The sequence below is a fragment of the Eublepharis macularius genome, chromosome 7 (genome assembly GCF_028583425.1).
Source record: "Eublepharis macularius isolate TG4126 chromosome 7, MPM_Emac_v1.0, whole genome shotgun sequence".
Lineage (NCBI taxonomy): Eukaryota > Metazoa > Chordata > Lepidosauria > Squamata > Eublepharidae > Eublepharis > Eublepharis macularius.
Genome location: NC_072796.1, coordinates 117,291,081 through 117,352,028, shown reverse-complemented (window position 1 = coordinate 117,352,028; position 60,948 = coordinate 117,291,081). Strand labels below are relative to the sequence as shown.

At 47.9% G+C, this 60,948-nt stretch overlaps 1 protein-coding gene across 1 annotated transcript; it reads right to left on the bottom strand.

The window, feature by feature from the left end:
- Positions 1 to 6,794: 6,794 nt before the first annotated feature.
- TRHR (thyrotropin releasing hormone receptor) lies at positions 6,795 to 44,033 on the bottom strand. Its single transcript, XM_054985902.1, has 3 exons — positions 43,251 to 44,033; positions 7,258 to 7,644; positions 6,795 to 6,803 (listed from the first exon to the last, which is right to left on the bottom strand). Exons 1-3 carry the CDS (start codon positions 44,031 to 44,033, stop codon positions 6,795 to 6,797), a joined length of 1,179 nt encoding a protein of 392 aa, XP_054841877.1.
- Positions 44,034 to 60,948: the final 16,915 nt, after the last annotated feature.

Sequence of the window (60,948 nt, the reverse complement as noted above, 5' to 3'; positions counted from 1 at the left end):
CAGGCAGTACAGCCTGTTGGCTACTGCTCGGCCAGCTGACTCTTTCCAAGATGAACTGGCAGAAAGTAGCATACTGATGCCATGAGAGGCAGGGATGGAATGCGCTGGTGTGACATTCCATGACTGCTTCATTGTCGATCAGCCAGAGACATTGTATGTGAACATTTAGAGGCAAAAAAGGATGCCCAGAAAGGTACCGTGTTGGAAGCTTTTGAACTACTGCTTACAGAAAACATTCTTTGACTCATCTGAGAAGCAGAGATTCACAGCATAACAACAACAACAACATTTGATTTACATATTACCCATCAGGACAACTTAACATCCGCTCAGAGCAGTTTACAAAGTGTGTTATTATTATCCTCACAATAATCACGATAATCACCTCGTGAGGTGGGTGGGGCTGAGAGAGCTCCAAGAAGCTGTGACTGATCCAAAGTCTCCCAGCTGGCTTCAAGTGGAGGACAATGTATTCAGACAATGGAACAAAAGCAACCCTAACCATGTGGAAGTGTGGGAAGTCCTTGACATCATGGAACTGAAGGCTACTGTGTCTGGCAAGGGTGTATCATACACATCATGAAAACTCTGGAGGAAATATAGGGATACATCATCATGGTTACCCTACTGCAGAATAACAATGAGCCTGGGGAGATGTTGCACCATTACAAAATACATGAGATATGACACCAAATATACAAGCAGTATACCTGACTAATATGAACTTAAAATACGGTGGTGTTGTGATGTTGAGAAATCATCTCCTCTCAAAGTACAAGGTTACCCAGGCTGGTAATCTGGAACACTACATGAATCCCTGCTGTTGTAACTAGACATGGGCACAGTCCCCCCAAAAACCACCCGAACCATGAGATTCATGGTTCATGGATTTTAACGGACCAAAAACCACGAACTGGCGCAGAACTGGGGCAAGTTATGACCCAGTTCATGGTTTGTGGGGTTTAAATGCCCCTTTCCGGCTGCTTAGCAGTGGCAGGGAAAGGGCATTTAACACTTTAAAGGGCCATTTCCTGCTTTGCAAGCAGCAGGTCCCTTTAAACTATCAGCTGGCAGTTGGTGGGGGGGATTCCCCCTAGCCAGCTGATAGTTTAAAGGGCCCTGCTGGTGGCAGAGCCCTTTAAACTGCCCTAACCCCACTCCCCCACCCCAGCCCCAGCCCCAGCCCCACACTTATCTTCCCCTGTGGTGTGGGGTCCTCCCTCTCCTCGCACAAGGGGAGGCAAGGCCGTTTTTGGCCTCCTCCATCCCTCTGTGGGCCTGTGCAGGTCAGAGGAGGCTTAAAACGGCCTTTCCTCCCCTCACAGGAGGAGGGGGAGGACGCCGCAGGCCGCAGGAGTCCTCAAGGTAAGTGCGGGGCTGGAACAATGGCCATTTAAACTGCCCCTGTAAATATGACCCAATGAACCAGTATAAAGTTCGTGGAAGTTCCGGAAAAGGAGCTTCCACAAACCCTGGTTCGGGAACCACAAAACAGCCTGTTTCGTGGAGTTTTTTTGGGGTCATATTTCGGTTCGTGCCCATCTGTAGTTGTAACATGGGGTGAAAATTCTGGCTGAACCTTAGAACCACAGTGAGAGAAATGTAGCGGGGGATAATTTTTTCACAGGAATACAGGTCACAGAAGCTTTGTGAACTAAAAAACTGGTGTATGTTGGCACCCTTTGGCAAAAAAAGCAATATATCCCCCCCCGAGACACATCCATATACATCTAAAGAAGTGCTGTTTTTATTCTACCTTTTCTCTGTTAAGTTCTTCAGTGGAGAAGGACTTCATTCAATGGAATGAAGTTTATTTCCATTAGAGGAAGGCTTTCTTGACTGAAATAATGGTGGAGAGACATCAGATCCAACTTGGTTGAAGGGGGTATTTAGGTCCAGTCTATATACTGCTGTCACTAAGTAGCGCTTAAAAATATTATCAGAGTAATTGTGAATTTGATTTCTCCATCAGAACATTTATTTTAATTGTGTGTGTGCAAGTTGCCATGGCTGACAATACAGACAAGGACCACTATCATTCCAAAATACTTTCCTTTACATGGATAGCATAACAATAAATTACTAGAATTATACTTTGTGGAAATGACATTGGCCGTATACCACTGAATTAGATAATAATAATAATATAAATTAAAAAAATATACATTTGGACAGTTCCAATCAGTCCTTACGAATCAGTTCATAAACAGAAGCACAGCACAAGAATCAGAATATTTAGAGCAAGCAGAATTAACCATTTATGTTGCCACAAAACTTGAAATTTGACAATAGAATTCATCATATATAACAGTTTAATTTAACTAAAAACCAAAGAGTCATGGCAGAAAACTTGGGAAATAATTTTGTACACCGAACAATAAATTATGATGATAAAACGATACAGTGAATTCAGGACTTTCAGCCATTTTGCTGCTTGAATGTCACTTATGTGAAGGCACAGTCAAATAGCATATTTAAGATGTTTTTAAATAAAGACTCAAAAATGTAACCACTTTCAAAAGTAATCACACAACTTGGCCTCAAGCTCAGATCTTAGGCCCAATTTATTCGATCTTTTCCTAAAGGTGCGGATCCAGCCATCTGGAAGGGGGCTCCGTAGGCTGGAGGATGGCATCAAACTTTGCTCAGTAGAGTGAGAGGAGTCTACAGTGGGTCCCATGCTATGCCCCTAAGCCAATTCAGGCCCCTGCAGACTTTGCCTAAGTTAAATGCAGTTAATACAATTCATCCGTATTTGCAAAGCGGAGTTTTAACTCACAGCGGATATCAAGGGAGGCTCATACGATATAATTTCACATTTCAAAAGCTGGCTGTCGACCCACTCTGCCTTTGGGGTGGAAGCTTCATTCATCTCATCCAATTACTTGTTCCACTGTAACTTAAATGATATTTGGTTCTGCAAAGAACTGGAAGAATCATGCGGTAATGAAGATAATGATCTGAATAATGAGCTCGGGGCTGGGAAAAGAGTTTCTGAGTCAACACACAGCTCTCATTCTGGCTTTCTCAGTCTCCCTATTAGTCACTGATTTTTCACCAGCACATAGGCCCAGCAAAACATGATCACTGAAGTCCTGTGATTAGATACCCAGTTGGGTACATTAGCGGCAAAAAGCAGCTGATGAGTGGCAGATGTCGATCAAGGCTGTAGAGCTGGGGAAGGGAGGGGGTCAAATCTTCTCTTGCATACTCTTTCTTGGATTGGAAATGTTTTCTCTATAGGCGCTGAGAAAGAGTGAGTGCATAAGACAGGCAAGCAGGGTAAAGGGACACCCTCATGGGGGGGGGGAAGCAGAAAAAACATATGCTAAAAATGACCGCTATTTGCAAATTTTCCTCCCTATCTCTACTTGGTCAGCTGTGATATGATGGTATGTTCACAAATATTCTAATTTACGAGGCTGAAGAATTCTCAACATAACGGTGACAGCAAATTGTTTAGGGGATGAGGCAAGGAAAGAAACATGAAATAGAATCCAGGAACAAGAGGAAATCTATGCAGTTGTCAGAAAAGAACAAGAGGCAGGGACTCTAGAGAGACTGAAAACTGAGAAATGGTGTGGAACTATAACCCAGAGTAGGGTTACCAGTCCCCTGGTGGTAGCAGGCATCCCCTGCTTTCACCCTCTGCCCCACGCCATCACTCATCTGGCTGGACAACATTGCGCCACCCCCAGAGTGCTCCTGCTGTGAGGCGCTTCTGCACCATCACGATAATATTGCCTGGAAATGATGTCATCATGTGTGGGCGTGTGCACGCACAAAGCCTGGGACAGAAAATTCTCATATAATGTAATAATGAAGAACTGTCATTTTAATGTCATGTTCCAGTACCCCACAATATGTCACTCAGCACAGATCATCTCATAATAACATAAGAAGAGAAATGCTGGAGCAAACCAGGGGTCCATCTAGTTCAGCATCCTGTCTCACACAGGGGCCAACTGGTTGCCCTGGAGATCCAAAAACAGGGAACAGAGGCTGAGGCCTCCCCGCAGTGTAGCCTCCTGGCACTGGTGTTCAGAAGTTTACTGCCTCTGAATGTGGAGGTTCCCTTTAGTCACCATGGCTAGTAGCCACGGATAGACCTATCCTCCATGAATCTGTCTAATCCCTTTTTAAGGCTGTCTATGCCTGTGGCCCTCTCTACGTTCTCTGGCAACAAATTCCACACCTTAACCACTTGTTAAGTAAAGAAGTATTTCCCTTTGTCAGTTCTTTTGTCTGTCCTGGCAACTTCAGGGGAAGGCCTCAGCCTCTACGCCCTGTCATTGGTCCTCCAGAGTAATTGGTTGGCCATTGTATGAGACAGGAAGCTGGACTGGATGGATCACTGGTCTGATCTAGTGGGGCTCTTGTTATGTTCTTAGGAGGCAAGAAGGAGTCTTTTGCCAAGAGGGCTGAGAAGAGTAGACACAATCCTAGGAGGGAGGCAGCTAAAGGAAAACAGGCCCTAATCCGGACCTTTAAGCAAATGTATTGTGCATGACCGTGGCTGAATCCACACACCCTTGGAGCGTCCCGGCGTTGCACTAAATGTTCGCTAAACACCTGAAAGTGTAGCGTCTTTCTAGCATGATTCAGAAATCGCGCTAGAAAGACGCAATACTTCCGGGTGTTTAGCAAACATTTAGCACAATGCCAGGACACTCCAAGGGTGTGTGGATTCAGCCCATGGCTCAGAAAATTACATTTGATGGTGGCATTTGCTTTGCAGTGTAAATGTATTCCAGTAAGTCCTCTGTTGATATTGCTCTGTAATAACATTTTAATAGTCTTACCCTACAGTTTCCTGTAAGAAATGAAACAGCAGAGCATTGGATGAAACATTTAAACCCAGGAGGACAATCCCATTGCTCATGTTTTTAATAAGTTGAGGGGAAATTTTTATGTGTGTGGCATCAATGTTTGCATTCTATCATGTAAATTCATTTCCTCCCTCTGGACTTTTCTTTTTGACCTAGTTACTCTGAAGAAATGGCCATGTTGTTTTCCAATTTCTGTGGAGAATCTTTAACCAAAACTAGAAGTAGAGAAATAGAACAATTTGGGTACCTAAAAGGAAATAACCTCACAAAAATACAAGCATTTGGTTGGATCTTGCCTGGATCATTTTATAAACACAAGAATGCTGCATTTGCACACTGTGGTAATCAAGCAGAAATTGCTGGTATGGCTCGAGAGCCTGTCTGATGGTGCAATCCTTTAACTTCAACACTGTCACTGACTGCTATGCAGTGGATTACTTCACATCAATCGGCTTGGGCTCCACTAGAAATCCACTGTTTGAATCCATTCTTATTTTGAAATGTCAAGAACAGATAACAGCATATTTTCCATCTGTATCTTCCCCCCCACTCAGTTTGTACTTCAGCAAGCATTTTCATTATTTGACATTAATGTATTCCTATTGACACAGCAGTCAAAAATTTAATCCCAAAACGGTTCAGATGCAAGACCAGCCCTGTAGCTTGCGTATCCTTTTGAAAACACAGTCCATAAGATTCAAACCACCTCTGAGACCCATTTTATGTATTAAGAGAAAAAGACAGAAGATGATGTATGAAGGACTTGCATTTCTGCCTTTGGACTTGCAAGGCAGATGTGAAAGAAGGACATACTAACTCCACTGGTGGCAAAATATGGGAGGCTTGGAACACATTTCCTGTAGTCACATGGAATCCATTGTGGTGTGGCTGCGGGCATGCGACCTCTGCTAGTAAGTAATGTGTGAAAGACAGCCATCATGTGAGTCAGGACAGTAATGTGATGACTCCCCCAGTTCCCTTCAAAGTTTCATTGGCTCCCATGATGAATGTGGGAACTAACTATGTCACCAGCCCCACTGATGTGACTGGTGTCCTTCAACCACCACAATCAGAAGTACACAAAAGTGGCAATATCTCAGAGCCTAACAATACATTACATTGGTTAAGTGTCCTTCCCGTGTCTGCCTTGAGATCTGTTGAACAAGATGTGTGATAGGAAATGAGCTACATGTAAATTTATTGAATGGGGCAAATAGCAGCTCCCTTGAGCCATTCAGGAAAACAGCGAAGCAGGGGGAAGGCTTAATCACCAACCCGAATGAGCCCCAATCTGAATCGGCCCCCCATTCCTGGTAATTACAGAATTACATAATTTCAGTACAGAATTCCCTGTGCATGTCTGGGAACATGGGGAGAAACCACAATAAAGGAAATGTACAGTTAGATCTCTAGTGTGTCCTGTGCTATTACAGGTAACACATAAATAGAGTCTAAACATCTAATGCAAGCAGAACTGGCACATCTTGCTATAGGGGGAGGTGGAACTGGAAGCACACACAAAAAGAGCACATACAAGTCACACATCAAATCTTTTAGACTTCTCACGACGGGTGATGCCACTCTGAAAAATGTGACATTAACAGCGCCATCCAAAACAGACTTACATCCTTCTACTGGGGTCAACCCTAAAACCTAGGCTACAACCCTAAAACCACATTCTGAAGTCACCCTATAGGATTCAGTGGGGCAGTTCTATATATAGTGGATGATACAGAAATTTATGCTCAAATGTCACATGAGTAGCCATGTATATAATTCTGCCTCTTAGCTTGGTAAAACAAGCATCACCTAATGACAGATGGTGTGAGAAGATTCAGCCTTTGGAATCTTCATTGATCACATTGGGGGGGGGGATACCCAGAATGGTTCAGAACTGGGTAACTCTATGAGATCAAATAAGGAAGAAGCAGCAGCCACGCTGTAGGACATAACTGTTCTCCATCTTTACATCACCTGAAATGAGAAATGAGAATTTTTTAGATATCAGCACACTTAAAGCATCTCACACAAGTCCAACACTTTCCTATCTTTTGACAATACCAGCTTAAAAAAAAGTAATTCCCACATTAATCAAGAGGTAATTTCTGTCACCTCTTAATATATGTGAACGCTATTGACCATCAGTTCCCGCCTAGCAGATTTTATACATCATTGCTTTAAAAGATTTCAGGAAAAATAATACACAGTGATCTATGATGGTGAAGGATGAGATTTTGAATGAGATCACTCCCATGCTGAATAATAAAAATAGCATGAGTGAACGTTTCCAAGACCTATGCAGTAAGATTTTACAGCTCGTGAGAATTGAGGCTATAAAGAAATGGACCCTCCAAGGTCTCTCCTGACTGTAGCAGAATACAGATTGCACTATGTTGCAAAAGACTCTTAACTAGCAGAGGTCCCTTACCTCAGAAGATGCACAGGTATCATCAAAAGACACTTTTGCAGAGGACAGATAAGCATCCGTGATGGTGATATCCTCCAGTTCAGTGTTGAAATGATCGGACTCCTTGATGACACTGTAGTTGAGGGCAACACTGTAGTTGGTGGGCTTTTCCAATTGTTTCTGTTGGCATTTGCAGAGTTTCCTGAAGGCTGCTCGGAATTTCTGGGACATGAGGTTGTAAATCACAGGGTTGATGGCGCTATTTAGGTAAATGCAGATTCGGCAGAACAGCAAGAACCAATTTTCTTGGAAAGGGTTAGACAGAAAAGAGTTGATGACCACCAGGGTCCTGTAAGGCATCCACAAAAATGCAAACAAAATGACGACCACAGCCAGCATCTTGGTGACCTTGGGGGAAATGGAAAGGTATAACCTGTCAGCATCTGAAATGAATAAAGCAGGAAAGCAGCAGGGCAAGCCATTAATGCAGAGATCCCCAGTGGGGTGTCCATGGGAACAGGGGCACCTGCTTCTGAGTTTTCAGACCCCCATTTGCTTCTTCCCCAAAGCTTCTCTTCCTGAAAGCAAATACTCAGTCCTGGAGGGCTTCAATCTCACTGGACCATAGGGATGCCAACGTCCAGGCAGAGCCTGCAGATCTCCTAGAATTACAACTCAGACTACTAAGATCAGTTGCTCTGGAGAAAATGGCTGCATTGGAAAGTGGACTCTATGGCGTTATTCCCTGCTTAGATCCCTCCCCTCCCCAAATGCAGGGCCAAGCTACAAGTGACAAATGACACTTGAACGGCAAGTGTATTTCTCCCTGTCTACTTGCGCTCCACTCAATTCACTTGCCGTTCAAGTGTCATTCGTCACTTGTAGCTTGGCCCTCAGTCCTCCCGAGGCTTCACCCACAAATCTCTAGGAATTTCCCAACCTGGAGTTGGCAGCCCTGCTAGTGCTGCTTCAGAAGAACCCAGGAGACATCAGCTATATGTCTGCTGGGAGTACTCAGTAAGAAATGGCTGCCTACATCACAGAAGTAATCCACTTGCAACCTCCCAACAATTCATGATTGGCCTCAGCTGCCATGGCAGCCATTTTGGGTGGCACTGACTTAAATCCCAACAGTGCTTATAAGTGCAACAAGACCGGGAGCTCCTGCTTCTATTTTCTCAGTGGAAGGCATGTTGCAAGCAGCATTTCAGTTGATATTGCGTTCTTGTTACCTTAAATTCTCCCTTTGTTAACCTCTCTCTCTGTGTCTGATCATGATTGAACATCACTTGTGCAAGAACTGAGGAGAAGCCACAACTGGGACCAAGGTTCAATCTGGTTAGTCTGTATTGTGTGAAGAGGTAACCATGCTCAGACTGTGGAAGTGATAGGTAGTGGGGCAGGGGCATTTAGCATAGGCAGGCTTACCAGCTAGGCAGAGCTGTTCACAGGTGTCTTTGTATGTGCTTTAGTAACATCCTGATCAAACAATTGTAAATGACTGTAAAATTCACATGGGGGCTCCCTTTGAAAAAAGTGTCCAGAAATTACAAGTGTTACTGAACACCATGGCTATTAACTGTCAACTCACAACTTATTTAATAAAATCCATGTTGTCTAGTGCATCTCTGTTTTCCTTTTTGCCCTTTTAATGGTTTAGTAAAATATATTAATTCTATAACACTTTTTAAAAGCTTCTCTCTCTGTCTTTCTCCCTGTGGTGCAATATATCTGTGTAGATTCTCCTGAGGAAAAATTTTGAAATGGAATTTTAAACTTATTTCTTATTGGAATAAAAGAGGGTTTCGTTTTCTATTTTTACCTGTACTCTTTTGGGCTTCACCTATGGCCCCTACTTCAGCGTTTGACGGGGCCTCTATTTCCTTTGTTGGAAGAAACAGAGTGTAGCATGAGATGATGCTGGGAAGTGGGCAGAGTTCAACTCCCCTCACTTGTCCGTTCCATTTTTGAGGAAAAAATAGACTTCCATCACCTCAATTGAGTATTTTTGAAATGAAGCAAAAAACTTGCTCACATACTGCAAGTGAAAAGTTTTGGAGGCTATAAAACAGGCAGTTCCTTCTGTCTTATTAAAGTTTGGGGGAAAGGTTCCTGTGGACCAGGAGTGCAATGAGAATTTCATCTCAGTTGGATGGGAGAAGGAAGTTTTAATAGAAAACACACTTCTGGATTTAATAGAAAACACACTTCCTGAGGTGACATCATTTTGGATATTAAACAATCAGAATCTGAAATGAGATAAGAACCAGAGGGGGAAGGCGATGTTCTTGAAATGAAACAATCTCTGAAATGAGATAAGAACCAACGCTTTTTAAAAAAATTTGTACACCTCCTAACACATCCCCAAGTCTGTTCATAGGGCCCCTGATTCCAAAAGAAATGTCACCACCGGTAGAAATTGCTGCTGTGCCTGAATTCCTTCCTGTTCACTTGCCCTCCACTTGCTCTCCACTCAATCCACTTGCCATTCAAGTGTCATTCATCACTTGTAGGTTGGCCCAGACTCTATAGTGAGTTAATAATAAACTATAAAGGCTAGTTAAAACATTCAGATGACCTCCATGAACAGCACCATGGAGTTGGGGGAAATTACATATCTGATTTAAAAAAAAATCCCTCTAAAAGGAAAGAAGAAAGGCTAAAACGTACAAAGGACAACTTACCTTGAAGGTCTAGTTTTAGGTGGTAGCCATGTTGGTCTGCAGTAGAAGAGCAGGAATCAGGTCCAGTAGTACCTTAAAGACCAACTAGATTTCCAAGGTATGAGCTTTCAAGAATCTGACCAAGAGAGCTATGACTCTCAAAAGCTCATAGCCTGGAAATTTAGTTGGTTTTTAAGGTGCTACTGGACCCAAATCTTGCTATTGAAAGCCCAGTTGCCTGCAAGAATTTTAGAATATGGCTAAATTATATGTACATTGGCAATCTCACAGTAAGTTGGGGAGATCTGGGTTCGAATCTTCACTCCTTCATAAAGTTCCATGGATGACCAAGGGCTGGCCTCACCCTTACCCCTCTCACAAGGTTGTGAGGATAAAATGAGGATGAGACTCCCATGCACACTACTCTGAGCTCCTTAGAGAAAGAGTGAAATAGAAATGCATCAGGTGGATATATAACTGGGAGGAACCAGCTTCAGACCATCACCCCTACCATTTTTGTTTATTTTAAAGTGAAATTCCAAAAAGATGGATGAATCTTAACTAGACATGGGCACGATCTGAATTATGATTTCAAAAAAACCCCGATTTTGGCGTTTGCGCCATCGTGACTCAGCTAATCGGTTCCATCCACGGCAACCGATCTAGCAGTCAGGGGTTTGCTTGTTCGGGACTCGATTGGATGTATCGGTTTCTGTTCAGAATTGCAGACACTCTGGTGCCAGTAATTTATTCCCGGGGCAACGGAGTTAGGGGAATGAGCTGTGTTTGCCCTCCTTCTGTCGCCCTCGAAACAGGAATGGAAGCCCAGCTTTCCTTGATTAGCAGGCTTCCTTCCAATCACGGAGCAGCAACCCAGGGGAGGGAGGGGGAAGGCGATGTTCTGAAGCCATGGGCACAAAGGAAAGGCAAAAGGCAGCGCAGGAGGCTGGGAGGCCGCCCACGCCGTTCGTCTTTCCCCAGGACAAGGGGCACGTGGGCAAGCCAGCCGCCCCTTGTCCTGGGGAAAGGCAAAAGGCAGTGCGTGTGGCTGGGAGGCCGCCCACGCCGTTCGTCTTTCCCCAGGACAAGGGGCGTGTGGGCAAGCCGGCCGCTCCTTGTCTTGCAGGGCAGGTGAATGGCGCGGACAGCCACCAAGCCACTTGTGCTGCCGCCAGCTCCGCAGTGCACCGGGACAGCCAGCTTGCTGCGTGGGCAGGGGGGCACCCAGGCGTGCACACGCCTGCGCAAGAGCCTGACTACCGTTGCCCTGGGCGCTGGCAACCGTAGATCCGGCCCTGGGAATGTCCCTTCCCTGAGGGGAGGCGGCTCGTTGCCGGGTTAAAAACTCCCCCCCTCTACTCTGTGTGTGTGTGTGTGTGTGTGTGTGTGTGAATGTCCCCTCCCTCCCCCTGCCCACCGGGCCTGGCGGCCGCTGCCACCTACCACCATTCCTATATCGCTGGAAACAGCGGGGTGCCCTCCTGCTTTGGCCTTCCCGATTTCGGATCGGAAATGGGACTTGATTGGTTAGAATCGGTGGCCTGGGTTCGGCAGCAGCCCTGATCCACGAACGGCTTAATCGGTATTTTTTTTGGATTGTGCCCATCTCTAATCTTAACTTAAAATAGCCTCAGCTCTTTTGGTACAACTATTAAGTCACAATGTGAGTATCAAATTATTTTTTTAAAGACAAAGAGTGCAATCCTAATCAATGGGTTTAGACTGGAGGAACTGCTTAGGATAGCTCTGAAAGGCTCTAGTAGCAGTCTAACCAATGTATTATATTTGCCTTGTGCAATGACAAAGTGAATTCTGGGACACAAAAGCTTCTGCCCATATAAATTTATTAGGGCCACAAAGAGTTTTTATTATTTGGGCTATGGCAGATGAAAATAGTTTAGGGTTTTTTTAAATGTAGCTAAATCTCTGTCTGCCCAGCACTCAGCTACAGCTATCAAGTTCTCAGTCAAATGTCAAGCACCTCTTAGTTAGAGTGATTGCATGGGTCTCTCCATTTTGGACGTTCTCTTCCCAACTTCAGATGTATGTGGGTTTTTAGTGATCTGAACGAGTCTCATTCCTAGCGGATCTTAGTTACGATGGTAATAAAACAATTTTGATGACTGAAAACAAGCGAAATGCTTTTCTGTTTTTAAAAGAAAAGAAAATTATGTACCAAAGTGAACAACTATAAATATACATATAATTGTTCACTTGGTGGATAATGAATTTCTTTAAAAAAAAACCAGAAAAGCATTCTTTGGGTTTTCAGTCATCGAAATTGTTTTATTACCATCGTAACCCAGGTCAGTGAGCAAATGATGACTACATAAAGGGTCAGCGAGAAAATATGTCATGATGACTACATAAAGGGTAATGGAGTCACCCTGTACCAGTGTCTTTTGCTTGCTCGGGATTTTAGCACTCGCATAATATTACCCAATTGTGGCCAGTAAAGAGCCTCCTTGATCTTAGCGTGTCCCTTATTGAAAAAGCAGCCCAAAGAATGAGAAACATCATTTTAATCTGATATACTCATTACCAAGAACTCAGTGTCTTCTTTAGCACTAAATCAAGAGTGCTTCATTTATCTAGGAATGAAGAGCTGGCCATTAATATAATAGCAAATGGTACTTTGAGGTGGAACTTTATTACACAGCATAATGGCAGAGGGCTGGACAAAAGAACGGAATGTAGATGTACTCTCAGCGCTCTTGAAGTCAGTTTTTGACCAGGTGTTTACAATGGAAAAAGTGACAAGATTCCGCTTTGAAGCTAACACCTTCCAATGTTTCACAGAGGGAAATAGGGCCACTATTGATTTCCTGCATTGTGCAGGGGATTGGACTAGATGCCCCTTGGTGTACCTTCTAGCTATATGTTTTTATGTTTCCTGTAAACATGTGATAGGATTTTTGACATCTCAGGAGGAGGAGACTCAGTGGTCCAGGTGGGCATACCCACACAATAGAGATGGTAAGTATGGTCCGAGTATAATATATACTTCATTAAAGTACGTGCAAAACAGATGATTCCAGATAAGCCAAGACACATTCTCTTGGACTATGAAAATATATGAATGGGATCTAATTTTATCCTTTCTGTTCCCCGTACTCAACGAAATCTCATTTTAAAGCCTGGTGAGTTACTTAACAGATAGTATAGGATTTAAGCTCAACATGTTAATCTATTACTGTCTTGTGTGTATTATGTGCTCTCAAGTCGTTTCTGATTTATGCCAATCCTATGAATTAACATCTTCCAAAACATCCTATCATTAACAGATCTTGCAAACTGGAGGCTATGGCCAGGGCCGGTGCCAGGGTTTCTGGCGCCGGAGGCAACACACCTACTTGCGCCCCTCACCCCTGTGCCCTGCGCAATGTCACTTGTGATGTCATCATGCAGGAGTGTCCCCCTCATTTGAGGTGGGGTGGCAGCGGCGAAAGGGTAGGGAGGCAGCCCGCTTCCCCATTTGCTGCCGCACCGCCTGGTCACCCGGCTCGCCAAGAGCCGAGCAGAGGCAGGCAGCAGTGGCAAAGGGGCAGAGAGGCGAGCAGGGACATGGCCCACTTCTGGGTCGGGGGGGCTGTTGGTGGCCAGCATGGTGCCTCCTTCAGAGTTCAGTGCTCGAGCCGGCTGCTGGCACCACCTCCATGGATGTGCCCGTCCTGGCTATGGCTTCTTTCATTCAGTCTATCCCATTTAGGGTCTTCCTCTTTTCCTACTGCCTTCTACCTTCCCTAGCATTATTAGCTGACCCCACCTAAAAGGCAGAATGATTTTAAATAGAGGGCTGAATTTCTCTCCTTTCCTGACCTCGCCCCCATACCAGACTTATTTCTTAGCCTCTTAAATAAGAGCAACTTAAATAAGAGCAACTAGGGATGACTGTCAAGTAATTTTTAATGGTAGTTTTGAACACTGTGATCATTTTCTCAATTGCAAACCACTTGTTAGTCTCTTGCCCTAAATCAGCTATGACTTGAGGGCATTCTCCACCACCACATTCCCTTATGAATCTACCCTACCAGATCACTGTCGTCATTTTTGCAGACCCTACTTTGGGTGTCCACACTTTCGGAGTTTAGAGGGCCTTCTTGGCAGAAATTCAAAACTCTGGAACACCGTCCCAGGAAGATTCATTTGTCCCCTTCTGTTGCCATCTTGCCTTTCTATCAGCTGGACAAGAGGAGACTGTCATACTGGACAAAAAATTGGAAACATTCAGATTATTTCAACTCTATTTTGACTGTCATCATAGAAAGAAAGCTAGGGACAGACTTTGTAAGTTAGGCATTTTTGTCTCATAGCAGTCATCCTGCCCTTATATAACAACATTAAACTTGGTTCATGCCAAGCAAAAGACAAGCGATGTGATCAGGTAAAGTCTAGGGCTATTTATTTGAAGAAGAGTCTTTAATGAGATGTTTTAGAGTTTGACCAGACTGGCATATCTATCCATGTTGGTGAGAGCAAATGACGAATGACTCCTCTATTTTTCTCTGGATGTGGAGTCGGGAGGGGTTTAGAATAAGACTGGAGAGATGCACACCTAATTAAAATCTAGTAACTTGGAACCTGAGCCAGCTGGATGTATTCCTCCTCCTCTTTGGTTGCACAGAGACATCTGCAGAACCCAATGTACTACAACCTCTATCCTATAAGGAGAAGGTTATGGCCTACAACAACATAAGCTTAGCATTACTTCTCTGCTTTATTTCTAAGCAATTCTGTTTTTTTTAAATAAAATTTTATTAGTGAGTGGAAAAACAAAAGAAAATTTTCCGAATTTAACACAAATAATCGCACTTTTTGCCCTTGCTCTGTCCCCCACCCTTTCCCTCCCCCCTCCCTATTGACTTCCGACAGCTTTCCAACCCTTAACCCTTCTTATTACTTAAATCTATTTCATTTATATTTTCCTACCAGCTTTAAATCATAATATCTCTTATTCTAAGCACATTCTTATTCTTTTACATAGCCTCTAGCAAACCTACTATCAATATAGTGTATCTCATATCAATATAACATACCAATATAATATAATAGATAGCAGGGATCACCCTATCTCTTACTTTAAACTTATTCTATTTCTTTTCTTTTAAGCATATACTCCATCAAATACACTATCAATATAGTATACATCACAATAATATATTATATATATGCTGTATGCTATGCCACCAATGTAGCACAGCACACAACACCACATAGCACAACCACATATTATGTTATAATGTATAATCTGATCCACTAACCCGTTATTTTATGTTATATATCATATATAGTATACCTCATTGAGATATCTGCTTACCCCTTCTCGTTATCCCATATACTCAATGTAAAATCCCCTTAAATATTATATTAGCTTATTTCTAAGCAATTCTGGATGGGAGATCATGCTGTACATCAACAACAGTCATAGACAATAGGTAACTGCCTCAGGGTGTAGAATAGGCAGTGGCTTTTGAGTGATCATCAGGGCTGATTATCTAAGGACTATCTAAGGATTATCTAAGGATTATCTAAGGACTAGACAACATGTAGGAGATCCCTGACTGGCTGTTCTGACAGCTTCAATTTTCTCAAAAGGCAGTTCATGGGGTAGAGTGTATTTTGGATTTGGGCTGTGATCCTAGAATAGGGCAAGTAGCCTACCCCCCACCCCTTACAAACAGCTCAGAGGTTTAGATTTCTCCTGGGAACACAGCAGAGGGGATTGGCCCACTCTACTGTACTGTAAATGCCTTCCCTTGAGGGCTGCCTTTTGAGAAAACTGAAGGTAATGGGGGAGTCATCCCATGCTCTCTGGTGTCTTGGCCATGTTATCTCGTTATAGCCAGCACAAAATTTCAGTGAATGGGGAAACGTAGGGTTTTTTGTGTGTGGACATGTTGGAGTTCCCATATAAATATGACGCCTCTGGACTGGGGTATCAATTTGGGTGTGTGTTAAATTAATCACTGAATGAAAAATAACTTTGAAATATCTCATTTATCCTGGACTGTGTCCATGAATACCCAGAATTACTCTGAAGCTCTCTCTGCAACTGTACAGTGGTCATGCAGTCCCACTGGTCAAAATGTAACCCACCAACTGTGGTTGGGGAGAGGCTGTCGCTTGGCATGCAGAAGGTCCCAGGTTCAATCCCTGACATCTCCAGAATAAGATAGTAGATGATGTGTGTCCGGGGATGAGCCTCCCCTCCCTCCTCGCCGCCGCCCCCCCCGGCTCCAGGGGCCCCACAACTCACCTAGCCGGGACAGGCGCGGCGGCGGACGGGCGCGGCCGCGGCAGCCGGCCCGGCGGCCGGGCAAAGCGCTGTCGCGGCGCTGCGGAGGAGGCGGCGGCGGCAGCAACCCGGGCGGGAGGAAGCGCCCCGGGGGAAGCAAACCGGCAGGCTGGGCGGCCGCCGGAGCGGACGCCGCCAGGGCAGACGGCCCCAATGCGGTGGCGGCGACGACAGCAGAGGCGAGGCGGTGCAGCCGCGAGGCCCGCGCTTGCGAGGCCGAGCCTCGCCCGGGGCCGCGAGGCAGCGAGGGGGTGGGAACCGGCCCCGGCGTCGGCAGGCGATAGGCCGGCCCGCCCGCCCACCAGGGAGACGGGGGAAGGGCGCCCAATGGCAGCTGGGAGGCGGGAGGAAGGAGCACCAGGCTTCCCACCCCGGAAAGGCTGGAGGCAGGTGTTGCTGCCGGCATTGGGACAGATAATGAGCCTCACCTGGGGCGCTGGCGATTGGGGAGCAGGGCGGGGCTGCCCCTAGCGAGGGAGGGGATAAAAGGGGTCAGAGGCTCCCTGGCCGGGGAGGAGAAACAGGGAGGCTGTCCTGAGGGAAGGACCATCCCTGGGCCCAGAGGCTGTGCTTACCTGTTGCCAGACACAGTTTAACAGCCCTGGGGCCATCTGAGGCCAATCAAAAGGGAAGCTGAGACCCCTGGAGCCAGCAGACAGGCCGCCTGCCCGGCCTAGGTAGCAGCGGGGCAACCCCCCCGGACCCGCCGGCTGCGCTGACCGCACCCCCGCCACAACGGACCCGACGGACGCGGCGCCCCCTGCTGACGGAGAAACTCACAACGTGGTGGAGAATGCAGGCCTTCAACCGCTAGTGAAGCGCCTCCCCTACCTACCCACGCCTGCGGGGTGGGCCAGCAGCCGGTCTTTCCTCCGTCCGCCAACATTTCCGGGACCCACCACCACACCGCCTACACCCACGACAGCTATGGACCAGGGAGGAGGAGGCGGAGGGGCAGCGCCTGCCAACCCCAGCGGCTCGTTTGACTTTGCCCAGTTCGGGCAGTGGATGGCCGAGCAACAGGGGCGCCTGTTGCGCGACATAACCCCGCAGCAGACGGAGCAGCAGGGGCGGATTCTGCAAGACATCGTGGCCCAACAGCGCGACGCCCAGGCAGCCCTCCTCCGGGATGTCTGCCGCACCTTAAGGGACGCCCAAGGCGGCGCCGGAGCCCCGGCTGGCCCGGGGGGCCCCCATAGGGCCGCCCCGTTCCAACTCACCAAGCTGGGGCCAGAGGATGATGTGGACGCGTTCCTGGAAACCTTTGAGCGCACCGCGGAGGCTGCCCAGTGGCCCCCCGCCCAGTGGGCCTTCATTCTCGGACCCTACCTGACCGGGGAAGTGCAGGCCGCGCTCAAGGCCCTCCCAAAGGAGGAGGCGGCCGACTACGCGAGGCTGAAAGAGGCCATTCTGGACCGCTACGCCATCACCCCCGACACGTACCGCCAGAGGTTCCGGGCCCTGAGCTATAACAAGGGTGATCGGCCGCGGGGGTTCGTAACCACCCTCCGGGACCTGGCCTACCGATGGCTCAAGCCAGAGACGCCGGGCGAAAAGGCCATCACGGATCAGGTCGTCCTGGAGCAGCTCCTGAACGTTCTGCCAGCCAAGGCACGATACTGGGTGGCCTGTAGCAAGCCGGCCGATCTCAAGGAGGCCACGGCCCTCCTGGAAAACTTCATGGCGGCAGAGCCAAGGGAGCCCAACAAGGACGGAGCTACACCGGGGCGCGACGGCCGACCCCCAGGGAGGGCCCGGGTAGGGCCCCGTGGACCCCTGGGGGCTGATTCCGCTGCCCTTCCCCCCACCGGGGCCAAACCTAGCAGCAGCGGAATCCCGCCCCGCTGGCCGCGACCACCACCACCCAACGCGAAGGCCCCCGGCGGCCCGGCCCCTGCCAGCACTGCCGACCGAGGGCCCTGCTTTCGCTGCGGACAGCGGGGCCACCTGATGAGGGACTGCCCCCTAATGGAGTGCGATGCAGGGTGGGAGGAAGCCCTACCACTGGCCACCCGCGCGGTCCGGCCCCTGCCCCTACTGGTCATCGTTGAAATTGCGGGCCGGCGGCTGTCGGCACTCCTAGATAGCGGCAGTTCCGTCTCAATGATACGGACCAGGCTCTTGCCTGAGGGCCTGCCCGTCGTGCAGCGCACGTCCGTTGCGTGCCTCCACAGACACGCAGAAGAGTACCCGGTGGTGAGAGTTCCGGTGCGATACCAAGGACAGGAGTGGGAGTTGGAGCTCGCCCGAGTGCCCGCGCTCCCCTACCCGGTACTGCTGGGCCGAGATGCGCCAGGCCTGGAGGTGCGGTTGCAGACCTCGCCAGCGGAGGCCCTCCCCGCCACCACTGACCCCGAGCCCCGTGCCGGGACCTCGGCATCGCCTGATGATCCCTCGCCACCCTCCTGGGGTGCCGATCCCACCTTCCGGGAGGCCCAGGCGACTGATGTTACCCTCGAGTCCCTCCAGGATGCTGTGGCGGTAAGTGAGGGGTGCATCCGGGACGGGCGGAGGGCTGGCCGCTACCCCCGAATTGTCAAGGAAATGGGCCTCTGGTACAGGCTGACTGCCAGTCGGGGGGTTGAGACCCGGCAGTTGCTGGTCCCGCAGGCCTTCCGAGCCTCCGTCCTCTCCTACGTCCACGACCACGCCTGGGCCGGCCATCAGGGGGCCAATAATATGTTGGCCCGGGTCCTGGCCCACTTCTTCTGGCCGTCCGTGGCTGCTGACGTCAAGGCCTTCTGCCGCTCCTGCCCAGTGTGCCAGCGAGCCTCCACCCGACCGGCCCCCAAAGCCCCACTGATGCCCCTGCCGCTCGTACAGACCCCCTTCGACCGCCTGGCCATGGACTTCGTGGGACCACTGTCACGTACGGCCTGCGGCTGCCGGTTCCTACTGGTCTTGGTTGACTACGCCACCCGCTATCCCGAGGCGATTCCCCTGCGGTCCATGCAGGCGGCCGGCGTCGCTAGAGCACTGATGCGGTTCTTCGCCCACGTGGGGTTGCCCCGGGAAATCCTCACCGACTGTGGGACACCCTTCACGGCCTCCTTGACACGACAGCTCTGCTCAACCCTAGGCATCCGCCAGATCTTTACGTCCATCTATCACCCGCAGACCGACGGCCTGGTGGAGCGCCTCAACCAGACCATCAAAGCCATGTTGCGGAAGCTGGCACGGGACAAGCCAAACCAATGGGACCTTCTGGTCGATCCCCTCCTCTTCGCCCTGCGGGAAACCCCTCAGGCATCCACCGGCTACGCCCCCTTCGAGCTGTTGTACGGCCGGCGGCCACGAGGCATCTTGGGGGTGGTCGAAGAGCAATGGGCAACCCCCCGAGACGACCCCGCAACAGCGGCTCCGGACTACGTGCGGGAGTTGAAGGAACGCCTCCAGCTCGCCCGGGAGACGGCTCAACGCAATCTGGCTGAGGCCCAGGAGGCCCAAAAAGAGCGATATGACAAGGGAGCCCGGCTACGCACCTTCCAGGAAGGCGACAAGGTCCTGGTCAACCGGCGAGTCTTTGGCCCGCAACAAGTCGGGGACCCCTGGAGGGGCCCCTTTACAATCACTCGGGTGCTGGGCCCTCTGACGTATCTGGTCCAGTGGGGCCCCTCGCGGCGACAAGCCAAGAGGCTGCACGTCAATGACATCAAGGCGTGGCGGGAGCGGGAGCCGCAGGCGTGTCAACTCGCCGCCGACCCCCTGGAGCCCGCCGATGGAAACCTGCCCTGGACCCCCCGGGGGGGCCCCCCGGAGGCCCCCACGCTAGACCCAGCACTCCTCCCGGAACAGCGTGAGCAGGTGGAACAGTTGCTGAGGGACTTCCCCCACAGCTTCTCGCGGATCCCGGGATGCACCACGACGGTGACCCACGCCATACCTACCCCGCCGGGGCGGGTGGTCCGGGCACCCTGGCGGCCCTTGCCCCGGAAGCAGTGGGATGAAGTAGACCGCGAGGTAGCTGACATGCTCCAGCTCGGGGTTATCGAGCCCTCCCGCAGCCCACGGAGGAGCCCTGTGGTGCTAGTGCCGAAGCCCGACGGATCCGTCCGCTTCTGCATTGACTTCCGGGAGGTCAACCGCATCGCGCAGTTTGATGCCTACCCCATGCCGCGGGCGGAAACCCTCATCGACCAACTGGGCACCGCCCGATATCTGACAGCCCTGGATCTGACGAAGGGCTATTGGCAAGTGCCCATGGCGGAAGGTGACAAGGAGAAGACAGCCTTCGCCACACCCCAGGGGCTGTTCCAATTTCGCATGATGCCCTTTGGGCTACACGGGGCGGCCGCCACCTTCCAGCGGCTGGTGGACACGGCATTAGCCCAGTGCCAGGGGTTTACCGCCGCCTACATCGACGATATTCTCGTCTTCAGCCCCGACTGGCCCTCCCACATGCAACACCTTCGCCGGGTTCTGCAAGCCCTGGACGCTGCCGGCCTACGGGCAAACCCGCAGAAGAGCCGGGTGGGCTTCCAGGAGGTCAAATACCTGGGATTCATAGTTGGCCGCGGCGTGCTGAGACCGGTCCCCGAGAAGGTGGCCACACTAGAGGACTGTCCCCGTCCGACCACCAAGAAGCAGCTCTGACGCTTCCTGGGATTGGTCGGATATTACAGCAAGTTCATCCCGAACTTCGCATCCCGGGCCAGCCCCCTGACAGATCTCCTCCGGAAAGGACTGCCTACCAAGCTCCCCTGGACGGCAATGGCCGATGAGGCCTTCCGGGCGCTCCGGGGGGCCCTGTCCAACGCCCCGGTCCTCCACAATCCCAACTTCAATGAGCCTTTCGTCGTCCACACTGATGCCTCGGACACGGGGCTCGGAGCTGTGCTCTCTCAGGAAATCGACGGGGTGGAGTGGCCAGTCCTCTTCCTAAGTCGCAAGTTGCAGAAGGCCGAGCGGCAGTATGCCACGGTGGAGAAGGAGGCCTTGGCCGTCAAGTGGGCGGTGGGGGCCCTCCAGTATTACCTCACCAATAACCCCTTCACCCTGGTTACGGACCATGCCCCCCTCTTGTGGATGGCGCGGATGAAGGACCACAATGCCCGCATACTTAGATGGTATATGTCGCTCTTACCTTTCAGTTTTGTGACGAGACACCGACCAGGGCACCTGCACCGGAACGCCGACTTCCTGTCAAGAATGCACGAGGAAGACCCGCCTGCATCTGGGAGCGAAAGGGGGAGGGCGTGTCCGGGGATGAGCCTCCCTTCCCTCCTCGCCGCCGCCCCCCCCCCCCGGCTCCAGGGGCCCCACAACTCACCTAGCCGGGGCAGGCGCGGCGGCGGACGGCCGCGGCCGCGGCAGCCGGCCCGGCGGCCGGGCAAAGCGCTGTCGCGGCACCGCGGAGGAGGCGGTGGCGGCAGCAACCCGGGCGGGAGGAAGCGCCCCGGGGGAAGCAAACCGGCAGGCTGGGCGGCCGCCGGAGCGGACGCCGCCAGGGCAGACGGCCCCAATGCGGTGGCGGCGACGACGGCAGAGGCGAGGCGGTGCAGCCGCGAGGCCCGCGCTTGTGAGGCCGAGCCTCGCCCGGGGCCACAAGGCAGCGAGGGGGTGGGAACCGGCCCCGGCGTCGGCAGGCGATAGGCCGGCCCGCCCGCCCACCAGGGAGACGGGGGAAGGGCGCCCAATGGCAGCTGGGAGGCGGGAGGAAGGAGCACCAGGCTTCCCACCCCGGAAAGGCTGGAGGCAGGTGTTGCTGCCGGCATTGGGACAGATAATGAGCCTCACCTGGGGCGCTGGCAATTGGGGAGCGGGGCGGGGCTGCCCCTAGCGAGGGAGGGGATAAAAGGGGTCAGAGGCTCCCTGGCCGGGGAGGAGAAACAGGGAGGCTGTCCTGAGGGAAGGACCATCCCTGGGCCCAGAGGCTGTGCTTACCTGTTGCCAGACACGGTTTAACAGCCCTGGGGCCATCTGAGGCCAATCAAAAGGGAAGCTGAGACCCCTGGAGCCAGCAGACAGGCCGCCTGCCCGGCCTAGGTAGCAGCGGGGCAACCCCCCCCCGGACCCGCCGGCTGTGCTGACCGCACCCCCGCCACAACGGACCCGACGGACGCGGCGCCCCCTGCTGACGGAGAAACTCACAATGTGAAAGACCTCAGCCTGAGACCCTGCGCAGCCTCTGCCAGTCTGAGTAGACAAAACTGACTTTGATGGACTAAAGATCTGATTCAGTCTAAAGCAGCTTCACATGTTCATATGTTTGCCTGTGCTATGATGACCTATGGGGGACTCAATGAATGCCCTGATTGTTCAATTCCTGCCTGCTCCTGCAGCTGTCCAAAGGGCAGACAAGCACCTGGAAGTCCATAATGCTTGGCTATGTATATTTGGATAGGTCATAGATTGTGCTGGTTCAGAAGGGGTGCCTGGTGATTTCTATTTCCTTTGGACCAGGTCAGCAGGACATTGGAGGCCATTCATTACTCACTTGGGAATTAACCTGACTCATGCTCTTCCCATTGTTTTGCATGTACAAATTATCCTTAGTAAAGAAAATTACAAACAAGACTGAAGTGCCTCAAACTCATCCATTCTACCTATGCTCATTAACACTCTTTCAGGAACAGCAGAAAAATTTCACCTGAACCATTTCCAGGCTGTCTTAAAACCACTCCAAAGTCCATTCATCTAGCGAGCTTTTGTTCAGTAAACAGTTTGAAAGGTCCTTGTTAAGAAAGCTCTTAATATTTGCATGTAGAAGTGATGTTTAGAAAAGAGAGAGCCTTTCTTATCCTTTCTCCCCTCAGCCCATAAGGCCACCTTATTTATGCTACAAGAGCTTTCCTATTGAAATTTAAGATACTCAGATGTGTACAGTATTCCCAATTAGCGCAGGGCTATAATTGCTACTTCCTTACAATTTCATACTTACAATTGTCAGCTCAGAAAAAGGTCAAGCCCTCCTTACTAATTAACAACTTTATATTAGACAAACACTCTGCATGTCTAAGAGTAATTCCCTTGTTTGGCATAGTGCTTCTAGAGACTGCAGATTTTCTAATTAGTTATTAAAGAAAAGGTTTTCATAGGAGTTTCATGTCTGAGGGGGGATTTAAACCTGGGTCTCCTTGGTCCCAGTCTGCTACTCTACATACTACTGCACATTTTTACGCCAAATTGAGATGTACATAAACTAATATCAGCTGGATCCAGAGGAAGGAGTGTGGAGATTATTTTGCTGTGTTCTCATCAGCATAGCAATCTCTTCCAGTCCTAGGAAAGTTCATTCTTAAAGTTGTGGGACCTTCATGGACTAACAAAGCTATGTGGCTTGAGGGGCTGCAGTGAGGTAGAGGAAGGTGCGATTACCTGCTCCTCCCTCTTCCTCATTCACAAGTGCACTCGGGGGAAGGTTAACCCTTTCCCTCTGACCTAGTTTCCTGATCTTAAATACCTCCCCAGCAGCTATTTCCCCCACTGGGGGAAACATACAGGCACACATAGTGCAAGTAGCAGTCCTGTGGGAAGGGACTGAAATAAGCAAAACACTAAAGGTCAAAATACACGATACTCATGGGCAAGTGTTGGATCCTGCAATGATCCTTGGGAATTGTAGTTTAAAAAACCATCAGATTCTCAGCTGGGGAGGGAGGGGGGAGTTTCACACACACACACACACACACACACTTTCAGAAATCCTCTGAGAACTTGGGATGGAGGTGGGGGGACAACGTAACAAGAGACAGGAAAAAAGCTGAGATGTTTTGCGAGTGAGAGAGAAATCTGTCCCTCCCATTATTCTTCTCCGGGCAGGGAATTGCAGCTGAGATTCCCCCCACCCCGCCCCAGTCTCTGAGCTGAAGCAAAATCAGCTGATTGGATTTTTGAAAGAGAATCAGTCTCTCTTTGAGAGAATCTCTTCGAAAGACAATCTCTTCAGTTGAGCGGCTGTTCTTTGCAATAAAATCCACTTTGCTTAGAAAGGGGGAAGTTAGGGCCAAGCTACACATGGCGAATGACACTTGAACGGCAAGTGGACTGAGTGGAGGGCAAGTGAACAGGGAGAAATACACTTGCTGTTCAAGTGTCATTCGTCATGTGTAGCTTGGCCCACAGACTACAATTCCCAGCAGAGGTTGTGGGACCAATCAAGTGCTCTTCACGTGAAGTTTGTCTCATGTGTTCTGAAAGAGTTGACCCTCCACACACACACACACACATTATGGCCTGGCCTGGGCCCCCTGTGGTTACTATTTACAAATTAAACAGTCTTATCTAATTAGACTCTTTTCTCTTGTGAAGGCCTTCCTAGGGATGAACATGGGACAACTGTCAGTTGTTCCTCATCCACTTATCACTATTTAGCCATTCCAGGCTACTTCAGGTCAAGGTTACCACAGTTTGATGAAGCTAAAGTGTTTGCAGTGCTTCTGCAAGGGCCATTCTTCTTTGTAGAAAGAAAGCCTTGATACTTTTTCTCTATCTGCCAAGGTTGTCACAGTCTATCTCTGGGTAGAAGAGGGTCAGCATAAGACATAATTCCTCTCCTTGACATTCATGCATACCATGAATGGCTGCTTCAAAAAGTATAATGATTCATATGGCAGCCAGAAGGACTTTAGATTAGTGTACCTGGAGTTCCTTGCTGAGAACTTAACTCTGACTTCAGTTCAGATTGGAACCAAGGTGTACATCTTGGGTTGCCAACTCCAGTTTGGGAAATTCCTGGAGATTGGGGGTGGCTGCTGGGGAGGATGGAGTTTAGGGAGGGAAGGGAACTTAGCATGTGCATTCTCTGTTGTAGTAGTTACCTTATGGAAGGGCCTGTTTGAAGAGGTCAGGAAAGATCCCACTCTCCTGGCTTTCTGCAAACTATGAAAATCTGAATTATTCAGGAGGGCTTTTTATGCAGGTAGGAGGGCAGTACTATTAGGAAATGGTTCTGAGAGATGTTTTGGTTAATGGGCAAGGGCTGTGGACTATACTACTGTGTATCTTTTGAATAGCTTCTGCATCATTTAATATGCCATGGCTAATTACTTATACTTTGCTTATGCTTTATTTCAGCATTCTTTTAGCTCAGTATTAGATTCTGGGTGTATTCAAATTTCTGCAATATGTACCCTGTTATGGTATTTCCCAACCTTTTTTCCATGGAGGAACCCTTAAATTAATTTTTCAAATCTCAAGGAACCCCTACCTATGAAAATGTTAACAGGACAGAAAACGATGGTGGGGAGGGATTGTAAATTATTGTCATTTCATTGTCAATGCTCAGTGACAATACAAAATGAACACAGATGCAGTACAATTAAATATAACTTAAATAACAGTGATATTTCGATGGCTATTTGGATTTTTTCCTGGTATTTCAAAAAAATTATTTATTTATTCTATGATGTCTCATGGAACCCCTGATGATGTCCTGTAGAACCTCAGGTTTCCATGGATCCCTGGTTGGAAAACACTGCCCTATTGCCAAGTTATTGCAGGTTTGAGCTATTGATCATATTGACTCACACTGTTCACACTATGTAATCCGCTTTGAGTCTCATTGAGAAAGGTGGACAATAAATAATATACATACATAAAAGATAGTCCCCTGTGCAAGCACCGAGTCATTACTGACCCATGGAGGGACGTCTCATCATGACGTTTTCTTGGCAGATTTTTTACGGGGTGGTTTGCCATTGCCTTCCCCAGTCCTCTACACTTTACCCCCAGGAAACTGGGTACTCATTTTACTGACCTCAGAAGGATGGAAGGCTGAGTCAACCTTGAGCCGGCTACCTGAACCTGGCTTCCGCCAGGATCGAACTCAGGTCATGAGCAGGGCTTGGGCTGCAGTACTGCTGCTTACCACTCTGTGCCACGGGGCTAGTCAATATGCATATATACATGACATACAGTACACCATCTGTAGCTGCCATTTCCTCCAAGGAAACTGATCTCTGTCATCTGGAGAAAAATTGTTATTGCAGGAGAACGCTCAGCCCTACCTGGGGCTTGGCAACCCCATGAAGGGGCTTAACTCCCAACCAGAAACAGCCACTGTGGAATCCTCTTTGCCCTGCTGAGGAACCAGTGTACACTTAAGTTTCCCAGCCAGGCAGATGTTGTCTCCCTGGGGCCACTGTGGGTGGAAGGAAGTCTCCTTTCCTCATGTGCCTCAGTCCGCATCTGAATTCAGTCCCTGCATTCCTGGGAATTGAGCTCCATCAAGGAATAGCCAATACACATCTGATACAAACTTATCTGACACCTCTAAAGACTTTAAAATATGTGGATCGGACCACTCAACTAGCCCTCCATCCTCATCAAATGCAAATGAATAAATGGGCAAATAAAGCTTTATTGGGATATATCATGCCCTCGACTGTATGCTCGTTGGGGTAGAGAGCACTCTCTTGGATCTATGTGTCTGTGTTAAGCTTCACATCCATTGAGAGTGGTATACAATTAGTAATGTGTTGGAGGGAAGGGCATGGAGCTCTGTTTTTTTGGGCAGTAGTGATCCAAGTTTCTTTTCTGTTTTCAATTTGTAGAGAAACACAATTGTGGCAGCTTCGGGTGAAGTTTAGGACACCTGTCCTCTCTCCAAACGGCACATCCGACACAAGCAAAGCTGCACGTATCCATGTTATGTGATACACAGCAGCCAGCACAGATATTGATGCTGGTTTAGGGTCATGGCAGTTGTCTTCTGTGGTCTTACATGGCCTTGAAAGTTAAGGCTGCTTTTCTCCCATCAAATGGATTTGCTAAAAGTCCAAACTAATTTGATTCCACCTGTTCTTCCATGGAGCACTAAAGCTGACACTGTGTTTGTACTACTTTGTAATTTGTTCTCTCTTGAAGAGAATATTTAGATAGAGCTTTTCAATATATTGCCAAAAATACAGCAGTGTATAGAAAACCTTGGAACAGGCATTAGTTACAAATCAGAGAAGCACCAAAATTTCAGCCTTCTTTTTTTGGAATAACAGCACACCTTTGTTCATGCAAGTACATAGCAAGCAAAAACTAAGAGAACTTCATTTGATGTTTCCCCTCGTCACATGGGCAAGTTTAGCAAGAACCATGTGGTGCTTATCCCTGAAGATGACATGTCATGCACAGTACACAACTGAAATTCCTTGTGCATTCATTTATTGAACCTTCAACAGTCATCAGGTGCTGGAATAATTCTTGAACTTTTGTAAGTCATGTCAATTAAAAGTACATTTTGGTCTTGCCAGTACTTGAAGGACTGCCTTCTCCAGTACTGTCCAGTCTTCAAACCAAGTTCTTCCTCACAAGCCCTGTTCTTTATGCCCCCATCTGCAGAGATGAGGAGACAGAGCTTTTTCAGTGGTGGCACCTCACTTTTGGAATGCCCTCCCCCGTGAGACTTGCCTGTCTCCTATGCTACTTTCCTTTAGGCACCAACATAAATCATTCCTTTTAACCCATACTTTTTGTCAGGGCTTGCCGCCGCTGCCGCTGGGCGTGGCACTGGGCGGTCTGCTCCTGACATCATAGGGGGGCCAGGGATGCTGCAGGACCCTGCTCTGTGGAAGGAGGGGCGGTATACCTCACCCAGACTCCCTCTCAGTCCACTCGCTGGCCTGCTCAACCTGGCCTGCTTGCCCCCTGTGTCCTTCTTCATCCCCTCCTTCCAGAACTCTCCTCCAAACCTCCACTCTTGCATTGCACCGTTCTCACTCCACATCATCACTCCTCACTCACACCCACCACCCCAGGGCTCTTCCCAGCCAGCTTTTATAGGGCTTCCTTCTACTGTCCCACCCCTCTTCCAGCCTGGTCTTGGGCTGCACCAAGCAGTTGCAGCTGGGGTAGCTGATCTGGCCCCACTGACCAGCACCAGCTGTGCCTTGTTCCCTGGCTGCCCAGCCTCCCTGCCTTGGCTGATTGCTGAAGGCCTGTCCAGCTGTAGTTCCCTGGCTAGCAGCCCGGCCTCCCTGGCTGAGCTGATGGCTGAAGGTGGGTCCAGCTGCAGCTCCTTGGCTGGTTGCCCAGGGCTTCATGCAGAGTGCCTCCACTAGCCCCACCTGGAGTGGCTTGGCTTTTGGCAACTCCTGGGCCAGGCTACTATTTTCTAGCTGGGGCGTGGCTTTGGGTTGTTGGGGTTGCTGCTGCTTCTCCTCCTCAGGTAAGGCCTTTAGGTGGGTGACTGCTGGGCCCCCAACCCCTCGGCCCTTGCCCCCTTCTGCCTTGCTTAGTCCCCTTTCCTTCCCTAGGGGAGTGGGACTCGCTGGCCTCTCTCTGTCTCCCCCTGCCTCCTGAGGCCCTGGGCCTTTGCCCCTTGCCCCTGGCACCGGCAGGTTCTGGCCCCATTTGCCCATGGGAGGGGTTGGCCTGCTGTCCCCCAGCTGCCCCCTCTGCCTGCCAGTCAGACCGGTTGACCTGCTGTCAGCCGGCTGACCAGTTGACCTGCTGTCTGCTGGCTGACCAGTTGACCTGCTGGCTGCTGGCTGCCCCCTCTGTATGCCTGTCCGCCCAGTTGACCTGTTGTTCCCTCCTACCAAGTCTGGGGGCTGGGACCCAGACCCCGGACACACACCCCCGCTTGGCTTTGAGTTGTGGGGGTCCGGTTCAGTCTCGAACATGCGGGACATGAAGTCTGCGTCCACATGCTGTGCCCCCTGGCGGTATCTGATGGTAAATTGGAAGGGTAGGAGGGAGAGGTACCACCGCAGCACCCTGGGGTTGTGCGCCTTCATGCGGTGGAGCCACTGCAGGGGCGCATGGTCCGTCAGCAGTACAAAGGGGTTGTTGGCCAGGTAGTACTGCAGGGCCCCCACTGCCCACTTGACTGCTAGGGCCTCCCGCTCCACTGTGGCATAGCGCTTCTCTGCGGGCTGTAGCTTCCGACTCAGGAAGAGAATGGGGACGTCTACTCCATCACGCTCCTGAGTCAGCACAGCCCCGAGGCCGGTGTCTGAAGCGTCTGTGGCCAGCGTGAAGGGACGGTCAAAGTCCGGGTTCCACAGGGCGGTGGCGTTAGAGAGGGCTGACCGCAGGTCTCTGAAGGCCACCTCTAGTTCTGGGGTCCACCGGACTTGGTTGGGCATCCCCTTCCTTAAGCAGTCTGTCAGAGGTGCCGCTCGGGAGGCAAAGTGGGGGATGAACCGCCCATAATACCCCAGCAGTCCCAAGAAACGCCGGACCTGCTTCTTGGTCTGGGGCTGTGGGGCATCGGCTATAGAGGCCACCTTGTCCGGCGGTGGTCGGACCTGTCCTCCCCCGACCACGAAGCCAAGGTACTGCAGCTCCTGGAACCCCAGATGGCTTTTCTTTGGGTTGGCCCGCAGTCCGGCCTGTTGAAGGGCTCTCAAGACTGACTCCAGGTGCTGGAGGTGGGTGGGCCAGTCCGGGCTAAAGACAATGATGTCGTCAATGTAGGCCATTGCGTATGCCCGGCACTCGCCCAGCACCTGGTCCACTAGTCGCTGGAACGTGGCTGCCGCACCATGGAGACCGAAAGGCATTTTCTTAAATTGAAAAAGACCTCGGGGGATGGCAAACGCTGTTTTCTCCCGATCCTCAGGCCGCACGGGCACCTGCCAGTATCCCTTGGTTAAATCGAGAGCCGACAGGTAGCGAGCGGACCCCAGGTGATCCACCAGCACGTCTGCTCGGGGCATGGGATAGGCATCGAACTTGGCCACCTTATTCAGCTCTCGGTAATCAACGCAGAAGCGGGTGGTCCCGTCCGGCTTGGGCACCAAGACTATTGGACTCCTCCAGGCACTCCGTGAGGGCTCAATCACCCCCAGCTGGAGCATCTCGTCCGTCTCCTTTTCCACTGCCTCCCACTGCTTTCTAGGGATGGGTCGCCACGTAGCCCGGGCCGCCTGCCCTGGCTTGGTTGGGATGGCATGCTGTATCAGGCTTGTGCTACCCGGTCTGCGGGAGAAGACGCCTGGTACCCGGGCCCATAGAGCCTGTAGCTGGGCCCGTTGAGTTGGGTCGAGCTGGGGGTCTACCTTGGGCTCCTCGAATTCTGGGCCTTCTGTGGTCCACGGCAGTTCACTGGACGGGAGTTCCAGGGGGTCCTCCGCCAGCTGGCACTCCTCGCTGTCCCGCTCGTACCACCTCTTCAGCAGGTTCACATGCAGCGTCCTCCGCCGGCGCCGGCCCGGCCCGCACTGCAGCTCATAAGTGGTGGGACCCAGCACCCTCCGAACTTGGTAAGGGCCCCTCCATGGGTCCCCCTCCTCCCGTGGGAACACCGAGTGGTGTACTAGGACCTTTTCTCCAACTTGGAAGGTCCTCATCCTTGCACCCCGGTCGTAGGCAGCCTTCTGCTGCGCCTGGGTGTGTGTTAGCCGGAGGTTTGCCTCTGCCTGGGACTTCTGCACCCGCTCGCGGAGCTGGCTCACATACTCCTGTATGGGGGGAGCAGGGCTGCTGGCGCGGGGACTCCACCGTTCTGCCAACCGAGAGAGCATCCCCCGTGGCTTGCGCCCATATAGCAGTTCAAAGGGGCTATAGCCAGTGGATGCCTGTGGGGTCTCCCGGAGGGCGAACATGAGGGGGTCAATGTACAGATCCCACTGGTGGGGCTTGTCCCGGGTCATCTTCCTCAGGGCTTCCTTGACGGTCTGGTTCAGACGCTCTGCCAAACCATCCGTCTGAGGGTGGTAAGCCGAGGTGAATACCTGCCGGATCCCCAAATTCTGGCAGAGTTGACGCATGGCTTTGGCACGGAACGGCCCCCCCCGGTCCGTCAAGATTTCGTCTGGCAGGCCCACCATTGCAAACAGCTTGGACAGAGCCCGTATCATCCCCGGGGTCTGCATTGTCTTTAGTGGGATGACCTCCGGAAACCGCGTAGCATAGTCCACAATCACCAGGGCAAAGCGGTGGCCCCGGGGTGTGCGCGGCAGCGGGCCGATAAAGTCCATTGCGATGCGTTGGAAGGGTGTCTCCATGACGGGCAATGGGGAGAGGGGGGCCTTTGAGGGGCGTCGTGCAGCCACCCGCTGACAGGTGGGGCACGAGCGGCAGTGGGCCTTCACGTCCGCATTCACGGAGGGCCAGAAGAACCGCTCGAGGACCTTCTTCAGGGTCTTGTGGTGCCCCAGGTGCCCGGCCCAAGCATGCTCATGGGCCATGCGGAGAACTTCCGCCCGGTAGACTGCCGGCACCAGTAGCTGGCGGACCTCTCCCTGGCCATTTGGGGCACGGGCCAGACGGACCCAAACCTCTCCTTGCTTCTCGATGCGGGGGAGCCGCTGGGCCCTTCTCTCATCCCGCACTTGCTCCTCCTCACGAGCTGCCGTATCTCGCAGGCGCTGCAAGGACTCGTCTGCACCTTGGGCATTGCGGAACCGGCGGTCTGCTGGAGGACCTGCGGGGTCCTCGGCCTGTGGTTTGGCCACTGGTCCACGGGAAGGGCCCTCGCCGGGGTCGGCTGCCTCCTCTACCTGCAGAGCCACGGCAGCTTGGGGGGTTGCCAACGCCCCCATCGCCTCCCTGAGTAACCGGGAAAACTCAGGGGCATCTCTTCCTAGCAGCATGGGGAGGGGTAAGTGGGCCACCTTGACGACCTCTATACGGCGGATCGCCCCCAGGTATTCCACCGTGACCCAGACTGCAGGATACGGCAGGGTGCAGCCCATCACATCTGTCACCGGGATCCAGCGGTGCACTGGGGTGGCAGCTGGGACGAGTTGGGTGTGGATCGCCGAGACTGCGCTCCCTGAATCCAACAGGGCCTGCAGGCTCTGCCGGCCTATCCTCACGGTGGCGCACAGACTCTCTATCCTCTTGCCAGCTGGCGGGTTAATTTCCCAAGCCAACGCGCATACCACTGGTGAGGAAACTGTGGGGGTGCAGGCTTGCATCCGCTGCTCCACGGCCTGCATTAGCTCTGCCTGAGCTGTTTGGAAGGCCGCCTCCAGCTTCCTCCACATCCTGTCCAAGCATTCCTCCAGCCACAGTCTGAGGTCTGCTGGGGCTACGGCATTGGGATACATCCCTTCGACTGGCGCCTGCGTCGGAACGACTTTCCCCGTACGGGCCACCAACTTGTCAGGGCTTGCCGCCGCTGCCGCTGGGCGTGGCACTGGGCGGTCTGCTCCTGACATCATAGGGGGGCCAGGGATGCTGCAGGACCCTGCTCTGTGGAAGGAGGGGCGGTATACCTCACCCAGACTCCCTCTCAGTCCACTCGCTGGCCTGCTCAACCTGGCCTGCTTGCCCCCTGTGTCCTTCTTCATCCCCTCCTTCCAGAACTCTCCTCCAAACCTCCACTCTTGCATTGCACCGTTCTCACTCCACATCATCACTCCTCACTCACACCCACCACCCCAGGGCTCTTCCCAGCCAGCTTTTATAGGGCTTCCTTCTACTGTCCCACCCCTCTTCCAGCCTGGTCTTGGGCTGCACCAAGCAGTTGCAGCTGGGGTAGCTGATCTGGCCCCACTGACCAGCACCAGCTGTGCCTTGTTCCCTGGCTGCCCAGCCTCCCTGCCTTGGCTGATTGCTGAAGGCCTGTCCAGCTGTAGTTCCCTGGCTAGCAGCCCGGCCTCCCTGGCTGAGCTGATGGCTGAAGGTGGGTCCAGCTGCAGCTCCTTGGCTGGTTGCCCAGGGCTTCATGCAGAGTGCCTCCACTAGCCCCACCTGGAGTGGCTTGGCTTTTGGCAACTCCTGGGCCAGGCTACTATTTTCTAGCTGGGGCGTGGCTTTGGGTTGTTGGGGTTGCTGCTGCTTCTCCTCCTCAGGTAAGGCCTTTAGGTGGGTGACTGCTGGGCCCCCAACCCCTCGGCCCTTGCCCCCTTCTGCCTTGCTTAGTCCCCTTTCCTTCCCTAGGGGAGTGGGACTCGCTGGCCTCTCTCTGTCTCCCCCTGCCTCCTGAGGCCCTGGGCCTTTGCCCCTTGCCCCTGGCACCGGCAGGTTCTGGCCCCATTTGCCCATGGGAGGGGTTGGCCTGCTGTCCCCCAGCTGCCCCCTCTGCCTGCCAGTCAGACCGGTTGACCTGCTGTCAGCCGGCTGACCAGTTGACCTGCTGTCTGCTGGCTGACCAGTTGACCTGCTGGCTGCTGGCTGCCCCCTCTGTATGCCTGTCCGCCCAGTTGACCTGTTGTTCCCTCCTACCAAGTCTGGGGGCTGGGACCCAGACCCCGGACACTTTTAACTAGGGGTTTTTAAACCTTTTATGGTCTGCTTTTGGTCTGAGTGGTTTATTTATTTTAAATATTTATTAGCTGCCTTTCCTCCAAAGGTGTTCACAGTGGCTTACAATGAAAATATCAAAAATGGCAATTAAAAGCAGTTAAAATACGTTAAAAAGCTGTCCTAAAAAAGGACAGTCTTCAGCTGGCTCGTGAAGCTAGAGAGTGAGGGGGGCAGGTGCATTACCCTGTGGAGATTGTTCCACAGTCATGGGACTGTCACTGCCTATACCATTAGACTGCTTGATGTGTAGGGTGGACTTTTTAATGTCCTCGCTTCTTTTTAGTGTTCTCTGTTTTAAATGGCTTTGTTTGGTTTTTAATGGCTTTTAAAAATGGTTTTGTTTTATTGTTTTAATCATAAGTATCTCGAGCAGGTCTCTGGACAGGCAGCATATAAATTTGCCAAACAAACAAATCATTGGGAAAAGATATTTCCCCCTACAAAAAAGCAGTGATCATGCAGCATTCTACACCATCCCATAATGATACTGATTCAGGTGGAGAGGAGACACAATGTCAGAAGGCTTTCATGACGACAAAACCTTTTTTCAATACTCTCGATAACACAAGTGTGACATGAACACATCAATGAAAAACTTGCAGACATTCAAAACAGACAATTTTGAAGGAACAGAGTCCTAATGGATGTTTTGCATTGGCAAAAAAATGGGTTCACTGACTTCCAAATACCTTTAGTTATGCAATAAAAGTACCTACCTGGAACTTTTGTAAGGAAAACATATTAAAAATTACTCTTTGGTGGTAGCCAACTATGATTTTTTACTCAGCAAATTTACCTCAAGCTTTTGGGAGGAGGATAACCTGAAGTATTTGCCACTCTGCTGAAGTATCAAATTAGCTGTCTGTTCCTGTAATTTGGGTATAGATCCTACTAGTTTGCTTCTATGCAGTATTTTTAGTTTCTATCCTGTGAGGAGGGTGTAACATACACTCCAGCTTTCAGGAATGGTGACTAATCATCAAAGATCATTACATCAGTGCCTTTAAGTATCAAAATAAACAAAAGTCTAAACAGATGTTTATACAACACAAGAGCACATCTATAATGCTACATTTTAAACCCCTGAGAAGCAAGATGACAGGAATAAAGATGTGGCCATCTCATTTAATTTTCTTGCTGAATGATCAGAAAACAATGAACTATCCCCCAACATGTTATTCACATTCAACATGTCTCCTGTTCTAAATAAGAAAAATGAGACCTTGAAGTCACCATTCTTCAAAAGACATTCTTCCCCAGGATGCTATATTATAAAGTCATTGATCTTGTTCCTAGCCAATGCTGCAATTCTCAAATTCTTTTTTAAGTGCAACATCATTTAACTGGCCTAATCAAAGCAAGAAATGAAAACTGAAGGGCTGCTCAGATAAGAAGCGTGTGATTAAGGAGACGAGATTATGCCCATTCATTCATATATTTGTTATGTGTATAGAGTTAGCAAAATGGGCATCACATCTGTCCGCTTGTTTTCTCCTCTTCAAAATGCCTCTTCTGAAATAATTTCTTCAGTCACACTACCCTTTTCCGAACCAGCTTCCAATCACTTTAAACCTTCACCACAGATTCTTCATCAGTACTGGTGGGGAACTATTAGGAAGAAAGCCAGCTCTGCTCCAAGCAGTCTGTGAGCAGCTTACAGTACAATCCTAAGCAGGGCCAATTCCAGATGACTAACCGGAAAGCGTTTCATGCCGCCATGTTCTGGATCGCGCCGGGGAAAACACGAAATATCGCATTTTCTCGTGCGAGTTTGGCACGACGTCGCACCAAACTCGTGCGAGAAAACGTGATATTTCGCGTTTTCCCTGTCGCGATCCGGAACATGGCGGCATGAAGCGCCTTCCGGTTAGTCGTCTGGAATCGGCCCAGGTCTACTCAGACTCCTTCTCCAGTCCACGCAGAGCCAAGCTACAAGTGACAAATGACACTTGAATGGCAAGTGAACAGACTCATGTGATCAAGTGGAGCGCAAGTGGAGCGCAAGTGAACAGGGAGGAATACACGTGAGTCTGTTCACTTGCCGTTCAAGTGTCATTCATCACTTGTAGCTTGGCCCTCCGTGGGACTTATCCACACAAAAACGTTCTTAGGATTGCAGTCAGCTTCCAATCCCTGTTGGATTGAAAACTGCAGTATACCTTCTAGCCAACCAGTGGCACTATAGAGTTCAAGCCAGCAGTTCCATCTGCAGGCCGTTCTGGTAGCTCATGAAGTAAGATGCTTGGGCATTGCTAATGGACTCACCTTTCTAAGACATGCTAATGCCCAATATTACCATTCTGCCCCAGTGATATCTCTTATCACTTTTCCTCTTCTTATTAATCCCTATATAGTGTGTGAACTAATCTGCTAAATGCTCCCTTCATTCTTCTCCTTTCACTGCCAGCCATAAAATGCCATTTCTTGCGCCCGGAACAGGTGCTTCTGTATCCAATCAGCACTCTCTCCTCCTTGAAATGCCTCCTTCTTCCAAAAAAGCATTTCCCAGACCACTCTGATTACTAGTCTGGAGGTCAGCGTTAGCCATATGTTTCCATCTTATATATGGTTTTAATGGTTTATGACAAGTAGGGGACTCAAGAATGGTAAATGGCGCATGACACAGGTGGCTGGATGAGAAACCAGCTGGAAATGGCAACAGAACTTTCCGATGGACAGGTTGCTTATTTGTGGGACCTCACTGACAAGCTGGAGTTCTCCCTTGGAGAAAATGGCTGCTTTGGAAGGTAGGAGGAAGGATCACTGAGAATCAGTGAGGGAATGCCAAACCAAACAATCAAAGTCTTCACCTGCTGGTGACAGACCGACCGACCGACCGAATGAGTACCCAGTTTCCTGGGGGTAAAGTGTAGATGACTGGGGAAGGCAATGGCAAACCACCTCATAACAAAAAAAAGTCTGCCAAGTAAACATCGTGATGTGACATCCCCCCATAGGTCAGTCATGACTTGGTGCTTGCACAGGGGGACTACCTTTACCCTTTACCTACCCAGCATCATATTCTATGCTTTTCCAATGGCATAATTTAAAAACATGGGTGCCTTTATGCAGTTCTCAGCGATGAGAGGCCATTGGTGGGTTCAACACTATGTCAGCTCAGATTGGTGTTGCTGCACATTGGTTGATCAAGTCAATAAGGAGGTGAGATTCCTCATGGACTGCAGAACGGATACTGGTGATTATATCTTGGGGCATGGGGAGTAAGCAGCTGAGCAGGCCAGTACAAAAGCCTATAAACACAACTTGTTCAAGATATATTGTACATACTTTTCTCCTCACAAACCTTCTTCATTAGTGCTGGTACAAATGTTCCAGATCAGCAGCAGAGAAAATTTGGAGAGTTGCATTTATTACCAAACAAGCATGTAAGGGAAAATGGGACCTCAAGAAAATGAAAGGCCAGTCCCAGGCCAGCCCTTTTGAAAATCTCGTTATAAGAATGTAGAGGACTAAAGAGGGATGTCCACTTCCCTGCTCTAGATCTCTAGATCTCCACTTCTCCTATACAGCTTTCTTCTTGCGATCAAGGAAAATCCACATTTTTCAAAGTGATCAATAACTGAGGATTACTTAACTGAAAAGTTCTGGAGGTTTAACCATGTTAGTCATAGTCCATATCTCTGGTATTTTTGAGCTCATGATTTACCATTTTTCTTCTGTGTCAGGCTCTCTCTTTCTGTGAGTGTATGTTTGTCTGCACAGGGCACCAATGGAGTTATTAGGCAGAAGGACAGACAAAAGAGAATATTTCTTCACGTAACTTAACAAGTGGTACTCCGGGCCATAGGATGCAGGGCTATAGCTACTCGCTTAGAGAGGTAGCGACGGGTTTGAGACAAATTCATGGAGGACAAGTCCATCAAGGGCTACTAAAGACGATGGCTTGATGAAGACAGCTGCTGGGGTGGAAACAATTGCAAGGAAAAGTTTGGCTTTTGGACTTCCTGGGGACATTTAAGTGGCCATGGCAAGAAACAATGGCTCCTAGACTCACCTGGGGGCCAGGTTGCAGGTGATGAGGGGGAGGTGGGTGGGGAGACAGCATGGTGGCTGCCATGTTGTGGAAGGGGCAGGGGAATGACCAGGGGCTAGGGAAGCAGGACCAGGCTCATCTAGAGAAGGCTCCTGGTCTACAAGGCTGGCCCCCGCCCCTCAGCACTTGGCCCATCACTCCCAGGTGACAGGGGATGATCCACACAGGGGTGTACACCCACCTGGCATCCCACTGACTGTCATCCCATGGTTCCCCCCCCCTCAGAAGGGGTCTGAGGGGGCATGTGGGTCATCAGCTTGGCAGGCGGGTCAGCCGATGCTCGGATCTGTGCCCTATGCATGCCTTTGCTCCTTGAGCTGTAATCTCAATAAAGTTGTGGCCTTCTTTACCTCCAGCACTGTGTCTGTGTGTTTTTGTCACCGTGCCCCCTCCCCACTCACCTCCCCCACTCAGCACTTGCCTGCAAACAGAATGCCGGTGTGGATAGATTATTGGCCTGATCTCCCATGACTACTCTTATATCCCTAAGAGCTTTGTGTGTGGGGGGGGGGGGGAGAACAAGCTTTGTGATATCAAGCAGCAAAACGCTCTACATTTTGAAAAGGATGCTGATTTCAAAGGCAGTAATGAAAAGGTGATCTTTGGTACTTGTTAGCATAGCTTTTTTGTGCTGGCACAGGCCCAGAATAGAGGAGGCATCTGAGAAGAATGTTGAATAAATCATTCATGTGGGAGAAGAGAGGTGTTTATGCTTGAACAACTGAATGGAAAGCTTCACAAAAGGACTTGGTAAATACAATAAGTAAATATGAGAGTGCCTTGTACCTCAGAAGGCTGAAACACAGAAGTGCTTCACGGCTACTGCATAATATCTTGTTTATAATGGGAGAATGTGGGATAGATAACATCTCTCCTCCCTTTGCATTCCACCTTTCAAGCAAGAACTCAAGGCTTTTGCCATGCATCCTATGAGGTGAGTGAGTTTCAGAAAGGGTTACTTGACCAAGGACCATCATTTCCTTTCATTGCTGGGTGAAGGCATGAACCCAGATCTCCCTGGCTCAAGTTACAACAAAGTTATTATTTGAAAGGAGAAAAGAAGTGTCCTTTAAAAACACAGATTTTTAAAATTATTATACCAGCCAAGGAGTCTGATTTCAAATAGCAATACCAAGTGGAGATTGAATGGTTAAACCCCCTCACTCTTCATGTCTTCAAATGATCCCATATACGAGAAATTCCCTGCAAATTAAAAGATAACAAGGCAGACAAAAGGCTAGCTTAGAATGCTTCTCCCCTCTGCAATAATATTCAGTTTTATGAGGGTTTTCTTTTCTGAAGTAAATACTTGAAACTGTGTTATACTTAGACCATTGCTCTATCAAATGTGGAAGTGGAGAGTGCCCTCAACTTATAGCTGACTTATGGTGACCCTGGCAGGGGTTTTATGACAAGAGACTAACAGAAGTGGTTTGCCCTTGCCTGCCTCTACCACTCTGGTCTTCATTGGAGGTCTCCTATCCAGTTACCAACCAAGGCCGACACTGCTTAACTTCTCAGATCTGATGAGATCAGGCTCACCTGGGCTACCCAGGACAGGGCCTAACAAGTTTAGCGTTAACAACCAACTCCAGATTTGGAAATTCCTTGAGCTTTGGGGGACAATACTTGGGGAGTGCAGAGTTTGGGGAGGGAGCTCAATGGAGATGTGATGTCACTTTACGACTTCCATTTCTTTTAGTACAGTATACCATAGAAGAAAGAGTATGCCTCTCATGGCTGCGGGGGAACTAATTTCTAGAGATCAGTTGTAATTCCAGGAGAATGCCAGGCCCCAACTTAAGGATGATAATCTTAACCAGGTCTGTATTGTCTATAGAGATGGGCATGAACCAAAATATGAACCAAAATTAAGTACGAACCAGGCTGGAGTGGTTCTTCAGATCCCATTTTTGATGAACCACTGGTTCATTTGGTTCGTTTTTTGGTTCGTCACTGCAGACAGCCTGGTGCCAATCAATCAGTTTCCTAGGCAACAGGAGATGGACTTCCTGCAGACCTTCTGCTGACCTGGAAGTGAACTTCTGCTGACCCGGGATGATTTTCTGACCTGGATGTGACGTTTTCATGAAACAAACAAACTGGTTCTCGAACCAGGGGCAGGTTCGTGAAAGTTTGTGGTTTGTGGTTCGTGAAATTTGACGAACCATAAACCACATGGCTCGTTTTTTTTCCAATTCGTGCCCATCTCTAATTGTCTACTCTGACCACCAGCGGGTCAAAGAAGGTCTCTCATGTTGCCTATTACCTGATCCTTTTAACTGGAGACATCAGGGACTGAACCTGAGAACATCTGCTGCAGAGCAGGTGCTCAACCACTGATCCACAGCCCCACCCCAAGTGGGAGAACATTCAGAAAGTGGCGTGCTCTTCTTTTGATATACCCAGCAATATGCAAACAGAAGAGGTATGGTCCATTCTGCCATTCATCATCTTACCATGTAAAAGCAGCCCAAATCTTTATGCCAAACCTGCATCACTTTTGACCTATTGGGCTGAATGCATGATCCATGCATGACAGCTGATACACTAATCTTGCTTTGCTGTCTGCTGGGGACTGCACAAACAAAGACATTGTCTATCAGGCCACAATGTCTGGCTGGGCTATGTTCTGCCCAGCCTGCCACAAGACATCCTCTCGGCTATGCTGGTGCAAACATTAGCATACAGGAATGGTATTGACCAGTGTTGCTCTATTAAACTGTGGCATGAACCAGCACATCCTCTGCCCTTCCTCCGAATATTGCCACATGCCTTGCTTTCCTGCTACTTGTGTGGTAAGGTAATCTAGGATACTATATGTGAATGGATGCCTGCACGTCAAAAGTTGGCAGTAAGAGTGAGCATCAATACATATGCTTATGTTCATTTTATGCTGACAGAAAACTAGAAGTCATCATTACAGGTTGAATAGTATCCTGCTGAGCTCAAACTGTACATGTTTCTTTAATACGTTTGTTTTTGTGTGTGTGTGTTTCTCAGTTTTTGGCAAAGTGATTTCTTTTTCCTTCCATAATCTCCCCGCTTTAACAATTGTGCTGTAATTTGAGAGAGCCTGCTGGGAAGGAAGGGTTGATTTGACTATTGTATAGTGCTTGGTTTAGGTTATTATAGGCTTTATGGATTACAAATATGATGATGATGGGAATATTGGTATGCCGTTCAGATTGGGTGTCTTCCTATGGATGCCAGAAATGATCTGCAGCATTCACTAAGAAAGCTGGGAATGGAACCTCCATGTTCTGATGCAGTCAACCTCTGATTACCAAATTCTGGAGGCCAAAAGGAAGGCATTATTAGCACTAAGTTGCATTTTTTTTGGTGACCTCTGCTTGACCATCTATCTGACCACAGTCAGACAGAATGCTGGGATGACACGGGACTTTGGGTTGACCTATCATGAAAGATAGTTTTATCTAAAAATGAACAAATGTTTGAGACCAAGGCCATTTTCACACTGCTTACCGGCCACGGAACATCGCACTGAGCTCTCAGAATGACAGGGTCTTCCTGGCGCGATTTCACATGAGGAAGACGCTGTCATTTCGGGAGCTCAGCGCAATGTTCCGTGGCTGGTAAGCAGTATGAAAACAGCCCGAGAAAGGTCTCCCCCCACCTTTAACTCTAATTTGATTTTTTCCCCCTGAGGTTTGTAGCCCTAACTTTTGGTTGTCTTTGTAAGATCAGTTTCACACATTATATAACATCAACCACCAGGTTTCATTTAGTTATACCACTTTTACCCCCAGCAGGAACTCAAAACAGCTTACATCATCATTCTCATCTCCTCCATTTTATCTTCCCAATAATCCTGTGAGGTAGGTTAGGCTGTGGGACTGGCCCAAGGTCACCCAGCAAACTTCCATGGCAGAACCTGAGTCTACCAGGTCCTAGTCCAACACTCTAACCACTACACTGGCGAATTGCTACTGGGTGAACAGTAAGGGAGTTTCAGTCACTCCAGCTCTCCGATTACCAGGCTTGCACTACACACATTTTCAAACATCCATTTGGATTTCACAGTTTGATATGCACACTTCAAAAAATAATTACGCACTTCAAAAAATCATTAATGTATAGGCCTCCCCTCCCAAAAGCTTAAGTATTATAATGAAAGCCAACACGGGGTAGAAGTTACAGTGTGTTGGGCTATGACCTGAGAGACCCACGTTCAAATCCCCGCTCTGCAATGAAGCTTGTTGGATGAACTTGGGCCAGTCCATCTCTCTCTCTCAGACTAACCTACCTTGCAGGGTTATTGTTTTGCGAACAGATGGAAGAGGAGGTAATGATATTGTAAACCACTTTGCACCATCAGTGGGGAAAAAGTGGGGTATAAATATTGAATAGATATGTGCACAACAAAAACGCTTTAGGCTGCATATTTCCTATTGTATTTAAGTACAAACACAGAATGCTGGTTAATCGGTGCTTGCACAAGGGAAGGGTGGATGATACCAGATTTTCTGGCTTTTTTTTTCTTTTTCACACACATAGGGATGTAGATGGGAAAGAAGACTTTGCTCCTCTCTATTGTAATAGCAAGCTCTTGACTCTGTACAAATGCATGGCACCACGCTTCTCTCAATAAAAAGCCAAAGTACATAACACAGAGCTGGCGCGATAACCTTTTGCACTGCCTCTTTAATACCTGCTGCAAGTGTCAGAATTTACTCTTCTGCAGCAAGAAGAGCTTTAGCTCGATTCAACCATGGAACTCTATGGATTCCAGCGGACTCACCCCACACAAGAACATCCACCTTTGTCCCTGATGCACTGGCGCTTTTTGTTCTTGAGGTTCCGGGTTTACTTTGGTTATACCCAGAATTCTTTCCAATTCTTCTAGTCAGGTAAGTATGAAGGCTGAAATCCTGGACCCAGGCAGCTTAAATCCTGTTTGTTCAAGTCAAGAGGAGTTCAGCAGCTTTTCTATGCAGCCAAAACCATGTTTAATACTTCTTGATTTTCTTTTAAATGAAATGGCACCTTGACCACATCTTAATATAATACATCTACTTTTGTTTGTCCCTAGCACCCAACACTAAGAGGTAAACTACCTCTGAACATGGAGGTTTCACTTCATCCAAGCTGTCAGGATGGAACTGCCCTCACCACTCATTAGCCAGGACAAGGGTGCTTGCCTGCCCCAAGGGGAGGGACAGAGACTGAAAGCCTATGCAACAGAGCACTCAATCAAGGGGGATTTTAACCACTGAGAACACTCCACATGGACCTCTTTAACAGTGGTTCCCCCTGCCCCCCAAATTCAGAGACCCTTTTCTTAATTGTCTTCCAAAAGATGCTTTATAGATACTCTTGTTCAATGCAATTTTGGGGCCACTACAGATTGGATGGCCCTCTTTGCAAGTGGTTTCTTTTCAGCTGCTTGCATTACATGTGTTGTCCACACTCCTCCTTAGTGACAAATAGTTCCTGTTTGAACAAGAACAATATACAGAGGAGAAGCTGCCGCAGATACCGCTCCAGGCTTCCCCCTCTCGCACTGATACCCCATGCCCATCTCTGGCTGCATCTGCAGGCAGGTATTTGAGACACACCTCAAAAACATAACACAGAAATTGACTCTACAAATTGACATACAAAGAAGATGCTTTGGGCTGCATAATAAGAATGATCTAGTTCAGCATTCCAATAGCAGGCCACTGAGTATCATAGGGAAACTCACAAACAGGATAATGATGCCAATTTTCCCTATTCCTTGCCCCCAGCACTCAAAGGTAAACTGCCTTTGAACATGGAGGCTCCATTTCAATCAATCCAGCAGGAAAGCCTGAGTGCAAATACAAAGTTAATTTCCAAAAAAACACTTGAGAGATGATTTTCCTACCTGCCTTCTAGAAGCCACTGCGCTATTGATGCCCTTGTTGGTGCCTTTGGTCTTGTTTGGAGGATCCAAATCATTCTTCCAGGTCTTTGAGTTTTCTTTAGGGTCTGAAGGAATGGGATTCAGGAACAAGATCCTGGCAATCAACCCATACAGGATGGTTGCTAATATCATGGGCATGACATAAAATATTCCAAAGTCCATCATGTAAATGGGAGAATAGTAGCTCCTAGGCACCTTATACCCACAGGACACCACCGTGGTATCTTTGTAGGCTACCGTGTTGATATCTAGCAAGAAAAACCAGAGCAGGCAGTAAATGGAGGTAAATGCCCAGACAAAAATAATGATCTTTTTGGCTCTAGAGAAAGTGCACAAAAACTGGGCTTTGATTGGGTGGCAAATGGCTATGTACCTCTCAACAGTGAAGGCAGTTATAGAGCAAGAAGAAGCATTGATGCCAAGGTACTGGAGGTAAGTAATGCAGAGACATCCGATATAGCCATAGACCCAGGATCCATAAATGCTCTCTGTGATGTTAGGGAGTCCTGCAGCCACAAGTACCATAAAGTCAGCTATCGCCAGGCTCACCAGATAACAATTTGTGGGGGTCCTCATGTGCTTTGTCCTGAGTACCACCAGCACCACCATTATGTTGCCTACAATGCCCAACCCACAGATCAGAAGGACCAAAAAGATGGTGACCACTTGATATTCAATGGCAACTGTCTCCCGGCTTGGCAGGAATCCCGTTTGATTCTGGTCATCAGCCGTGCTGTTCTCCATCTTCAACCAGCCTCTTCTGCCCATCAGCTGCCCGGTCAGCACATTTTCTCCTTGCCTCCCTAAGGAAAGTTGTTCACAGTGAACAGCGCATGAGATGTAGCTCCCTTGTGTATCTTTGTACACATCCCTCTTTCATTCACAAGTGTTTAAGATTGCCCTCCCTAACACACACACACCACTTCAACGACCCACACAAATAGGTCAATCCCTTAATCCAGGGGTCATTTTGATTGTAAACCAGTTTGGCTATGACACCATTCAGACTGCTGTGAGAGAGTGTTTTCTCTGTGCTGAGGAGGATACCTCAGGAGAAAAGAGAAATATAAAGTTAGAGCTCTCTCTCTCTCATTACTGGACTTTTCCCAGACTGAAGACAGGGTGGAGAAAGGGGACTGAAGACAGTATCTTGGAGGCACTGAAGAGTTCCAAAAATCTGCCAAACCACGTTGAGCAAAATCCATAATGGGACAAAAAGAAATACATGGATATAACAAGGGTGACTATGTCTCTATAGTTCCAATTACAACTCTAAAAATCTGTCTGCAGCCAACCAGAAGATCGGGGGCTGGACCGATTATCCTCTCTCAGTTTAAAGCATCCCCCTAGGATGCTACCCCAAAGGGTCTTACTGAGCTAGCAACAACAGAGTGCAAAGAAAGGAACCTCTGTCTGTCAAGAGCATTAGAGTCGCAGCCCTTCCATGCAGCATCGTACAATCTGGCTGGAAGCATGTATTCATCAGCACCGTACAGATTTTAGCACCGTTTCATTTCCTCCGCTGTCCACATATAAAAGATGGTATAAAGAACTTACCGCTGGTTCTGTAGGGATCGGGTGACTGATCTGAGTCGATGGAGTGAGCCCTGTCACAACTTTGCGAGGCCAGAGGAAGCCTGGTGCCTCATACTTCGCTCTTGAACCATTCTGCAGAGCGCAGCAGCTACTTGTTTGAGCTCCACAGTGCCAGCATCCTCTCAGCCCCCCAAGCGACGTGACTGATCACCTCAGAGCTACCAAGCTGTCAAATTGCAAATGCCCCTATTAATGAGAAGGCAACCGAGTTTGCATTTGCATTCTCCCAGCTGTCCCTTCCTCAAGGAGAGAAAAAGCAGGTCTCTTTGGAAATCCGTTTAAACTTAGAATGACTTTTTTAAAAAGAAGGAAAAGCAAGAGAAAAGGAGGAGGGAAACACAGGGAGAGGGAAACATCGGTTCTTTCAGGAACACTGATGGGAAACCCAAACGGTGATGTACTACTGCACTTGGAATGTGTGTTTGGTAACTCCCTCTCTCTCCCCCTCGAACCTGCTATGAATTTTCACACTTTAGAGAGACAGAGTGGGAATAGCCTCCAAGTCATCCCCCACCCTTTCCCCCAGTGTTTGTTAAAGAGCCGCAGCCAGTTTCTATCTGTTCTTTCAGTTCTTTTTTATTTTGCCAGTTTCAGCATTAAAAGGCTACAAATGAAATCAGATTAGAAATCCAATTTTCTTTCTTTTTTATGTGCAGGACTTCTCTTTCCCATCAATTGCAGCACTTCCAGAAATAGCAGGTTGTGTGAAGGAAAAGAGGGGAATTGGATTTCATAATGGGTTTGGGGATGAAGAGGCTGTTGTTTAAAAAGCAAGAAAGAATGACATTGTGTTTATGGTGCTGGAGATTTCATTCAGACGTGAGCTTTAAAAAAGTCAATTGATGCTAGGAACCATAATATTTGGGCAACAACCAAAGGTGCTAGTAGGTGGATTTTATAATCTGCCATACAAGGCGGGGGAAAGGACAGGATCCTGCACAATAGCAAACCCAGGTGCAAGGGCTCTGGATTCAGTGCAGCATTGCACATGGATGTTTAATACACCTACACAAAACACAATCCAGATATACGGTTGGATCCGGCCAACTTTTCAGCTACTGAAAAAGTAATGAAGGTTCAGCACAAACGCTATGGGATGAGGGAACCCATATAGACAAAAGTAATGTAGGATAGAGGCTGTGCTAAGGAGCTAAAATGGGCAGGATTGAGTGGGAAAGCTGGCTGGATCCAAGCCATAGTCATGTGCAACAATGTGCCTTCAATAACAACAACAACAACAAAACAACAACATTTGATTTATATACCACCCTTCAGGACAACTTAACACCCATTCAGAGCGCTTTACAAAGTATATTATTATTATCCCCACAACAATCACCCTGTGAAGTGAATGGGGCTGAGAGAGCTCCCAGAAGCTGTGACTGACCCAAGGTCACCCAGCTGGCTTCAAGTGGAGGAGTGGGGAATCAAACCCAGCTCTCCAGATTAGAGTTCCGTTGTTCTTAACCGCTACGCCAAACTGGCTGGAAATGTGAGCACAATGTAGTGGATTTGAGGGCTTTACTTGATGCCTCACATCTGGGTGTAACCTACATGGCAGATGTGTGTACAGATGTACTTTGGCATCCAGTTGACCTGTATGGTTCCTCATGTAGCAATGGTGTCTGTACATATATCACCCTTTCCCGATGGGATAACAAGTTGCTGTACCAGTCTAACAATGTAAGACATTACAACTGTATTGTGCAGTTGTTCAGTTACAGCTGCACTATGCACACATCTCCCATCAGAGGTGAGAGAGTACAGGAGTAAGATATCGAAGTGGCACCACTAGGTGCAATGCTAATTTTATCAATCAAATTGTGATATACTAATGAAATACTCGTAATCGACTTGGTGGTCCTGACTGGGCAGGAAGGCTGGATACAAATATTGTAAATTGGCTCTTGTACTGCAATCTTAATGCAGCCTTTTTAAAATTGCTTCTTGATTACTGAACTGTAGTTGTTCACCTTTCTAACTTTCAACTAGCTAGTTAATAATATTGGGAGAAATGTGCATATTATCAAAACCTGGAACCTTTTTGAGAAATGGAAGGGAAAGTGTGGCCACTTACAACAGCAACCACAAACGCATACAGCTCATAGTTAATAAGAAAGGCCATCTTTACTATATTCTTTTACTCTTTGTGAGGCTCCCCCCTTGCCTGACCTCCAGCCAACCTTCTGCCATCTTGTTGGACCGCCCTTGGGCTCCCCAAGCCTTAGGATGGGAAACGGATGGGGTTGCACCACCTTATTCCTCTCTCTTCCCAGGACACCTGTTCTTCCAGGCATCGAGCAGCATCCACTACTTCCTCCCTGACCTGTTGTGAGAACCTGCATTTTATGGGGTGTGTCCAGCTTCTCCCTTCCTCAACTCCTCCCAATCCCCTTCCCTCCTTGCCCCAGTAAGCCACTGGTTGGTAATCCCCAGAGGCCCGCTGAACTAGGGTGCCTACCCACCTAGCATGGCTCTGTTCCCCATGGGCCCTCCCTTGCTGAAAAGACTCTCCTGTGGCCTTCCCCTCCTTCCTACCGACCTCCTGGCTCCTCTGGAAGCCACAAATCCCTGTTGTCTTCCCTTCTATCAGTCTGGAGTCTGTGGGCCAGTGTGGAAGCTGGGCTCACTGAGGTAAACACAGGAACTGAGGCTGCTGCAGCCTTTACCATGCCCTCCTTCAACTGCTCTGGCTTTGGAGGAGAGTGTTTGTGGGGTTGTGGGGAGTCCAAGGTGGGGGCCATCATTGAAACACCTTCTATGATGATGGCACCAGGGCCAGAGTAACACGTTTTTGGTAGAGCTGCCAGGTCCCCGGGGGGGGGGATCCTCTGCTCCCATCTGCCCCCCACCGCCACTCACCTGGCCGGCAGATGGGGAAAGCAGGGGAACAGGCCTGGGAGGCAAGAAACCTCCTGGGCCAGAGTGCAGTGGGCACGCTCCCCATGGGCATGATGACATCACTTCTGGAAGTGATGTAATCACACCCACTGGGAGCACACTTTACACGTGTAAGAGAGCATTAGTGAGGTGTCAGAGAGAGAGAGAGAGAGAGAGAGAGAGAGAGAGAGAGAGAGAGAGAGAGAGAGAGAGAGAGCTCTCTTTAGATGGCTCTGTGGTAGAACATCTGGTTTGCAAGCTGTTGGAAGTTGCAAGTTAACAACACTTCAGTTATTATATCGTTGTTAACAAAAAGGAAGTTATCTAAGTTGTAAGGAAGTAGAAACAGACATAAGCCTGCTGGAGAAAGCTGCAGGCTGAGTTAATATAAAGAAGGAGCATTTGACCTGTTTATTGGCTATTTTACAAGTTGGTCATTTGCATTTCCTGAACATTCTTTTCTGTTTGAACACAGTTGTTCTTCTCTGCCGGTGGGTGATATGAAACACCTCTGTCCAAAACCCTGGAGAACTGACTGCTAGTCAGAGTAGACCAGGGGTTCCCAAACTTTTGGAGCCTGCAGGCACATTTGGAATTCTGACACACAGTGGTGGGTGCAGCCACAAAACAGCTGCCACAAAATAGCTGCTGCAGCTTACCTTCAAGATCCTTGTGCTGTGGCAGTAGCTTTTGCTAAAGCAATGTTTTTAAAAAATCTGCACAGTAAATCAAATATCCAATGGCCAAGCAGAAGCCATGCTTGGCAAAAGCCCCACCTTGCCCTACCTACCTACTTTTTAAAAACACTCGGTGGGCACCTGGAAAGGTATTGGAGGGTCAATGGTGCCCATGGGCACCATGTTGGGGGGCTCCTGAAGTAGACAGTACAGGCCTTGATAGACTAACAGTCACCAGCTGACTCAGAATAAGGCAACTTCTTATATTTAAGTATATGTAGACTGATGCACATTGTTTTATGGACATGTTTTTGGTGGGGGGGATAGGGATATTAATAATTACAGTCAAAGTATACACTTTGCTCCCTAATATCAGCCAATTGATTCTCTCAAGGTTTTCAGCACTTGCCAAGGAGTTATGATAATAACCATTGTAAAAGATCTGATATGCCAGCAACATCCTGAGCAGCTGACCTTAGCATCCTCCAAGGCCAATAAGAACATTTAGCAAAATGGGTCTAATGATGCTGCAGTGGTCCAGGAATCAGATGCTATTTTTTAAAACCCACAGTTAGAGACGGACGAAGGTGATTTCTGTGCAGAGAAATATTTCTGCAAACAAGTCACGTACAAGGAAGAGTTCAAAGGCACGCTCTCTCTGCTTTCTTGTGGGTGCACAAGAAGATTAAGCAACATTTGAATGGGTGGCTTATAGCATTAAAGGGCCCGGTTTCTCATTAGCTTCACTGAGGCCCATGTGACAATTCAAACAGTTCAAATGTTTTATCCTTTCTTTAGCAAGACAGAAGCAGGGTATTATGTAGTGGGGGGTAGACCTTTTAGATAATTCGGTACAACCAAGTCTGGATTTAGGGAAAGGTGAGCCAGGAGATCGCTCAGTGCTCACCTTTCAAGGGCTATCTATTCACAACACAATCCTAAGCAAAGTTATGCCCTTCTAAATCCATTGAAGTCAGTGTGCGTAACTTTGCTTAGGATTGCATTGTTATTCACTTAACAGTGGGAACAAATGGCCCAGACAATACTCTTCATTTGAAAAGATGGCCACACAGAGTTACATAGCCAGAATTTTGCCACCCTTCTATTATGGTTATGATAATTTTTAGGAACAGTTACTGTATCAATATCATAGCAGGATTTGAGTCCAGTGGCACCTTAGAGATCAACAAGATTTTAAGGGTATGAGCTTTCGAGAGGCAGAACTCCCTTCTTCAGACACCTATCAGAGCCCTCTTCTTCAGATACCTGATTATCTGAAGAAGGGAGTTCTAACTCTTTGAAGCTCATACTCTGAAAAGGTCTCAAATAGAGATGGGCACGAACAGCAATACGAACAAAAAAAAGCCACAAACAGCCAAATCTGCTGTTCGCGAGCAAGCTGTTCGTGAGGCCCTGTTCCCGGCGAACATGTGTTCGTTCCAAGCCCTCTTCATGGCGTTCATCAGCCGTTCGTAAAGCCAGACAGTCTGGCGCCTTTCAATCAATTCCCCTGGCAACATAGGCACAGACTGTCTGAACGCTGTATGAACTCCTTCTGGCTTTCCTTCTGGCTTGTAACCCCTCAAAGTAGCTTCCAGCAGACAGTCCAGTTTCTGCCACTGTGAAGAGAACATGACATGAAAGGGGGAGACCCATGGACTCTCCTTTCCCCAGCTCAAGTTCAGCTTAGTCCCAAAGGGGCCATTCTGGTTCCCACGAACCTCCAACTACGAACATGTTCATGAACATGTCATGTCCGTCGATGTTCGTGAATCCCTGTTCGTGGATGACAATGAACAACGAACATCATGTTCGGGTTTTTTCCTGTTTGTGCCCATCTCAAAGGTGCCACTGGACTCAAATCCTGCCCTTCTATTGAAGACTAACATGGCTACCCACCTAAAACTCAGTATAAGGCACTGGTTCAGTTCAGAAATAACACAAAACCATAGTAAGGGGCCTTCAAACTAGGATCTGAAGCCAGGAAATGAATTAGATTATTAACCAGAGTTAGTCTTAATTATGGTTTTGCATTATGTACATATGTGGTATCCTGACTTAATCCTGGCCTGCTCCTTTATATTCTGTAGGTCCAATAACCACATGAATCAGCTCTCAGGAGAGGAAATTAAAACAGCCATCAGTGTGTGTGCATTAGTCAATTCCTGAACATCCACCAAATAGTTAAAAGGTGAAAAATAATATACGTAACCTTCAGTATGTACCCAAAAATGGTGCCCAAATGGTTTTGAATAAGGCCGTCATCACACGGGCTTTTATTTAGCGCTAAAATGGCGCTATTTCCCGGCAAACACCCACCTTATTCCAACACTGTAGCGATTTTCTCTCTTCCGCTTTGTGCTTGATAGTTGCACTATTTTGTGCCTCAGTGTGAATGCCTCACATCGATGTATTTCGCCTCGCAACGTCCTATGCCCTCCCTTCAATCCCAGAATCCATTTCTTCCTGCGACTCCCCTTTTTTTCATTTTATTATGTCCTTATAACGCCATAACGACATAACACAATGCAAACTTTCTGCTGAAGTAAAAATGACTCAATCGCCATGGCAGAGTCTTCAGCGATGGGGATCATGCCAGACAGGGAGTTTTCTGCGGGCAAAGGGCTATTTATATAATTTCAAAGCTGGAAAAACAAAAGGGTCATAATGTTTTGCTCTAACGGAATGTTTATATGCTGTTATTCCGTTATAGCGGAATTAAACGCCAGAATAATTTAAAAAAGGGGGGGAAGGAGCTGCTTCTGTGCAGTTAGAGAGAACAGAACAGAGTGCTTCGGTGTGGACAGCTGGTGGCGCGAAGAGCCGTTAGGTGACCCGAAGAAACGTTACTGTGCCGATAACAGGTAGGACGCTATATGCTGTAAATTTAACGGAAGAGATGCCTGTGTGACGACGGCCTAAGTTAAATAGTTACTGCTACTGATTATGAGTTTTAGGTGCTGGTGTTTTGCAAAATGTATACTTTCAATCTGGCTGGCCTCTGTTTGAGATGGTATAATTCATTTGCTTTAGCTGCTAGCATGTAAGAGATGTTCCTGTTTAGAAAACTGTGATTTTTTTTCTCTATCTTCCTTCCCTTTAATGTTAAGAGCAAGTCTGTCTACAGGGCCATTTCTATAATCTGTCTCTAATTCTTTTATTGTCATTGTGCAATTTTAGTAAGCTGCCATCCCTCTTGCTATGGTGGAAGGCCTCCTGCTGGAAAGCCCCATTGCCTGTTGCCAGCCAGAGCTCTGGTGGTAAAAAAAATAAAATTAAAAAACGATGTTACCAACATCACTCCCACACTTCTGGGCACAACCTAAAAATGACAAAGGGTAGCTCTAAGAATCACCAGAAACACTAGAGTAAAACCATAGAGTTTCCAGCTATTCCTAGAGCTACCCTGTGTCCAGTACAACCCTGAAGTGATGTAATAACATCAGTGATGTCACTGACATTACATGCATGCCCGCTTTCCCACCCTCAATCCTCCCACCAGTTGCCATGCTTGGCCTGGCAACTCTAAACTTCAGTAATAATTTACAGTGCACATAAATATACTGAATTTTTTTGGGCTTCTCATACTGACTGGGAGCTGGACCCAGTTGTGATCTTCTTCACTGCCCCCTATCAGCTTGCGAGCTGATATATGAGGGGTCCCCAGTTATGTTGAGCTTGTCAGCACTTTCAATATACTGAGAAAGTGGAGTGGGTACCACCACAAAATGGCTGCTGTGGGTGTGAGTGTATCACTAAATGGCTGTTAACGCTAATCACGAAATGTTGAGCGGTGACAAGCTAAGCATCCTCCTATGATGTTGGCAACTGTTTTTAAATGGATACTCCAAGCAGACATAAAGGTGATGCTTCTTGGGTTCTTTTGATGCACCTCCTGCTCCATTGAAGTAGAGAAATACCAGGACTGGCTCTTCACATTAGCAAAGAGGTGCTTTGTTGAAGAACCAAATGGGTACCAGGAAACATTAGTGAGTGCCATGTTCCTACAGGAACCATATTTGGGATCATTTCCATAGATAAACTTGCAAAAGCCAATACCTGACTTGGCCTACAGCCCAGTCTGCCCAACGAATTGGCCACTAGGAGAAATCCAACTCATGACAATGAATGAATCTGTTCTTGTTTTAGAATACAAGAAGTTTTAGAATACAAGAAATGCATAATAGAAATGTATTTATTCCGATCCAGCACAGTCACATCATTATATATTCTAGACATGCTTTTTGTTGTCTACAGTTTTGATGCTGATTAGTAACTTCCCTGCTTTGTCTCAGCTTGAAAGTAGTAGGACATAAATCATTTGTTTGGGGCATGTATCGACAAATGATCAGTTGGCTGGTACTTTCTCAGCCCTTCATCATTAGCTGAGTGTCTGTATGGAATTTACTGGTCTGCTGATCCTCCCTCCACTCCAATTTCCTAAGTATTTTCTATTTCAGGTGAAATTACATAGTAAACTCTGGATTCCATTAATCCTCACTTATCCCCAAATTCACATAAATTGAACATATTCCTTTATTTCCTCTAAAAACAACAGTTGCTTGTTATTTTCTTGCAGTAGCTATATATGCTGCAAGCTTTTTTTTCTGTGTTCTCTATATGAGGCTTAATGGGGATCAGTGAAAGGTCTGTCCAGAGCCCACCCAGGCGTCACTGAATCCAAATGCATTGACATTATCTTTCCCCATCACCCGCCAAGCACAGTACAGTAATATCATGGGGAGCAAGAATAATTGAATTAATGCCCACATTTATGATGAACTATGAAATCAATTGCATTTGTCACAATTTTTTTTCGGATGGGCGTAATTATCAAGGAGAAAATGGATAGTTCATTAATTCATTATTAATGGACAGGATATACTGTCGTAACCTGGATAGGCGAGACGAGGCCAGTCTAATCGGATCTTGGATGTTAAGCTGTTTTGGTCTTGGTTAGTAATTGGGCGACCTCCAAGGAAGACCAGGGTTGCAGAGACAGGCAATGGCAAACCACCTCTGTTAGTCTCTTGCCATGCCATGAAAACCCCACCAGGGGTCACCATAAGTCAGCTATGAATTGATGACACTTTCCACCACTACATACTAAGCTTAATCTTTCTGGAATTTTCCAGTCATCATATCTTCCTCTATTTACTTGGAAATCTAAGTTTGGATTCTGGCGATTATATGTGTATTCAATGAATTTTACTAGCAGAATCCCATTGATGACATACTATCTTTCATCAGAGCAGCTAGTGGTTTATCATATATTATGCAAACAACACACAGCACGATGGTTGTTGGGGGTTTTCCGGGCTGTATTGCCGTGGTCTTGGCATTGTAGTTCCTGACGTTTCGCCAGCAGCTGTGGCTGGCATCTTCAGAGGTGTAGCACCAAAAGACAGAGATCTCTCAGTGTCTCTCAGTGTTGGACACTGAGAGATCTCTGTCTTTTGGTGCTACACCTCTGAAGATGCCAGCCACAGCTGCTGGCGAAACGTCAGGAACTACAATGCCAAGACCACGGCAATACAGCCCGGAAAACCCCCAACAACCATCGTTCTCCGGCCGTGAAAGCCTTCGACAATACATCGAACACACAGCACCTTTCCTAAAGGCACAGGAAGTACCCAGATGGCTCAGAAAGCAAAATGAGTTTGTTTGTGTCCCTAAACAAAGGCAAGAAAGGCTGCTTGTGTAGATTTCTTCTTTGCCAGAGCTGGGGTGTTCTTGCTGGCTCTCCAGTTGGGAGACTCTCCCAAATACAAAACAATGGAAGATGCACTCATCCTCCCTGTAAAACAGCCTGGGATTATCACAGCAAACTTTGCAGACAGCAAACATGGCAAAAAAAAAAGTTGCACAGTTTAGACTGCTCAAATAAACTTATGAAACATGCAAGATACTCAACGTTTAGCAAACCAATGCAATCATTTTGCCTAATGCATAGAAAGTTGAGATATTCAGCTATCAGTTTAAAATGTAGTTCCCTTCTGACTAACCTGGATGGAACAACAGTTCTCTCTGTTGCAAAGTTCTCATTTGCAATGGTCAAAGTTGATATCTTCCATATCAGATCTCTATGTGGTTGACAAAGTAGTCTGACAGTGATTTTAGAAAACTGATTAGATAATCCCTCTTGTCTTCCATAATAGAACCATAAACTGTATTGGGAGAGATTACATCCATGGCTGTATATTATTTTTTTAGAAGGGAAGAGAACAAAAAAAATGCCTATTGATAAGGGACCGAATGCGTATTTTCCAGCTGAAGGCATCTGAGATTGAAAACCACCCTGCCCAACATTGGTGAATTAAGTATATTTTTCTCTGATTCATCTGTGTTCCTCTTGATGCCTTCAGAGAAAATAATGAACCAGGAGCTGCATAGAGTTATAACCGCCCAGGAGATTCAATTTATTTTAGCAGAATCTCTGAGGGCCACACTGATAAATCTAGGAATTGCTTCATACATGCAAGTACATCAAAATTACCTCATGCTCAACTATTCCAAAGAGTCTCCATCAAACATCAATTTATTTATTTTATACATGCATTAGGAGTTTTCCACTTTAAAAGATCTCAGAATGCCACGCAACATGGAATTATTAATGTTGACTAAGATAACTAAGAAGTGCTGGTGGAATGCTGCCAGATAGTCAAAGTGGTGGAATGCAAAAGAAGCATTTGGAGTGATGCAAATGTTTTATCTTTGAAAATATGCTGTGGCAGACCTTGGACCCATGCGGTTTTATGCATGTCTTAAACAACTCAAAAGACTGGTTAAATATATGAATTGATGGGAAAGTACCATATTTGACAATCATTGATACAAAACTGATGTTAGTTCTGGAATGCCTAATTCAAGGAACCATATAGATCTGTGAACCAGCCCTATGAAATAACTTTGCATACTCTTACCCTCTCCAGTGCTGAAGGAAAGATGGGAGAGTTGTAACATCAGGAGGTACTTTTTAACACAGCCATTTTCAAGACATCTGTGGATCAATTTCCAGTCCAAAATTATAATAAATCAAGTTGAGGGCTGTCATAAACCCATGTCCAACTCAGGCTTAGGCTGACCTTCCCCTATTCTGAGGTAAAACTTCTCCTCTTTAAGTCTATGAAGCTGTATACTGGGCTAGGAAACCTCTGGTAGCGTGGTTGATGTTAAGCTTCAACTTTCCTTCTTGTCCCACCCTTAAGAAATATTAAAGATGGTTACCCAGCCAAGTCTTAGTAGGGGACAGATCAGGGGTTTGCGCTTCCCTTTCGCAGAAACTGGCACACAAGGCTTGGGGAGGTTCAAAATGTAACAGAAGGTTTATTTTCAGAAGGCTAAAATCAAAAGGTAAGTAGGCAGATGTTGAACTGACGTAACAGAATGGTTTTTATACAGAAACTTCACTGGTGTGCACTGAACACTTGGTATAACTCTTAAGTTGCTGGCTTATTTCAGAGGTTGACATTGCTTAACAAATGCTCTACTTTCAAAGCACAGACACAGCATGACTTCCCCTCCTCTCCAGACTTAAGGGTGCTCCACTGAGTCAAACCCTTACTAGATACTGGGCAGGTGTTACAGTTATGAGCTATAACCCTGTTCCTGGCACTGAAGGGGAGACTCCTTTCTACCCACTTCCTTGACCCACTATAATTCCCAGATCTCTCAAGACTAAGCAAGAGTTAGTGCTGGTTTTTCTCACTTTAGTGCGAAGACTAACAGTGCTTCACAAACATTTCTTCCTCACACAGAGGATTCTCTGGCTGACCCTCTCTGGTCTAAAGACAGGCTCCAACTCCCTTTCACTCTCTTGTTTACTCTTCAACTCCAACTGCCAGCTTCCCCAACATTCCATCCCCAACTGCCATTTCAGGCTAGCCACATGAGCAGGGCGGGGGGGGGGGAGGAAACATGTCAATCATAGTTCACTGACTAGAAATCTCAGCATCTGAAGCTGAGTCTGCCACAAGGGCACATGGGGGTGGATAAATGAGTGAGAAATTTCCCTCAAACCTACTTCTCTAGGTCACTAGATACTCTTAGATGTTTCAGTAGGTGCCCCCATCTGTTTTTCTTTTATTCTTTCTTTTGACGCTCAATGGCCCTCAGCCTTCCAAGCCTTCTAGAGGGCAATGAGCATGCTAAGTCCTCATTAGGCTTTGGGAGATGATAGTGATGAACTGGCCATTTAACTTATTGGAAACTTTCCCAGTAGGCTGGTAACCTAGAGAGCACCTGGTAGCCAGGTGCAAGCAACTCTGCTAGCATTCCAAAGGGCACCTATATTGGGCCCCTCAGTAGTCTGAGAAAGAGGAGTTTCTTAATTTTAATTTATGAACTAGTATTTTTCTGTTCAAGTAGACTGAAATTTCTGCCATGTATTCTCACTTGGCAGCCATTGCGTTCACCGCTCAATTATGAATTTGGATATTACCATGAATGATGTTTGAGGAAACTGTGAAGGGGTGCTTTCCAAGATGCAACAGCTAAGTAGGCTAGAACAGATTTTTTGAAAAAATGTAGTTTTCTGTTTAAAAAATTGGCTCTAACCATAGTATCCTTTGGAGCCAAAGCCCGCACTATCTTAAAGAGATGTTATATTAATATTCTTTGAGATGTTTTGTGAGCCAATTAGCACTTGAGGGATGAAATGGTGTTAATAATTAGCAGTGATTATGATGTTTTGAAATATTACAAAAATGTTGCTGTTAATGGTCACTTCCAAGGGCAATGCATTGTTTCTTATGCAAATGCAATTTATTGCCCTTTTCAGAACAGTTTTATTCTTAGCCCATTACCCTTATAATTTTCAAAATTATTGTCTGTTTACATTTTCTGGCAGACTTTATACATGGAAACATCTGGAGCATGATGCCTGGAAAAAGCAGTAGAAATGTAATTGTCTCTTTTCCCCTTGGGAATTGAGGTGGGGGAGACCCAGAAAGTCTGTGCTGATAGTCAAGAGGATCTACCAAGTTTACACTAGAGTGAGTTAACTAAAGATGTTGAAACTAGACATGGGCACGGACTGGGGAAAAAACAGAGACCATTGAACCACGCAAATTCGTGGCCTGTTCTGCCTCAGGCCCAATTCAGAAGAGGCAGACAGATAAGAGTCCGATGAGGAGAGGAAACTGAGTTACTTTATTTGAATAGAGGGAAGACCATGGATTCAAGGGCAATAAAAGCCCAGTAAAAACAATCGTTCTTCAGAGGTCTGAAAAACATTAAATCAACTTTTATCACCCTGGGTTCATTATGTATTCAGTAAGTTATTGGTTGAGTTAGTTACGTGTACATATGACTTAGCATCATTCCATTGGTTTAGCATAATTAGGGGTTGTCCCCTTACTCAATTAACACTTGTAAAAGTTTGTTTATCATTTCAAAGAACAAACACTCTTTCTTTGGCAACTCTGATACTGGTTCAAGTATCCATTGGGCAGATGTGTGTCATTTTCACGACTAGCCCGGATCTGTTCCCATCTTTGATGTAACTAGCAGGGCAACTACCCATTGTTAATTTATTCCATTACATGATATATGTGCTGGGCAAAGAACATTTCCCAGCATTCCTGAAACAACGGCTTTAATACAAGTGCCCCAATCTATGGCAGGATGATGGCCATCTATCTCTTGCAATGTTGCCAATGAGGGAACTGAGATGCTACAGGTCTGGATCTTAATTGTTTTGTTCTCACAGATTCTAGAAATGCAGTTTCATTTTCTACTGTCAGCACTTTTATTAGCTTGCAAGAACAAAAGAAAGATGAGTAAGGGGCTTCTCTTAGTGTGGCTGTGTAAACTCAGGGCCTCTGAGGGCCTCTGCTTACTAGTCAGAATTTAGGGGAGGTCAGGGCTGTGTCCCACACGATGGACTATGAACTTTTCATGGACCCACCCTTGTTTGTGGACCAGTTCATTGGTCTGTGGTCTATCACTTCTGGGGGCCCTACGACCACCCTGTTCACACTCAGAGATGCCAAACTCACAGTGAGTCTTCAGCAGGCTCTCCTCCAGCTACCCTCCAAGTTTGGCCAAGATTACATTTCAGAGGTCCGAGTTACAGATACCCAAAGCATCCACCCCCAGGAAACTTCCAGTAGATACAATAGGAGCTGCAAACACCAATTGGCTTTCATTGGCTTGCAACAATTGGCAGAGCCCTAGGCTAGCCCAACACCCCACAATCAAATAAGAATTGAAAGGCGGGGGGAATGAGACAGAAGGATCCCAATAAGCTTGGTCCCAGAGCATTACTGCAGCCCTGAGATTGGGTTGGGGCAGAGTCCTAGCCCACCACCCCACAATCAAATAAGAATTGGAAGAAAAAAATGAAACAGAAGAGTGAGCCCTCAAAGAACCTTGCACCCAGAGCCTTACTGCAGCTCTGAGACTGGGTTGGGGCAGAGCTCTAGGCTAGCCCACCACCCCATAAGCAAATAAGAGTTGAAATTTTAAAATATTAAACAGACAAGTGGGCCATAGACCAAGGAAACACAATAAGCTTGCTCCCAGAGCCTTGCTGCAGCACAAGCCCCAAGCCTCCCTCTGGCACAATTCAAAAAAATTCCTGCAACAAGCAGTTCCTCCCTCGGTAACCAGCTGTAAAGTAAAACCATGGCTCAGTGCTGGGTGTTATATATACTGCTTGGTCAGTGCTGGGTGTTATATATACTGCTTGGTCTCATAGACAATGATGGAAGTTCCCTGGTTGGCAGCCAGAGCTGCCTATCATGGTTTTCAGGGCTAAGTTTGGTGTGTTCCACAGGCAGCAGAAGGTCTGCAGGCGATTCCCCTATGTTGCCTAGGGAATTGATTGCTCGGGGCTGGGATGTCTAGTTTCACAGACTGACAGACCAGCCCAAAAGTCACCGTGTCCATGAAAAACATGTGTCCCATGACCTACCTGTTCACAACGCTGAACCGGGCCAGTCTGTGTCAAATTTTGGTCCGTTTTGGCAAGTTTCCTACACTGAAAACTCTACAGGAGAAGCATTAAAACTGACCCTCAAATGACTGTATTCTTTAAAAAAAACCTGAATATTTATTTATATAAACAAAATTAAAAAAACAATGTACAATAATTCATAAATGCAAACAGAAAGATTCTTATCTTGTACCTTATCGTTCCAGAACATAACAAATATTTTATAACATTGGTTACTTTTGTTTGACCCAAATGATTGCTTTCTATCCTCTTTTCTGCCTGGCATGGAAATCCACAGGCATGAAGGCAACCTCCCTACCATGGTATCAATTTCCACCATCAGAGGCTGCAATTGTAAACACACTTATTGGGGAATAGTCCCATCAAACACAGTGCGGTTTACTTCTGGAGCACGTATGCTTAGAGCCACATTGTAAAATCTGTACTCTTTGATAATTGTCATATACCTTCCATGAATTTGTCTAGCCTTTTCAGATAACATAAGAAGATCACTGCAGTATCAGAACAAAGGTCCATCCCCATTTTAGTTCAATGAATCATCTGTTCTCTCTTTTGTTCAGTAAATACACAAAAATGTCATTAACAGCCCTATCCATGTATTCATTCTGCTCCCCATCACTAAACTTTAAAGCAGTTGATAAAGCAATTATCTGCCTCTCCCCCTAAAATTACCAGTTGTCCATAATTGTGGTGGACAGAGTTCAATCACATATTTTTGTGAAAGCACTATTATGTATCTGAGCAACCTTCAACCAGCTTGTCTTTGTGTACCAAAAAATATGTGCTTGGGAGGGAGGAAAGTTTTCTGCTGACAGCGTCAGAGAACAGTATGTTTTCAAAGGGGAAGGGTGGGAAATTCATGGTAGAAACTTTTTTCTGTATCAAAATGTCATATTCACTATGAATACCAAAATTGCAGGTTCAGATAATGAGAAGTTTTTGCCACCCCAGTCGGAATGAAGAGGCAGACACAGGAGTTGGAACTAAAGGGCCACTTTATTAATATAACATCAACCATTAAATACGGCAAGGGCAAACTAGCGGTACAGGTCAAGCCACGGGGTCACCCCTGGACCACCGCCTTGACCTGTCTGGGCGAGCCCCACAGCCCCGGGTAGGAGCCATCCATGCAATGGCTTTTCCCCGGCCAGCCAGGCAAAATGGTTCCCCCCTTCAAGCTCCTAAAGCCTCAGCCGTACAGCATGAGGGAAGGACTTACACATGGGGTTCACTGCAGGCAGTCTCCAGGTGGTGGTAGCCGTCACAAGCATACCATCCGCTCCTGGTAGACCCCATTTCCCCACCAATGGGGAATTGCCAAGGGGTGCTCACCGGCCCGCTCCCTATCCCCAAACTCTCTCCTGCCACCGCTGGGGCCAAGCCTCTGCTTAGGCCCAAGCGCCCCACAGGTGGCCTAGTGCCCACCGGAGCCCTTGCCGCTGGTTTATGATGATGTCATTGCCAGTGAACCCTGTCACCTCTGTAGAGGTTGGGAAATCCAGCCCTTATCCTAAGATGAAGTAATTTGACTAGTGAACCCCCACACCTC

Excerpts from the sequence above, each read along its gene's own strand:
- TRHR (XM_054985902.1), bottom strand. The coding sequence starts at position 44,033 with ATGGAGAACAGCACGGCTGATGACCAGAATCAAACGGGATTCCTGCCA. Across the intron at positions 7,645-43,250 it reads CAGTGGCTTCTAGAAGGCAG|GTCACCAAGATGCTGGCTGT; the intron begins GTAGGAAAATCA and ends ATTTCCCCCAAG.